The sequence below is a fragment of the Psittacula echo genome, assembly GCF_963264785.1.
Source record: "Psittacula echo genome assembly, chromosome: 25".
NCBI lineage: Eukaryota > Metazoa > Chordata > Aves > Psittaciformes > Psittacidae > Psittacula > Psittacula echo.
The window spans coordinates 5,317,623-5,389,213 of NC_137760.1; the positions used below are offsets into that span (position 1 = coordinate 5,317,623).

Here is a 71,591-nt window from a genome sequence, read left to right on the forward strand (position 1 = left end):
GCAGGTTTGCAGGGATGAAGGGAAATTGCTCAGGTAGCAAATGTTCCTCTGGGCTTCTCTTCCCTTTAGGCAGCAAATCTGTGTGTGGATGGGCAGCAGGGACACTTGAGAAGCCCCTGCATTCGGTGCCTGCTCAGCGCTGGGATGTATTATTGATGTATTGTGAGCAGATGTGAAGGTCTGCGGGTGTTGTGGATCTTAATGCTGTTCGTCTCTGTGCATTTATGAACCCACATAGCTCTGCGGGTCCTGGGGGTGTGTGTACGCTAGGAATGAATTGTAAATGTTCACTGGGTTTAAGATCCCTTTGTCACATCTGAGAGCTCATTAAACAAAGCAAACGCAATCAATCAAATTCACTGGTAAAATGGGACAGGCAGTTACATTAGGGGATTAGAATCGTGGATTCCTGGAGGTACTGTGGAACAGAGCAAGCAAAGGGCTCCGTTCAGATGGGCTGCTGGAAGGATTCTTGCTGGACTATGAATCATTAGTATAGAGTTTTCCAAAGTATCCTAAAGGAAATTCAATGAGCTTTCAGTATTTACATCCTTTCTTTTTGTCTCATGTGTTCCATTTCCCCCTCTGTATCCCCAGCATAACGATACCTTCTCCTTCCTCTGGTTGTTTTTGGCTGTAAGCGTATACTGCAAAATAGGATTTTACTCTATGGTTGATGGTTTGGGGCTTCAAAGTCTAATGGCAACCCAAACCAATGTCCCTGCAGGAGGTGTTGGTATGATATTTACTTAGGGATACTGCAAACCTGCTTTAATGATGCACTAGATTTGTTGCTCTGTAAGCCCCGATGTAATTGTTATAATAAATAGATATTGCAGATAAGGATATACTGTAAATAAAGGTGACTTTTAAGTTTAATTTCCTTTGGCTGGGGAAAAGAAATGTACCAAAGTGCCATGGATACCCATATCCCTTGATTTACTTTAGTCCCAAATATGAATATGGCTGGCTTTGACTCTAAATTGGAGATGCAAATCTTGCCTTTTAATGACTTCCGTGTCACTTTGTCCCCTGAGCCTCCATTTTCGATGTCTAAAGTCTTAATCCAAACGGTGTATTTTCAAGCGCAGATCAAACAGCCCTCATTCTTATTTCTTTCATCTGCTTGGATCTCAGCATGCGGATGCCAAAACATCAGGCTAGAATTAATAGGCACTGAGCAATTAAAGTCAGTGTGGATGCGCTAACATTGTATTTGGATAGAATAATGCAGGCATGGTCCTAAGCTCCTCACACCACCCCTTAACTTCTGGCTAGTGCTTAGTTTGTATGCGAACACAACAGCAGCAGTAGGGAGTTACCTGTTTATTACCCATCAACCTTTCATAAAGCTATTCTTAGTGCAGAGTGCCTTCAAATGCCCTTTAAATCAATGGGATTTGAAAGGTATCCCTAGATCTCAAGGTCTGGCCCCATGATTCCTTTGGGTTAAGGGACCTTTTCGCAGCCCAGTGGATCCGCTTCACTGCAGCAGGTTAGTGCATCGGTAGATCTCTGCCTCCCGTGCACACAAAGATTAATGGTGCCGTCAGAGGTTTGAGGCTTGCATAAGCTCCAGTGACATATTTTGCAGTCAGTGGGCTAACTCCTGCTATTCATCAGGGCTGGGAGGAAGAGCAAGATTCCAGGAAGCTAATTGAAGGTTCGCGATGGGAATTGGAAGTCGAGACTCCAGGCTGCTGCTCCCTTGAGTCTGGGGCCACGCTTCACTTCCTCATCAGTTAGGAAGTGTTAATCCGTGTGCTACAACTTTCATGGAAAGCCTTTGTGCTCTTGTAGTGTACAAAGTAAAAGCACTGGAAAGCCCGAATGAGTTCGGTGAGCTTAGGGGAAGGGAATGAAAGGGGACCCGGAGCCTTGGATCGATGCTATTAAAGTTGTATGATGCTTTGCAGATGGCTGGGTATAAATCTCTGAGCTGCCCACCTATTGCTTTTGCATCGTGTAGTGGCTAAATATAGACAAGTGTTTCTTTGACTGGCGTCGATAGTACAGCTCTGCTGAACACAAGGGACCTTCATCAGTTTGTACCGGCACAGGGTTATTTTGTGATGGAAAGCAATAAACTAGAAATGACCGAGGTATATTTGTGTTGTTTCACTGAAAACACACAGTCTGGGTCTCCAAGCACCTGCATCCCCTACTCCCCCTCTCCATCTCTGCTGGTATCCATTCCCGTGCCTCTGGGTACCAAATTCTTGGTGCTATCTGGGCTCGGCGGATGTGGTAGTGATGGGGAAACTGCCAGAGGCAGCAGCTTGAATGGGCAGAGAACGTTGTAGCTGGATTCTGAAAGGTGGCGAATCTGAGACACACGCACATCCAACAGTCCCCTGAACAAAACGCTTCCTTGCATCATGATGAGTTTGGACTTTTTAATCCATACATTAACAAGCAAAGGTACCTGAGGGATGTAGGGGAAAGGCAGGCACTTAGCCTCCACAGTTGTGATGCGTGTGTAGATATTGAATGATTCTATGTATCAAACTAATTACAGTAATGAAAGTATAATAATAATCCTCTAGCAGCCCCTGAGATTGCTTGATGACATATTGAGCATCGTTTAGTTTGCCACTACTTTAATCCGTATTTAGTTGATGACTAATGAAATACAACCCAGAGCTCTTTGTTATGAGCCCTTTTATTGAGCTATTTATTATCCAGTTCCTATTTTAGTTCCCAATTGCTTTCTGGGGTATGGCTGCAGCGAGTGTTTAGAGTGAAAGCGAGGGCTCTGAATTGTGGTGTGGCTCCACATATAGCCAGAAATCATCATCCTGGCCCCAGAGCAATGATGGAGCCGGGGTCAAACTCCGCTTGTGCACTGGCTTTGCTGCTTCTGGTTTGGAGACAAACGAACCTTCAGGCATTGAAGGTAATTTTTGTATGTTATTCTATTAAGGTGGGCATTTCCTTCCTGACAGCTCTGCCTTGAAGCAAGAGAACTGATTGATGGCTCGTGTAGCTGATACATGGCTTAAATTTGCACTTGAGTGCTATGGGCAATAAATGGAGCAAAAAGTGCTTGGTGCTGAGTCAGTACAAGCTGGAATGGTGTGAAGTTGTCTCGTTCCCTGTGAGTTGCTGCATGCAGGCTTCCAGCCCCATCTGTCCCATAAATAGGACGCGCATCTTCTGAGGGACCATGGGGAGTCAAAAGGTGGTTGAAAATCATCAACTGCTCAGGTGAAGCTGAGGCTGGAGGCATCACTGCTGCTGTGCTTCCACTCCGCAGGGCTGCTCAGCCCATGTAGGGAGGGAGTAAAGTGGAACTGAGCTGGTTGCTTTGGTGTAAATGCCAAGCAGGGAAGAATCAGTTCCACAAAGCGCCGGGGTTTGTCGTGAACCTTATAAACCGCTTCTTTCCTGGAGACACTTTGGATTTATCTGTGGAGTCAGTGTGGAAGTTAAGGCAAGCAGCCTCTCGGTACGGTTTTCCCTTGGGGAGCTGAATGAGGTTTCTTCTGGGATATGAAATGTCAGTCAGCCGGGGCAGCGTGTAAGAGGCAATGTTATTTGCGAGGCTGCAGAGTTCCGCTTTGTACTTATTGTTCTGTGCCTGGTGATCACGTTTGCATTTCAGCCTGCCTGACCTTGACTGGCAGCACTAAGTCAGTGTGTGTTTCAGTCAGTACTGATCCAGGACGATGGGTATCTGTTATACTAGACAGGGAGCGGATCCTGCAGCATTCACACAGCTCCAGAAAATCACAGTACCCTTCATTAGCCCAGGAGCTTGCAGTGTGGTTCCTTCCCATAATTAGCTGAGTTGTTAAGTGCCTGAAATAGCTTTTATGGAGGGAAGAAAGCAGCAGAAAGTAAGAGCTAATGGGGGAAAAAGGCTATGAGAGAAACAAATCCTGAGCTCCAAGGCAAAAGAGGTGGGAACATGCCTGTTCATCCCTGTGGGATGCAGCCCTGCAGAGCTTTAGCAAGGCTTTGGTGCTGTAGGAGTGTTTGGAACAGGCAGCTCTGGGGCTCTGAGCCCATCGCTGACTTCCGTACAGCTCTGTGGCCCAGAAAGCACGTGAAGGGTTAAAATTACTGCTGGACCTTGCCTTGCTTCTGAGAAGTCTGTGGATGGGAGCTCATGCGCCCTTGGCCCAGGACTGGTGGAAGCTGCAGCAGGTTCTCACTGAGGATGCTCCTGCCGGGTCCGCCTTTGCCCTGCCCGGGGCAGGCAGCTTGGTCCTGCTCTTGCTGCCTTTGGTGTTCCCAACAGGGCTGCAAAGGTGAGAAAGGGATTTTCCCCAAAGCACAAAGCAAATCAGTGGCTGCTGCAGCAGCAGCTCTGGTTTCCCAGCATCGGAGCTGTCTCAGAGGGAGGGAGTGACGCTTTACAAGGACAAACCCCTTGTAGTACTGCAGAAATTACAACCCAGGAGTGTCTCTTTTTAGGAGACACCTTGAAGTTTTCTTGTTGATGCTGCAATTGTTGCATAAAGGGCTTGGTCTGGTGCTGCCGGGCACAAGCAGCTTTGTCTAATAGGATGCTGAGGAGTGGTACCCTGGAATAATAGCAGTGATGCTCCAGACCAGCTCCACTTGCAGGGCTGGGCTCTAACCAGGCTCTGTGCTCCAGCTGACTTGCAGGCAAGGAGCAGCACAAAGTGCTCTATGTATATTAAGGTGAAACTTTAACTGCCCAGGGCAATTTTCTTGCTGAACCTTTTGTCTGCCCTACTGCTGTTTCTTGTGTTATTCTTCAGTCTTGCCAGCGTTGTGGTAGTGAGGGAGAAGCTGCCTTAATTACTGCAGATAAAATAAATCAGGGAAATCTCATTGCAAATGCAGGGAGACGAGACAAGCCTACAGCTCCCTGAGTCATCCTGCCAATAAGGCTATTAATTTCAGTCTGAGGGAGCAGACTGCATATTCAGAGGCACTCTGAAGAGGTATTGCAGGCTTTCGGGTCTGTGGGGTGCTTGCTCCCATACTGATGGCTAAAGGATCCGGCCAGATCATAGGTGATGTAATGCTGTCTGAGTTGCCAAAGTGAAGAGCAATGCATGGGAAGACTCCTGGGTAGAAGATCTTAAACCTTATTTTCTTTATTGGTGAGATTGATGGAGAAAGCCTGTCATGTCCCTATCTCTATAATACCTACAGTAAGATGTGTTTATTGTATTGTATTGGATCCAGTGGTCATACACCCACACTTGCTAATTTGGGTGTACGAGTAAATGAATCAAAGGCAGGTTAGAGCAGTGACTTCAGACAGGAGGGAATCTTGTGTCCATTCCCAACTCTAGCACTTGGGTAAGTCACCCTCTTCCTCACTGCATCCGTCTTCGCTTTACCTCTCACTGAGATCATTGTAGCAGTGGGTCCCAAACTGTGTCCTTGAGATCTGGTGCTTGCCCAGGGTGTGGAGGGCCATGTACAATGTAGTTTGGTCTGTGACCAGTGTTGGACTAATGGATCAGCTCTGTAGGTTTTACAGTATTAGCCAATGGAAAGGGTGATGCTTCTGCCTTAAATCTTTCATGCAACTGAAGTTTAGGACCAGAAAAAGCAAACTAAGGTGGAAAATACAAAGGTGGGAGGCAGCTGGCGATGTCAGTGCCAGAAGTGTGTCAGGTGCTTTAGCAGGGGTTAATGCTGCAGGTCTGAGAGCTCTCTGCCTATAGTGAGGATGGGGAAACCAGAAGTGTCCTGCACTGCGCAGGCAGACTCCAGGCTGCCTGTGACTGGGTTTCGCTGCCCTGTTCACTGGGTATGGCCCCCCCTCTCCTGCTATGCACAGCTGTAATTTCTCCTTGCACATCCCTATGCGGATGTCTCCTCACCCCCTTCCTGTTATTCACCTTCTTCTGGAGCTGGTTCACAGGTGTAAATTGTCAATAAGTGTTTAGTTTTTTATCTTCAGGTTCTTTCCCCTCTTCCTTCTCTCCTGTGCCTTATGGGAAGTTCCCTCCCATCTGTTCCTGCCGTATGTTTCTGGTGGCAGTTTGCCCCTGGATTAGAACATGGGGACGACTGGGACATTGCGTTGCAAAGTGGGATTCAGCTGCACCTAAGAAAGAGAGCCCAAACCCCAAACGTGCTGGTTTTCCTCTGCCTGTGTGTTCATACACACAAAATCAGTGATCAGCTACGTTAAAATCAACAGGAGGCAGGTTTTAATTACCACTCCTTAGCTATGAAGAAGTAAAACAACACTCCATAAGGCTCTGGATATGCAGGCATCACACGCAACCCACTTCAGCCCCGGAGGTAGGGAGCAATCAGTGCAGCTGCATTAATTGCAGTAGTCACTAGGCTCTGCTTCTTTAAATGCCTTCTCTGAGAAGCAGCTTGGTTTGTTCTGGCCGTGTTCTGTACCTGCTGCATCACTCCAGGAAGATCTCTTTTCCTGCAGTGGAACAAGGGAAAGCTTCTATCACAATAAATGACAACAAACAGCAGTGCTTTTACATTGCTTGTAAGGTTATTCTGTCACTTTAACGTTTTCATTTGGTGGTACCAGCAATTTACTAGTGGTATTTCCTCTAGTTTTTCCTTCTCATATCTTAGTGTGGACCTGTTTCTCTGCTTGCATTTCCTTCTCAAAGCCCAAAAATACAGTGTGCATTCCTAGGTGCTAAAACCCAAAGTGGTGGTGGAATTTAACTGGAACACAAAGGCAGTGTGGGGTCAGCCCATTAGTTATTATAATTAGCCCTGCACAGTTCTTAATGTTGCACAGTCCTGCCAAGAGGTTTTCTTGGGCTCGGCTCAGTCCCGAGGGTCAGCGAGTGGTTTTCTCTTTGTCTGCTAAAAGGAAAGCCAAGCTCATTGCTGGATGCTGCTATTCCAAAGGCAGCGTTGTATTCCTGCTCTGCGTCGGTGCAAATCAGTGCCATCTGCCAACAGGCCCATAGATGTAATGGCCTCAAGTAGGTTTGATGTGGGCAGTCTGGGTTTGAAGTGTGGCGACTGAGAACCCAGCTGAGATGGCCAAAGAGCGATGCTCATGTAAGCTGGAAGAAGCAGGGATGCTTTGCACCCAAGATGTGGAGTGTTCCAGGCGTTTCCATACCCCAGGGCACAGATTTTAAGCCAATAACAAGGCAAAATAAGCAAATTTATCATTCTCTGAGGTTGCCAGCGCTGAGTGAGGCTATTTTAGAGCCTGTACTCCAGTGTGTGGCAGGCAGAGCTTGCTGCTGTAGGGTTATGCTCACACACAGCATGGCTGCATAAGCCTCATTTGTTTTCAAACAAACCTACTAAAAATGCATTAAAACTGAAAGGTTTGGGTTCTGCTCCTTCTGCTTGTAGCAGGAGGTGAATGTGTGGGGTGCTTATCCCATGTTTGCATGCTCCGTTGTAGCTCTTGTTCGCTGGATGCTCCCGATTTAGTTTGAACCCTACAAAACAGAAGTAAAAAAGTCTCTAGAATGAGTTTCAAACCGAATCTGCATCATACAAGCAGGATTTCAGCAGGTTTCTTCAAAGGCACAGCAGACCCATGGGCACTGCGTGGTTACATCTTTAAGCCTCCTTCTTCTACAGTGGAAGGGTGTTTTATCCCCACGTAGGAAACCCCACCCATATCTCTGCAGTATCTGCAGCAGGAATTAGAAAGTCCACTGGGACATCTAGGTCAGCATGAGCAGATCTGACATCAGCCTGCAGATTATGCCCACGATCAACAGAGCTGCAGTTGTTTTTCTTCCCTCTCCCTTCTTTGTACTAGGGAAAAATGAGTCTCCAATGGCAAGGCTGAGAAATGCTAAAATGCCTTCACAGGCAGCCCTGTCGAAATGCCACCCTCTCATCAGGAAAACCTCCCATTGCCTCCTGTGTGGAGAATGGATATAACCCTAATAATGTATATAATCCTAATAATGTATATAACCCTAATAATGTATATAATCCTAATAATGTATATAACCCTAATAATGTATATAGCCTTAATAATGCATATAGCCCAATAAAGCATATAACACAACAATGGATATAACCCTAATAATGTATATAGCCCAACAGTGCATATACCCCTAATAATGCATATACCCCTAATAACGTATATAGCCCAATAATATGTATAACCCAATAATGTGTATATAACCCATTAAAGTATATAATCCAATAATGTATATAACCCAATAATGTATATAGCCCAATAATACATATAACCCAATCACGTATACCTGCTAATGCAGCACTGACTGGAATTCAGAACCCTGGCAGATGTAAGAGGAGCAAAGCTGAAAGCTGCTGCTGATGCAGGGAGGAGAAGTGAACCTGTGTTATCTGCTAAGCAGAACTTTCAGCAGCAGGACCAGTGGCCAGGTTCCGAGCTCAGCTGCATTGTGTCTAACCAGAGCTGCTCTACCAGCTCCACAGAATTGCTCTGGCTGCTCCGTAAGTGGATTTGCCCTGAATTGGCAAATCTACACCAAAACATAGGCCCTGCCTATGTTCTAATTCCCCCCTCAGATCCATACATTAAGATACAGTTCTGAACTCTCCAATTTCCTGTGCTTTTCCCAGCCTCAGGGGCTGTCTCTTGCATCCTATTTTTACACTATTCTAATTATGCTGGCCTCGGTGGAATTAAGCCTGGTGTGTCCTAGGGTAAAACTAACCTCAAGCTCCCCGATTCTAAGCCCAATTATACGTTGGTGTAATTCACTGGAATTAACCTTAATTTTACCACGTTGTACCTTGGGACCAAATTTATCCCTCCAGATATTGTTAAAGCTGCTGGGAATCGTCATGTTCTCTCACAACTTGGCTTTGAAGTGAGGTGGAAACCTTAGAGATTTCCTTATTTCCTATAGAATGTGAACGTGTGTTGTATCTTCGCTATGGGCCATCTGAAAATGGAACAGGGTCTGGAAATACAGTTCACATCGAGTCACACTCCCTATTAGAATAAACCCCATTTATCCACAGGGAGATTTTGCACAGTGTAGGCAGCACTTCCCTTCTAATCACAACCCATTCTTTTCCAGTACACAAGGTCTGGATTGCATCTGACCACCCCTCTCACCTGGTGAATATCCATGTCTGGGTCCTTTCAGCAAGCTGCAAGAGATGTCAGCGCTTCCAGCGCCCTTAAATCTGGTGATGGGCCAATAAATCTGCACAATGAACTCCAACATGCCCATGCAGAGACAGCCCAGGAAAACCTGGGTGACTTCATGTCAGTCTGAAACAAGCCTGGCTTCGTTTGGTTTATTGCTGCAGTGCTGATGATCTAGTGAGCAATCCTGGTGTCTTTTCCTGCTATTCTAGATGCAGAAGAGCAGTGCCAGATTTAAGCTGCAGAGATTGATGCCGCTATGCTGATAGTGGGAGAAATAATAAATCCCAAGCCAGGTGGGATGGCCGTTTCCTAAGCAAATGGCATGGATGGTGCCTTTCTGTCACTGGAGTGGTGACATGCTTGGATTACTGTCCTGAGGAACCTTTGTTCCCCTGCAGAGTCCCATTAACTTCCCGTAGGCAAACGGGTCTGTCTTTGAGGACTCGGTTGCAGACTCTATCTTCTGCTAGACATGGCTATAAGTACTTTGTCTTATTATTTTCCTGACTTGAACACCTTCCAGCGCTGGAATGCAGTAAAAATGACATTTAGAGAGCAAATTGTGACATAATTCTAAGTTCTAAAGTATATTGGAATAGAAAGCTCCATGGAAGGACAGAGTAAGAAATTATTCTCCCTCTAAATGCAATAACCTTTCTGTCCTGTGAGAAGACAAATATTTTTAAATTCCTTTGCTTTTATAAATGCAATACATCAACTTTATTCTTGCTTTTTTCCTCTTCTGGAAAGTAGGACATCAAAAAGATGGCAGCTAAAGACCAGCCAGCAAATTACGGTGGTACTGCTACCCTTTTTGTTCTGCTTATGGTTTGGGGAGGGGAAGTAAAAGCTTTGAATGTGATTGTAAAAGGCTTTCCCTAGCATATTTTTCTTGCAATGCTTTAGATATTACATACCAGTAATGGAAATGCAGGAGGGCAAAGGTTGGTCCCTTGATGTCGCTTCTGTACGCCTACATCAAACAGGACTTTAATGACTGTGAGTCCTTCAGCGAAACTCTTGGGTTCCTACACTTAAGGGTTAGCTCCATGATTTTATAGCAATAATTGGTCCAAAAAGCTGTCACAAGAGCAAGGGCTTCAACATAAAGATTCCTTCCGAATGGAAGTGTTGCTGGTTTGGATCTGGGTGATGGAAGTGTGAAAGAGTTTTGGGATCGAGATGAGAAGAGGAATATGAGTGAGCAGCTGGACAAGGCTGCGTCAGTCACAGGACAACTGTAGAACACCAACCACGTTGTGGTTCTGTGCCCCCTGACTAATCCTGTGTGTGAGAAGCACAAAGAGCTGTGTAGGGCCACTAAATCTGTGCACAGGGGAGCGAGTCTTTCTGCTGGGAAAAGGAGGTAAAACTGGCCGCAATCTGTACCTTCCATTTTCTCCTTCAAGGCTTCACACTGAGACTTAAATAGGAGTCCTGGGGCTCCCAGGCTTTGGGTGAATTTGACCTACAATGAATATAGATTATCTAATTTTGCAGCATCTGTTTAATAGATGCAATTAGATTGAAGTGCTGGGACTCACCTGGAGCTTTGGGCCATGCTGCGAAGTGTTTGGGTTGGCATTTATTGCTGCGTGACTATTAATTCCTTTTTCATTTCATAATCTGAAGCGTCATTAATTAAAGCACCTTTCTCTTATGGATGCAACGCTGTATTAAAGGCCATTGGGTTCAATAAGCCTGAAGAGCATACCATACGGATAGATACAGCAGTAAGGACCTGATTAGATTATTAACAAGTAATGAGTAATTTTCTCCCAATTACTGTGCTGCAGCTGCAGTTGTATCCTTTAGCAAGGGGCTCCGGTGTTCCAAGGCATAGGACTGTTCCTGTCAGCCCTTTCCAAGCGTTGGTAGATCAGTCGATGCTTCCCTGACAATAAAGACACATCAATTTAGTCCCTTTGGCCCCTGTGAGTTGCATTGGACAAAGCCAAGGTACAGCAGGAACTGAAGGCTGACATTTGCACATCGTTTGAAAGCAGTGCCCTTGGTTTGCAGGTGTGTTCTGAGCATTCGTGGTACACAGAGGGGAGTTAAATCCTGTCTCACCCCAGGATCTTGAGGGGTTTTGTGTGCTCAGCCTCCCTCTTAAGTTTGTATCAGGAGCTGTAACTACACCTAGAGCGGAGTGAGCTGGCAGAGAGAAGAACACAGGTTGGACCCAGAGCTGCAATGGGGCTGACCCCCGGTCCTGTTCATGTAGGAAGGGAGCCACAGAGCACAGAACTGGAGATGATGCCACCAGATTCCCAGCTTCTGTACTGCTGTGCTCTGGGGTTTAACCATTTGGTTTCAAGAGCTGTTTAATAGCAACAGGAACAGTTTCATGTCAGCAAGTGAGCCGGGAATCCATGAGACTGTTCTTTGTTTGGCTCAGAGGTCACCGCTGCTGATAGAATGCAATTAACCCTCCCATCCTCCCCCCAGACCCTCACAACAGCACAGGAGGCAGCTGGGATGTGCCCAGATACAATCTGAAGGACAAGGAGTGCTGAGGATGTGAACCTGGAAGGTGGTGCAGAGCAGCAGCCCAGGAGGTGATGTGGCCATCCCTGCCCGTATCCCTCACAGGCTGCGCTGATGATGCTCTGCAGTGGGAAGTGGGGAATGATGCTAAATGATAGCATCCAGCTGGGGCTGCTCTTGCTTCAGTCACTCACTAGAAGAGCTTGGGGTTTTTTAGGTATCTTATTGCAAGCAAGAAAACTTCAAGCATGTGCTTTATTTGTGTTTTTAGAGCTGAGAATAACTCAATTTGGAAGGAAGCTTTTTCCCTCTGGACTCTGTTAACTCTAGCAGAGCTGGTGCTTGTACAATGAGGCCACGGTAAATACCCAGCTACTGTGCAAACACGGTGCCTGCTCCAGACAGCTCCTGGGCTAAGCAGAGGGTTGAAAGGGAAAGGTTCAAGCCCTGAGCATCCAGTTCCTTCAGTTCTGAAGTCCTGGAATCACAGAATCCCAGCCTGGTTTGGGTTGGAAAGGACCTTAAAGCTCATCCAGTTCCAACCCCAGGATCACCGTCCACTGGACCAGTCTTGGCCACACAACCGCCGTGTCTCAGGGTGGCAGCCTGTAACCATAAATTAATGTCACTTCCAGACCATTGCACTGATTTCATCGCTCCAGTGTCTGCAAGCAGCACGTTCCACTGAAACGGCTGATGTAGAGCTTGGCCTCTACATTGTAGGTTCAAGGGCAGTATCAAATCATCTTAAAACAGCACTGCCATTTCGATGGCTTTGGTTGTCATGTTGAAGGCAAACTGATGTGAGCCTTATTCAGCAGTAAACTTAATATATTTTCTGTTTAAAAGCCTGAGCTGAAGTCTGAGACATGACTGGGGATGGATCGGGGGTTGTCTGCTCTAGTCCTTTCAGTTTAATGCTTATCAGCCCTTAATATTGTAAAGTTGGTGAAACAAGATTACATGGTTCCCTATCCTTGAACTCAACCTCTGCACACAAATATCTTTGTCTTAATGCTGTCTTTGAGATTGCAGCCTGAGGGATTAAATTGAATCCAGTCAAAATCAGACATGGAAAGGAAACCTGGTGTGTCAAAACCGAGTAATTCAGACAAAGGTGATGTAAAGGGGTTTGGGTAGTTCAGGGTTATGATTCCCCCCTCCCCTCCCTGCTTTTTTCCCCTCCAGACTTTTATTAGTCAAGATGGGTTTAGCTGCTCTCACATCAGTTGGCCTTAGCGGGCAGGACGCGGATGTGCTGGCGAGCCAAGCCCATGGAACCAGTATTCCAGGGGTATAAATCAGCACATTGGAGATCTGGCCCACCATGGCCAAGCAGGGTCTGCCTGGGTTCACTCAGTGCTGACATTCAGCCTCTTGTTACCGGGCCTGATTTAAAAGCCACTTGCAGAGCAATTCAGCCTGGAACTTTGTGTTCTTTCCAGGCAAATATTGTCTCATTAAGGAAGTAAATGACGATAGCATCTTAAAGCTTCAGCTGAGTTTTGTCTTTGAAGGAGGTTTTCAGTCCTGGCTCTTTTTTAGCCTGATAAGCTTGGAAAACCTCCAGCAATCCTTAATTAATTGGCTTCCTCTGAATCTGGCCAATTCCTTTGTGTCCTGAGCAAGTTTATCTTTGGAGTGCTGTGTTAATGCACTGAATGAGCATTGCCTTGGTCCAGTGACTGCATGAGCGTGGGTGACCTGCTGCTCTGTCCGGTTAACTTTGTGTTTCCAAATAGGATCTGCCAGCAGAAGCTGTTCAGGACACAAAGGCAGTATAGGCAACTCATGGTGCAAGCCAGTGATGGGTGTTTTGTAAACCCATGGAGCTGTTCTGGTTGACAGCATCAGTTTAGTTTCTAACCCTGGGGAGGAGGTGGTGCTGCACATCTGCATGGGCTTTTCATGCAGAGGAGGCTTAAGAGAATGGCACTTCCACTCAGACATCATCTTGTATCCTTACCTCCTGTTGGATTACCTGGCTTACTTCAGGATAAGCTGGGTGGAAGGCCATGAGATGGCACTTGGTGACTGCAGCTGGCTCAGGTGGATGCACTAAGGTGCTCTGCTGCACGCTCCTTCAACACCCAGCCCCTTGGTCTGTCTGGCAACGCTTTGACTTCCACAGGGTTGGGAAGGGGAGGAACTGGTGCTAAAACCAGCTCTTAAAATGAGGACCCCAGTGAATGCAGATGAAAAAGGGAGGATAAGGGGCCCGTAGGCATTGCGTGAACCCTCTGAGCATGGAAGGATTTCCCCCCAAAGCTTTGGAAGATAAAAGGGGTGAGCACAGGGGAGATCTGCATTTAGTTCAAGGAGATACTATAAATGCTGTGCTAGCTTGGTATAATTATTAGTCGCATGATTAAGTGTTTGATGTTCTTCAGAGCCAAGTTATCAACATGTTCAACATTAATTTTGCTTGTAGTGCTTTATGCAACTTTCATGCCCCATAAAATGCATGTTAAGTACTGAGGATATTTAATAATGATGCTTTCACTAGGGTGTGATTGTGAAACTCCCTGGGGTTAAAACAGATGAAACTCAGCAGTGAGCAAACTTTCCTTGACAGGATAGGTGAGGAAGCAGAGCTTAAGACGGATCTTGGTGCAATAAAGGTAGATGGTATTGAACTTCTGTTTAGTTTCAGTGGCACTGATTTGAACCGGTATCGGAGTCCGCGTAGTGATTGGGTTTCCTTGGGTTAACATTAAATTAAAAAGTGAAGAGCAATTTAGTTGTGAGCAATGGAAAACCTAATTCAATAGGAGTAAGTGGTCCTGGTTATCTCTTCAGTTGTGCCAGGAATGATTACTCTGGTCATTTTAGGATATATATATTCATATATATGCTTACTTACCATTGGCAGCTGCTAAGTGGGTGACAAATAGAGACAGCATCTTTTAAACTGCTCATTGACAAAATGAGATGGGGAAGATTCCGTGCTTGAGAATAGCTGAGGAATGTGTAAAAGCTTCAAGCCATGTTGGGTTAGATTATTACAGCAATTTTATGGGCCACTGCAAAGCAAAAAGTCTATTTCTCATACCCTGCTACTCTGTATAGTAAATCAATAACTAACTAATGGCAATCGTTTTAACTCCATCCCTAATGGATTGTTATCCTGTTATTAAATGTGTGCAAATTGAAAAGAGGAGAGGAAAAATGATCCTGTGTGAGTTCGTTATCCCAGAACTGCTGGGAAACAGGAAATACAGTTTAGGGTTAGCGTTTGATGTGTTTGCAATGAAATCCAAGCTTGAGGAACAAGCATCAGGGAGAAGAGTTTGGACTCAAGATAGCACTTTCTAATAACACAAGTATCCAAACCTGTGGGCTGGTCTGTCTTGAAGTCATGAGAAGAGCAACTCCTGGCATGGGTGAGAGTGGGAGATGGCTTTTGGGGTGGCCAAGGGGATAGTTGAATAAAAAGTAAAGGAAATGGGTTTCAGATCTAAATAGGGAAGCACATGGATGCTGCCGTTTCAGCTGGGAGGGTGATTTGCTTCCATTTCTGGCTATAATTTGATTTTCAGCATTGCTGTTGGGCGACTTCTTTGTTCTTACCTGCCTCTCTCTGGCTTCCCCATACCACGTACTGTTTACTCTGTACATACACAGAGCCTTTGCTTGTAATGGGCTGTTTTATTCATATCCCTGATGTATTTACCACCATTTACCAGGTGCTAAAATTAGCTGCAGAAGCGGAGCATTCATCAGTTGATGTCTGTACCTGGTGTTTTGCTGCACCGTTTCCACGAAGTAGAGCTCCCTGTAGAAACTGCAAGCCATAGCCCTGAATTCAACTGATGTTTTAGCTGAGGAACCTTCATTTGGGTGACTCAGTTGCAGCAGTGGGTATCTCATCACCCACTGGGTTTCAACATCCTCCACTGCAGAGAGTTTGTTGCCGCTTTCAAACTCTTCTGTAATGAAAAATGCTCAGGGAACTTGTTGACTCCATCCACGTCTTCAAGACACGCTCTTAGTTGCTGCAGAGAGAGCCTGTTTCTGATGTGCTTTTGCCCTTAGCAGGGAAGCTGCTCAATCTCTTCAAACTACAAAAGAAAGGCAGAAAAAAGCCAACAGAGCCAAAATCCGCCATTAATATTTGTGGGCTCGCTGCCATTGTCTTCAGCAGAGTTGCATCTCTATCCCAGTGGCTCAGTTCATCTCTGACGCTCAGTCTCTGTTTCCCTTCGTAGCAGGGGTGATTGTTCTTCCTGCTGCTCTGCAGACGAGGGGCTATTGTCTATGCAGCACAATGGAATGCCAAGGAAGGACAGGGGAGCTAGCACTGAAAATCTAACTTGTCAGGTGCATGTAGCTTCTCCGGAGGACAATGCAACCCAGAACCCCCCCTTCCCCGTGTGCTGGGCTGCAGCTCCAGAGCATGAGCAGCAGGTTGAGGGAGGGGATTCTCCCCCTTTGCTGTGCTCTAGGGACAGAAGGCTTGGAGCAGCCTGCTCTAGTGGAAGGTGTCCATGCCCATGGCAAGGGGTTGGAACTGGGTGAGCTTTGAGGTCTTTTCTGAATCCAAACCATTGAGGATTCCATGATAATGCTTTGTGATATCCACTGTAACTTTGTTAGATATTGGTTATTTCTACTTAGTACTGTAATAAAGATATTCTCAGGACTATTATCACCTGAACATCTTGCCTAGTGAAATACTCCTGTGTTTGTGCCATGGGGACTTGCAGGTTGATGCATACTCAATAGGTTTAAATGACTGTATAGAGAAATCGGTTTATAAGAATTTAATTCAGAGGGGGAGTATATGTGATTTCACACTCTGAACACGGGTTGGGTCAACTTTGTGTGGGAACTGTAACCAATCTCCAGATTGCTTGCGAGTGAGAGAACTTCTGCAGAATAACTGAAATGTATTTGACAACATTGAGATACGCAACTGTTTCCTCCCTGCAACTGAGATCTTCTCTTGCCACGGTGCCAATACTCATTATTCAGCTCTTCATGTGCATAAGGCTGGACCTTCTGTCTAACACAGATCTCTTCAACCTTCAAGAGCTCGTCAAGAGTACGCCAAAGTAGGACAAAGCTGTGTGCTGTCCTACTAATGCGCGGCACCATTTGGTTTCAGTTGCCTGCCAGTTGAAATCGTAGTTCCGTGCATAAACATCTCTGCAGTCATAGTAGCAAAGTGTCATCCTTTAACTTCCTGCACGTAGAGTAGGTAGCGACAAGCAACTTTGGCGTACAAGTCATTGTTGGGTCGTGTCTCGCTTTATTTTGGCTTAAAGACTTGAAGTTCTGTGTCTGAGGGAGAAGATAGCTGTCACTTGGGTTGTGTGTGGCTTCGACCTTGCTGCCTTGTCATTTATAGACTGAGATGTCTTCCTCAGTTCAGATGGTTCTAGCTCAGTAAGGGAAGTTTATTACTTGTGACTCCTGCTGGTTTGGAGACCTTTGTTTGGGAACTGGCAAATTGGAAGTTGCTTGATGTGGCCCATAGAGCAGATTTACTGCAGTTGCCCTGTGGGTGATACTCCCCTGCTTCGCAGATGTGTCCAATGTAATAGAGTTTGACAGCATTAATACATCTAGAGCCATTTAACCCTATAGGAAAAACCAATCATCTTTTCTTGCCCATAGAACACAATCTGGAATCGGTTAAACCAAATCGTCAGGAAAATCAGAACCTGGTATTTCAGTTATTTCAGTCCATTGACCCGAAAGGAAACCGGAGGCCCAGGTAGGATTTCCGAAGCTGGATCGCAGTTCAGACAGAGCCTAATGAATTGGTGGAAGTGGTTCTAGCTCTTCAGAACAGGGTTTTTAAGTCTCCCGATACCATCAATTGCAGTAAATTGCAGTCTCAGTCCCAGACACAACATTAGAAGGATAATTTGTGATTATGGTTTGTGAAGGAGACTAATACATCTCATCCTTCCCCACCTATATCTCCCTTAGCAGAAAATCAGTAAGGCAAAATGAGGCTTACTGGCTTCCAGTCTGCTTTGCCTTGTAAAGCTCTGCTCCTGAGAGCTGCTTGCCAAAATCCGCTTTGAAAGGGGGATAAGTTCCCCCCTAAGTCTGTGCTGGTTAAACCACGACACTGGACTCTTGTCATTAACCTTAATGGGAGTCTGTCTCTTATCTGTATTAGTGTGAGTCAAAGCTGCCTGGTAATGCAAATGTACGGATTGAAACCCCAGGGCTCAATCTGGTAACCCAAGCCCTGGTCCTTTACTGCAGGTGTTCATGCTGAAGATACCAGCATCTGTGGCAGCCCATTTTGTCCGGTATCAATAGGAAAACAAGGAAAGGCACCCAGAGGATCAATGGCTGTTGATGTAACACTGACCACGCCGCTGCTCCCATGTATCTGCCCGAGCTGATGGTGACATGGCTCATAACCAGCTTGACGGGCGGACAGCAGTGTGTGACCCCAGCATTAACCATCAGCTTGCCTGATAGCAATCATCCTTTTAAAGCAGAGGAAGTCAAAGGGCAGCTGCAAGTGACCGCAGGAGACAGACAGTTGGCATCTTGATATCTGCATGTCTCAGTCTTGAATGTGTGTCCTGGCTGCCAGAGCAGATCTATGACCGGGGAAGAACGGGACCTGTGTGTTCTTGCTCTTGCTATGCTCCGTGCCTGTACAGCTGCATTGCTCTTGTCAGCAGCACAGGTATTGCTCTGCGCTAATTGAACTTCATCTCAGCTTTTTGCCCCTTGAACGGGGAGCAGAAAGGTCAGTTCCCAGCTCTCTCATCAGCTTGTGGCTTGCGTGTGGCAGCAACCGTCCATAGAACCGCTTTGTGCAGCAGTCCCTTGCCAGGTTGCCTCTAGGCACGAAGCCAGTGTAAATGGTGAAGGAGACACAAGTCAGAGGCTTTTCTGTTTACTTCACCCTGCTCAGAAAGACAGAAACTTGGCACCTGAGGGCTCCTTGGCTCTGCATCCCGTGTGCAGGCAGGCAAGATGGAACAGGGTCCGGTATCAGCGCTTCACCCTGCTTTGTATTTCTGGTCTGGAAATGACTGAGAGAGGGAGATGAAACTGTCCATAGCATTTCTCATCCAGCGTGTCGCAGAGAAGGTGAAGGTGGCCATCCTCTTTAGGGTGCAAAGGGAAGCCAGGGGTCGTGAGAGCTGGTCCACATGGAGCTGGTAAAAGGCAGAGTCAAATGTGTAATAGAGGGTCACTGATTTCTCACTTTACTGGGAAAATAGGTGATAGCGATACTAGTATATAGTATCTTTATATATAACTGAGAGGATTGTGTGTGTATGTGTATGAAAGAATACTTTCATACTATATACAGATCCACAGTGAAAATGAAAAGTGAAATTGTCTTAAAAATGAATTTCAAACTATATATTTTAATATTTTAAATCAATACCACTTCATATACAATCTCAGCTATTGTCGGAACAAGCATCCCATGTTCAGGTCTTCTCCCCCATGTATTTCCATGCCTTTCAGCGTCTTCACTCTTGTAGCTTTTAATACAATCCTCACAGTGTTTACTTTCAGGATAGTAACTATTGATATATATATGATGGGCACATGACAGAGGAGACAGGAAATAAGTTAATCTAGGAGGAAATATTTAGGTAGAATCAGTGTGCAGAGGTTTAATGAACACACAGGGGCTCATTTTGGGATTGTGCCTTTCACAGTGGGTGAGATCAGACTCTGTGGGTGATGCAGAGCACTTTGGTAGGAGCCCAGGCCCTGCACATAGGGGTAACAATGTTCAATCCCTGCCCAGGGGGAAGTGTTTAGAAGGTAAATGTTGATTTCTGTATTGTAGACATCACTGTCTGCTCTTAAGCTTTCTGGAGTGTATCTAGTACATGGACATCAGGATTTTTGGGTGTTTGCAGAACTAATGGTTGCTCATAATTAAGCTCTAATTCAAATACGGTTTGTAAATCCCATTAAGAATATCATTAATTAAATGAGCAGCCGGAGTGGGCTGCCTGGGGTTGCAGAAGCAATGCAACGAGTTACAGCGGAGATTGAACTGCAATGCAGAAGGAAGAACCTTCAGTGTGTGTGTGTGTGAAATCCAGGATTTAGGAGGTATTATTCAGAGTTAATTTACATCTGTATCTGCCTTTGTCTATCGAGCAGAGTATTTGACATCGATTGATGGTTTAACACTGGTGGGTTTCTTATTCCCCCCTCTTCTGGGAGAAGGAGATGCTGTTCTAGGTGTTTGAGAATAGCAAGTGGTTTAGGAAGGTCAGACTGTGACAACATGACGTCATTTGTCCTCTCGGTGTGAGGGACAAATGCTGATGCCATCATTTAGCTGGTGCATTGCTATCTCTGCATTGCTGAGATGGGGTGGGAGAAGTGCACTAAGATGAGGAGTGTCTGAGGAAGAGTGAGATAAGATATGGGTTAATTAAAAGCTGAACCCATGCGAAGATATTACAGTGACTTGAGGAGATTCAATTTAGAATTGAAGTGACCTCAATCTGTTTTCAAGGTTAGGATGTGATGGGAAAGAGAGGACCAGTGAGCCCAAGGAAAAGGGTCCATAGGAAAGGATGAAAACCAAATTGTACTGTCCAGCGGTTCGGAGGACTGGGACAACATCTGCAATGTGCTTTGGTCTGCAACTCAACCTAAGGAATGCCCTTACCACCTCTGTCAGAGGGTGAGGATAGGTGGGTATTTCTCAACTCATAGGCAAGGAAAAGCATATATAATTCAGCAAGTGGCTTGTTTCCAGTCACATACACTGTTTGTGGTAGAGTAACTGAAGTTCCTGCATCCAGGCTGTGCCATTTCAGGACCCGTGCTGAATGATGAGTCTGTGTGTTCTCTGCTTGGATGCACTGCTCATGGCACACAGGTACCCGTTTAGTGGGGAAATAAGATCCTGCTGTCTAACAAGAGGCCAGGAGGCTGTTAGAGGGTGGAGGGAGCAGTTCCTGACTGGTCGTATACTGCAGGTTGTCTTTATGTAGTAATTGGCTTTTTAATTGTGGCTCGGTTGAAAGAGCTTGGCAGCAAAATTGCTGCCAGTTTTAACTGGGAATGCTGGGTCACACTTCCCTTTGTCAGCTGAGTGTCCACATGCTTTTGATTAGCACAGAGAACACAACAAATCCTATGGGGAAATCAGCCTCATGTTTTCGTCTGTGTTTAATTCTTCCTCCATCGCTGTGAAATCAAGCACCACGAGTGCTCCAGATGAAGCCACGGGAGTGGGGTTCCCTTGAAGCCGTCCATCATCTTTACCCTTGACACGAAGTTTCTTGCTGCTGCTTTCCCCCCTTTCTCTGTTAGTTTTTCTTAATTGCTTGCCTTGGCAGCAGCACATTTCAGCTGTCCCAGTGTCATCCACAATCCCGCTGGGAACGGTTCAACAACGGTTTCTGCCGAGTCAGCCTTTCTGCTAACAAAGCAGATCCTGAGGCTCGCAGCAGAGGAGCAATGCCTCCGGGTCACCTCGTCGCTTTGTGTTGGGTTTTGCTGCCTATAGGAAGGACGAGATCGCCTTGAAACCTTCTCTCTCCCGGGGTGCCTTGAGAAGAAAATGGTCTTGGAAGGTGTTAAAGGGCGGCTTGGGTATTTGGAACCTTCTTTGTTTCTTGAGTTATAACTCTCAAGTGAAATAATCACAGATTTCACCCTAACTCCTCAGTTATATGACAAAAAGAAACACTTTCGTTGTATTTGTTGCCTGTCACTCTTTAATCCTGTCCAAAAGGTGAAACCGTGTTTAAGAGGGAGTTGGAGGGTGAATCACGTAACCCTTGAGCAGCACAAACATCTTCAGCTCCGACACGTTATGTGATAAATGGCAGGAAGATTAATTCTGTGGAATGAGGCAGCTGCTGTTGTCAATGGTTTCCAGCCCCTCCTGTGGAAGGGATCTCATCCGTCACGGTAGTTTGAGACATTAATAAAGAGGGTTAAGGTATTGGATTGAAGCAGGGGACTTTGCATCTGAGCCTGGAGCAGTCTGAGGGGTGCGCTTGCCCCTGCTGCAGCAGGGATCTCATTAAAGGCAAACCTCATTGAGATTTATAGAACACACTCAGCCCATTTGTGACTTGTAAGATAATAGCAATTATTCCTTCTCCTCTTTTCACCGAAGAACTGAGGATTAGCTCTGCGCTCTCTCCCCTTCCACATCTCCTGCTTTGCCTAAGCTAAACTTGATGTGTAGGATTCATGTAGACATCAGTTTTCCTTCCACTGAGATTTGCAGCAAGGTGTAGCAGAGCGCAAGTGCTGCTTGGAGAATGGCCATTTAGTTTAAATAGTGAACGTGCCTGGAATTAAAGTGATAGGAAGATCTGGAATGCTGCTTGGAATTCCAACCCATGTGTGTCGGCTGGGAATTGGTTTTTTCCTTGTCAGTGCCTTGGATTCCTTGCTGCTCCAGGAGACGCAGGACTTGGCCACTGGCACATGGCAAATCCAGGCTGGATGATGTGATGGAGATAGCGGCTCCCACCGTGTTGACACGCTGACAGTGACACTGAATGTGTCACCGAGCTGGGCGGGTGGAACACAGTGTCAGACTGAGACATGGGGAGGGAAGCTGTGGGATTCAGTGCCTTATGCAATGGAATGTGTTTTCCTAGTGTGACCAATCATGCTGTGTGATAACTGAGTGCTTCAGGAAGTTAAGGCATTCTCTGCACTGAAATGGTCCCTCGCTATCCCCATGCACAGCTCTGCACAGGTTTCTGACTTACTGGATTGAGTCTTTCTGAATGACCTGATCTTTAGAGTATTTTTGGCTACGGCCTCCTTCGAGGATCGAGACTCGATCTACGCTGACCTTGTATTTCTACAGCATCTGTTTGGAGCCTTTTCCTTCCTGCTGTGACTGATGTGTTATTTCTGTCCAAGTGGAAACATCTGCCAAGAGAGAGGTGTAAGGCTGCCTGTGAAACCTCTGTCTTCAGGTGTCCCTGATAATAAGTGTCTAAGTGCTTTTTGCTGGAGCAACCCACTTATCCCAGGCTTGTTCAGCTACTCAAACCCTTTCTGACAATATAATCAGTGAAAAGGTGGAAGGAAGTTAGAGCAAATTATGCGGTAAGGTTATGCCAGCTGGGAAATAGATTCCGTAGTCAAGTGAATCCTGTTATGCTAAATAAAGTTGGCGTGTGCAGCCCTGGATTTGAATAACACCAGGAATTGCATTTGGTCGGCAGCATTCAGGAGCGATGCCGGCTGCATCCGTGTGACCTGCTGCTGATCTTTGGGAGGATCTTCCAGTAAAGGGGGCCTCAAGAAACCTGGAGAGGGGCTCTGGACAAGGGCCTGTAGGGACAGGCCAAGGGGAATGGCTTTAACCTGCCCGAGGGGAGACTGAGATGAGCTCTTAGACAGAAGCTCTTCCCTGTGAGGGTGCTGAGGCGCTGGCCCAGGGTGCCCAGAGAAGCTGTGGCTGCCCCATCCCTGGCAGTGCTCAAGGCCAGGTTGGACACAGGGGCTTGGAGCACCCTGCTCCAGTGGAAGGCTGTTTGGAATGGTGGCTTGCTTAATGTTCAGCCTTACTTAGGCAACATCCACATGCAGAGTGCTTCCTGCGTGCTGATGCCTTAAGGGCTCTCTGCAGCACAGCCTCATTTCCCTGGCTGTGGGAATGATGCTCTCCACTGATTCACAGCACCAGCATGATGGACTGAGCTCTCCCAAGGCTTCCATGTGAGGCAGTGCTGCCTCTTGGCGAATGGTCCCATCAGCGTGACAAGCTGGCTTGTGCAGAGGAAGAAGCTGTCCTGGGGATCTTGCAGCTTGTGTTTTCTTGCAGGCTGGGGTTAGATCAGGTGCTTTTAAAGAGCTGTTACCTTGTCTGTACCCATGGCCTCAACACTGAGCAGAAGGCGCAGGATTTAAAGCTGCACAGGAAAAACTGAGCATCTAAACTGAACGTAACATCTTACAGCTTAGAGTCTGCCTGTGCCTGGGGGAGTTAGAAGGTGGTCAGATTTCTCCTGAGCTCTCTCCTGTCTTCCCCCTGTGCACACATTAACAGTTATGCAGACCCAGGCCATTTGAAGCTGCAAGAAGTCAGCTTTTAGTCATCAAGAGGTGTAGAAAATGAGCTCCATGCTGTGGGGAGGAGTTTCTATTGCCTGAATGGCCTCAGCCCCAGCCAGAGGGTTTCACATCAGTAGCATCTCTGCAGCCTTTACAGTTGTCCCCCTGTATGGCCTGAAATTAGATGCTCCGCACATGAATACAGCCTAAATCAGTTTCTCTTTGTTTTGAATGTCCTTTTGAGACCCCTTCTGAAGAGGGTTTTGGAATGTATTCCTTGTTTTCAGGAGTCTCTGCCCCCACCTTCTAACGTGTTTAATACAAATTCCCTGTGTCTGCCCTTGCAGATTACATTATGCAGTCTGGGGCTGATGGACTTCTTAATAAAGCGAGTATGGGAGACAGATTTGATAAAAGACCTGCCACATCCAATGATGGTTAATGAAAATAAAAGCTTTTGGGGGTTGGTGCCCTGCCCATTAACGTAAGTGTGATTCTATTTATTGTCCGTCAGGCAGCTCCAACACGAGCCCAGTCACAAATGAAACAAATGGAAACGGGATCAATGCTCCGGCTGGGGGTTGTGAAAGTCACATTAGATCCATAGGGATGTCGCCACTGATTTCAGCAGAGATCGCACTGGGTTGTAAGCGTTACCAGGGAAGAAACAAGGATAACCCTGCAGGATATTGCTGGTTCTGGTTGAAGTCGTGTGTTTGTTGTGTAACCAGGGCCTTATGCTTTCCCTTGTGGTCTCTACCTGTTTCTGGTGGCTCGTTTGGGATATACTGGAGTATAGCCACTGGATGGGCCTTGTTCCACTTCTCGTGTTGCTTTCCTGGTTGCAATGGGCTTGGCAGGATGCAGTCACAGCTGAAGGTGCTCAATAAAGGCAGAGAAGTGCAAGCAATGGTGCTACAGAGAATGAGAAGGATTTCTTGTAGGTTCTAAGCATGTGCTTAAACCAAGGCCAGGTTGGACACAGGGGCTTGGAGCAACTTGGTCTAGTGGAAGGGTCCCTGCTCATGGCAGGGGATTGGAGCTGGATCATTCTGGGGAGGAGGGAAGAGGTCTGATGTGCTCTTTGTCTTTCCTCCTCCTTTTTTCCTTTGTGTAAAAGAAGTAATAAAAGAGCACTATGGACACTATAGACACTATATGGACACTATAGACACTATAGACACCAAGGAAAGGGAAATGGAGGAGCTTGGGAAATGGGGAATTGAACTGCTCTGATTTTTCCCTTTGAACGATGGAAAGTCTGCAGCAGTTTGAAAACGCCTCAACAATCATGTTATTAAAAGGGACCATTTTTTTCCACTGGATAAAAAGGAGTATTTCAAAACTACCGCAAGATGAAGTAAGTTTTGTCCAGCTGAGCATAGGGAGCCAAAGCATCTGCATGGGGAAAATGAGACAAGGAAATGGTCAGGAGGTTCTCTTTGAAGTGTAGCAATTATTCAGCTCCTCGGGTTCAGAAGTGATGAGAGCTTCTGGTTTTCAGAGAAATCAAATACAGAGTCATTTAAAATAAACCCTATTGAAGGCTTTCTGCAAATGTCATTTACAAACCCAGGTCCCACTGGTCAGATTTCAAAGGGCTGGCTGGAAGGAATAGGAGCTGGCCATAAAGGAGGAATTAACAACTTGAATAATACATGGGATAGAACGAAATGAGGTTGAGCCAAAACTAGCACTATAAAAACATCCTGAAACAAAGATTTCCATAAATTAAGTGTTTGCTAAATTATCATCTTCTATATGTAGAGATGGCATTAAATACCCGGTGGGCTGTACCTTCCACATGTTTTATATTGAATACAGCAGCTATAGATGAGCAGGTCACAGTTATCACATGCAGCAGCCTTTACCTTCATATACCAAAATGTTTTAGGAGTGAGCACAGCATGGGTCTACACATATTCATACATAAATCTGAATACATATTTGACATCAATATGTGAATAAAACACCTTTGAATCTTTCACACAGCACTTTTCCAGAACAGAATAATGCTTATAAATAATAAGAGCAGTGCTTCTTGCTTTATTCCATGAGCAGAGACAGCAGCGAGCATCTCTCCATGTGTTCTTGCCCTTGGGTGAGCTGAGCTGGTGTCTGGCTGGTGGGTACCACTGGCTGCGGGAGGGATGAGAGTCCCTGGTGGTACCCAGGAAGGAGAGGAGATGCTTTTGTGGCTTCCTGGTAGGAAGATGAGTCAAACCAACGTCTTAGATTAGACCTGCTCCAAACCTGGGTGGATTTGCAAGGCAAACCCTGGCTGCAGGGGGCGGGATGTGTCCTTTGTGACAGGAAAATGAGCAACAGCAGCGCTGCCGACTGGGTTGGTTTGTGCTGAGACTCGCAGTGACAGGACGGCACCACCCACACCGCACAGCAGGGTCAGGCACCAGCAGCTCTCACTTTATGGAGTAAGGGTGGTCCAAATCCCCAGCTTTTGCAAAGCCTCCCACTCTCTGCCTTCTCCGGCAGCTCCTGGGATGCGCTTTGCATAAAGACAGTTTGCTGAGCCCATCAAAATCACTCCGAACGAGCAATGCTGTGCCGCTTGGAGACAGTTCCCTCTACCCAGGGTGATGTGCCTTGCCTAACAAGGCATGATCCATGAACTCAGCAGGCCAAATATTAGCACCTTTTTGCGTTCTGAGTAACACTTACTAACAGGTTTATTTCTGGTGTAGAGAAGCAACTGCTGGCCCATGAATTATTTAAGCTAATATTGAAGCTTCCTACGTGCCGTGGGGTGCTCTGCAGATGCTCAGTAGATGCGTATGGGTTTTTTTCTCCCCTTTCCATTAGGCATGCTGTATATATTTCACAAACATATATATCTATATATATTTCACATACATATATTTCGCAAACATCTGTGCTGCTTGGCACGTTTTAAATAAGTAATGAGATGCCACCATTCTTCTGATTGCAGCGCTCCTAATGATGGCAGTGATGAAGTAAATGGCTCTAACCCCATGTCAGGATGGCTTTTAAGGCAAGGAAATGGTGCCATGAATAAGGAATAGGTGTGAAATTAGTAACGTGATCCTTCCAGGGAAACAAAACCTGTGCGGTTGCCATGAATTGGAGCTCTCCTTTCTGACAGAGGTTTTGTGTTTCCACTTGGGGTAAATGTATGGAGTTTTGGGTCGGGTTTTATCAGTGAGAGAGGGAAGTCTGTCTGCTGGCTTAGAATGTCTATAGACAGCCGCTGAGTTATCTCCATCAGCACACAATGAGAGCTCCTTCCCCTTCCCCTACTCTATGGGCATTGTGGCTTTCACTGCTCAGCCCTATAGTTAGGATGGAGACTACTTGGGGTGCTAATCCAGGCCAGTGGCTCCAGTGACAAGCAGGAAGGCTCCTCCTGGTAACTTGCCTGTGCGCTGGCCAAAGAGGGAGCAGCTCCATGGGGCTGAGCTTCCCTGCCCTCATTTGCAGACCTTTCCCTGCAGTGGCTCATGAATATTTGAGGCTGATTTTCCCATCCGGCTCCGTGCCTGCAGCCGATGCCAGCATGAAAAATTCACAGCAAGTTACAGGGCCAGGCTCCCACTGCTGCTTCCGCCTCTTCTTCTCCCCTTGTTTGGGTGCGGGGTACTCGGACCTGTGCAGGGTCTGCTTTCAGCATGGGGATTGTCAAGTAGAGATCGATCCCAGCAGAGCAGTGTGGCTCTAACAGTGTGCTGTGAGGTGGTGGCATCAAAGGTTTTTAGTACTTTAGTGTTGTTACTGCAAGTCATTCTTGCTGTTATAGCCTAAAAAAGACCAACACAGGCCCCTTTGAGTGGGCTACTATCAATGCACGGAACAGTGGGGATCCAGAAAGGTACATACAGCCTGGAGGCTGGGTAACTGGTCCCAATGGGCTCAGCCCCAAACTGCGGTTGAGCATCCCCTCTGCAGTGGAGATGAGTGAGAGCCTATGGGTTTTGGGAGATGGGGCAGATGGGGAGAGGAAAAAGGAGCTGGTGTCCTTATTTTGAGCATGCAAAGCTGAAGCACAAGGAGCTTAAGGCTGGAATTGAGTTTCCAGATGAGTGAGCTCAATGTGCTGGGTGTGTGGAAGATGCTAAACTCTCCTGAAAAGCCAGCCCTTGGTTGCTATGTGCTATGAGAACTGACCACTGTTGTGAGAGTCCTGTACCTTGACTAGGAGACTAGGCTGTGTTTTCTTTGTTTCCTTCTCTGTTCATCTCATGGGTTTTCTCCTGTTACGAAGCCTCCTCACAGATTGGGGCTGGGGAGCAGGGATTTTTGGATGAGCTTATTTATAAAACATGCCTAGAAATTCACTGCAGCACTTTGATGGGATGCAGCCACCGGTGGGATTCAGGGCCACGTCCCTCAGTGATAGCTGCAGTAAGTAACATGGAAAATACATTACTCCAGTGCACTTCAGGACATGGAGAAATAGGTTTAGTGTATGGCAGAGAGCTGCGCATCTCCCTGTCCATGCGTGAGCAGATGTAAGAGAGAGCTCTGTATCTGCAGCACAGAGTGCGCTTGAGGTCTGTCCTTACCTGTACTGGGGCTCGCTAGGGAAGTCTTCCAGCCTTCCACAATGGATTTTGACTTCGGAAGGGGGATGCCTCCACTTCCAAAGTCCTGCTGCAGTCATGTTATTCTTTGCATTCATCCTGTTGCCTGGTGCTGTGCGCTCACATCTGTTTTGTCAGGCTTGTGATGCTCTGCTCCTGGGTGCAGTGGCTTAGACCAATCCCATGGGAATTGCCTTCTCTTTTCTAACAGCTCTTGCAGACACATCTATCAATATTTCAGCCTCTTTTCTTCCCCTAGACCTTCTGAAGGCCGGAGCCACGCATTAGGTGGGATTATTTACGGCTCGAGTGTCACTAACAGCCTCTTAATATCTGTGCCACCTCTCTGAAGATTGCTTTCAAGTGATGCAGGAGCCAGCGTAGTTGCTGGCAGCCTGCGCATCACCCCTGCCCCTTTCCCAGGGCCTCCCATTTCCCTGGCACTGGAGGAAGATGGGAATGATCCAGCAATGCTGGACTCCATCAGGTTATAAATAAACTGGGGGTTGAAGACTGGCACTTCTCAGTGAAAAACAGGGAGTAGCTGATGGCTGAGCATTTTCCTGATGCTCTCAGATGGTGGCGAGGGAAGAGCCATTTGTTTCCTGACACTGGAGAGCCATTAGGCCCAGTCGGGTGATAGACAGAGGTGTCTAAATCCTTAGTGCCTGTCAGCTAGGAAATCCTCAGTATTTCCATGAGATTTCACTGTTTTGCATAGAAGTGGATTCAGCCTGAAGCCTTTTATTCACTTATTTGAGACAGTAGGGATTTATGTAGTACTCGGAGGCTGTGAGAGATCCCACAATCATAGAATAGTTAGGGTTGGAATTTAGGATCATCTAGGGCCAGGCATAAGGAATCAAAGGGGGAAGAAAACTCTTAATTCCAAGTTCCAAGTGATAAATACTCCTTTTGCTAAGGGCTGGTAGGACAAGAGTTTGATTCCTGGTCATTAAAACCTGGATCAATGAGGGCAGCTTCTTGCTGCAGAGCTTCAAGCATGCCCTGTCTGTGGTGTCACGTTTGAAGGGTTGGGTTTAGCCTCTTGATTAGTTGTCTGGTGCCTTTGTGTCTGAGAAGCTGAATGTGCTCTCATCTCCCCGCTCTTCCTGGCGGATGGCATCCTTGTTAATGTCTCCTGAATCTATAGCCCAAGGTCAGAGGATGCAGTAAATGCAGAATTGATTCGTTCGAGGTGATAGCAGGCAGCCCATAGCAAGCCAGAGGAATTTCTTCCCTGTGCCCCATTGCCCTCTAATGGCCAGTGTTGAATTTGCACAGCGAAGTGAACGATTCAGAGCGCCTGATGGGGACCGACTGGGGAAACTGGTGTGTACTGGTGGTACCTTATTTCCAAGAACCTCCCCAAAACTGTTAACAGCGAAGACTGGTTTGGGATGCAAAGGGCAAAAGGTTTGGTCCTTCTTGGTAGCACCAACCCTTGGAGATGGAGGGAGGGAAAAGAGGGATGAGAGAGGGTGGTAAATTCAGAGATTGGAAAGAATCAGGAAGAAAAGGCATTTTTGTGTTCCCATGAGTAAGGGGAGATGGGGCAGTGCTCACTCGTACTAAAACAAGCGCCCTACAAGCAGTGGCAAACTGTTTTGCTTTTGGGTTGAGAGCTAGAGAAGGGCCCAGCACATAGCTCCTGTGTAGTAGATCTGAATGTGGTCCCTTCTGATTCTTACTATGTGATGCTGAGAGGTGGGTTCGCTGCTCGGCTGTACCATGTGTCTGGCAAATCCTGCTGAGCAAGGAAACCTGAACCAGGAATAAGGGAAGAGCTGGACCCAGATCAAACGATTGCCATTGTGTGAGACCACAGAGGGAGATGCATCTGGTGATGTACTCACCCTCCTGGGCTGTGTACTGCAGGCTCCTGGCAATTGGAGCGCTCAGCATGTTTTGAGTGTTCCTGGGTTCACTTTTCCCTTGCAGTAGAGGAGTTTTAACAGTAGATGTCACGTTTGCATAAGGGAACAATAGAATGTAATCCCTTCTGTGGCCTGGCTGCCACAGAACCTGCTCCACAACATGCTGTCGCCTGCCCTAGGGATGCTGGAGCCAAGAGAAGCTGTAAATCATAAACTGTAGGTGCATGTTCCAATGTATTTCTCCTAGGTTGGTACCGCAGGTCACTGCTCACATTGGATGGGTGGTTCTTTCCAGCCCAAACCATTCTATGGTTCTATAACCCTTATAAATGTAATTCAGTTTCCTGGCTAACGTGGCAGGGGTTGTCAATACCTGTGAATAAACCTTTTGGCCCGAATTTGGAGTCATAGGGATTTGGCAATGTTCTAAATGATCTCACTTTGCACTGTTCTCATGTGCTTCTTCGTGTGCAAAAGGATGATCTTTGAAAAACGAAGCCACTTACCTCCAGTGGGGGTACAACACTTTTAATACAGAAATCTTTGTAAATGCATTAATTACAGTCCATAAAAACCAGGTTCTGAATCTTTACACCATACAGATAGCGAAAATCCATTTCTGACTCAAATAAAGAAGCATTTCTCTAATAGGGAAGAAAGCTCTACTCTTCCAATACAATCTATCCTAAACCACAAAGACCCACCTCGCTCCTCAAGCTGTAATTTCGTCACATCAGTGTTCTGCAGCACATAAAGTGCTTGATTGACAAGCCCAGAAGAAGAAATGGGGGGGTTTAATATGCATTTTGGTATCGGAGATGATGGATCTGCAGCGGGGTCACTGTACAGAGCAAGGCTCTGCATTGGAAGCGTGACTGTACAGTTGTGTGTTCAGCATCCGAACAGGATGATGTGGATCAGGGTTTGAGCAGGTGAGAGCTGGGTTGTGAACCTGTAGAAGGTGTCAGGTCCTCCATGGGCTGGGCTCTTTTAGGTCCTGGTAGACCCTGGTTGAGGACCAGGCACAGGCTGGGGTTGGTGTGTGCAGTGCTGGCCCAGGGCCCCAGCTCTGCTTTGGAAGTCAAAGTGATCTTCTCCAGCAAAGCCCCTGTGCCCAAGGGCTGGAAACTGCCTTCCTGAGCCACCCTGTAATTGATTTGGATCCGTGTTCAGAGTTTGATCCTGATCCAAACCCAAATCTGGTTCAAACTGGACTGTCTATAAAATCTGGAGTGCTTTTGGTCCAGGGCAGTTTGGTTTCTCTCTTTTATTTCTTTTTCTTTTCTTTTTCTGGTAAAACTTTTATTCCTTGAAAAACACTTTTGTGTGCTTAAACTCGAAACTCTTGATGCCAGCCACTGATGAATATCATCAGTGCCAAGGGTAACAATAGCATCAGTGCCAGCACCCTCACAGTATCATTAGCATCGATGCCAACAGCATCATGCACATCTATGCCAGCAGACCAATAGTGTCAACAGTGCTGATGCCAACAGGCGTGAACGAATGCAGAACCCCTCAGTCATAAACCATCACGCAAAGCCTCGTGCTGTGATGCTGTCCCATAATAACAACCCCCCGTGCCCAGCCTGCTTCTCATTAGCAACTGTACAATAACACAAGCTGGAGCAAGAGCAGTTAGATGAGAACACCAAGGGGTGTGTATCCTGGAAGGGAGAAATACTCGGATATTTCTGGAGCCGTGGGGCAAATGAACTCAATGATGGAGTTGGTTGGCTCTGCCTTTCTAAACCCTCCTGTCCAAGTGCCGTGGTGGCAGCTGGAGCTCTCCTTCAACTGGCACAGCCAGAACGCTGGGAGCACTTGCAAGCAGCAAGTGGTTTGCTTTGGAGCGTGTCTCCGGCTCTACCTGCTCAACAGAGGAATCTGGTGTCGCAGGTAACCGAAGGGATTAATAAGAGAATTCGGTCCCAAAGGATCTTTCCAGAATCAGTGCGTTTCCAGTGCGTAATCTCATTATTCCAAGGCAGGTTCAGGTTTGAGGGCACAAACTGTTCTCTGATGAGAGCAAGAAGGATTTTCCTTTTCCCAGAACTTGCACTTGAAGGACAAGGCCTGGTCTGACATTGGAGAGGGGAACAATGAGTTTACATGCCTGGATCTAAACTTCCCTGATCTTCTCAGGTCTGTCCCCAGGAAAGCTGTGTAGGGGCAGAGCATCCCAGTGCAGCCACCTCTCGCAGCGGTGGCTGAGGAGTTAGGATGTGCTAAGCAGCTTTCGCAGCTTACTCCCAGTCTGCACCTCAGTGCAAGCAGTGATTCTGCTTCTGTTTGCTTTTGGACAGTAGCTTGGTGTCATCACCAAAGAGTTCCTTGCTCTTTGCTGCCCAAGCCTGTTCTTTCCAAGCTGTCAGTCGGTTGTTCGTGTGTTAAAGGGCACAGGAAGGCATTCTTGGTTGTCTTTGCCAGAAGTGGGGGAATCAAGGGGCAAACAACTTGTCCCTGAGACTTTCAGGTATCGCGATCAGCCCAGCTTCAGAAGCTTCATACTCTGGGGTTCATTGGAGGTTTTAAAGCCTACATGAACAAGGGAAGAGTGAAATGACAGCGTGCTTGGTGCTCTTTCAGTGAATCACATCTCGGAAGAGCTGCTGCTCACATTTAAGCTCAGGTTACCTTTGGTGGAGGTGGAGGTTTGCCTTTGGGGACTGGAGGATGAGCTGGCTTTCTCTCTGGTGCCTGAACAGAAATGAAGGTTGAAGGGCATTAGGCTTCCCTGCCTGAGCAGCTGCAGAACCTCCCCAGACTTCAGCCACTCCTACTGTTCTCAGGTACTTCCTACAGCATTTTCCTAGTGGAAAAGCTATGGGTGGATTAGATTAATCTGTCCACAGGCAACATGGCACCCGTAATGCACAATGGGCATAGAGCTCCTGTTTCAGAAGACCACGGAGCTACTCTCAGTGTTTAGATTCATCTACATCAAGTATCCATGCTCTGCTGGGGAAGTCAAAGCTGGTTTTGTGGTCAAGGTGTGTGTTGGGGAAAGCATCTCCAAAGTCAGGGGGATTTAAATGTCTTTTCATAATGCAGCTGATAGGTGGTGTTTAGTCCTGGTCCATCATTCTTTAGGCAGGCAGTAGCATGCAGTTACGTTTCTGGTATGAAGATGGTTTCTGTACCCTTGTGCCAGACGGGCAAGGGCTCAGATGACGAGATGGTAGATATTTAGGATAGATCCATAGAACAGTTAGGGTTGGAAAGGACCTTAATATCATCTGGTTCCAACCCCCTGCCATGGGCAGGGATACCCCACACTAAACCATGGCACCCAAGGCCTCATCCAACCTGGCCTTGAACACCGCCAAGGATGAAGCATTCACAACCTCCCTGGGCAACCCATTCCAGTGCCTCAGCACCCTCTCAGTAAAGAATTTCTTCCTTAGATCCAATCTAAACTTCCTCTGTTTAAGTTTTAAATGTATTTGAGGGAGGCATTTTCATTTAAATAGGATGCTTTGGGTTTATTAATGGCAAATATTTGTAAGAATTCAATATATATATATGTACTTTGATGGAAATCCCCTCACAGGTGGCATCTTTAGAGAACTACCCCAACACAGGGGCCATTGCAGACATCTGCAGTAGCAAAGATGCTCCTCATTTGCATTGTGTTTCCACCTGAAACCCCTGTTGGTTTGGACTGCGTGCATTGTTGCCTGTGGGATGTTCTTGTGCTGGGTTACAGCACCCCTTGGCACAGATTAAGGGTCTCTTGTGCAGTTTAGGATTACGAGGCACAAAAGGTGACTCCTACCCTAAAGGAGGTGCGGTTTGAATGTCTGTGAGCTATGGGGGGTTTAATCTGAGTCGGAAACTGGAAATCCTAATTGACACCTGATAGTCCTTTGCAGCTCAGATGGAAGGTGTCAAAAGTTATGGGGTTATACTTACAAACATCTCTGCTGTGTGAGCAGGGGCTGGTTTGGTAGAAGGAACAGGAGGTGGGGGACCTCTTGGCCTTATGGCAGGCTGTGAGGGCAGAGAACACAGGATATATTGACCCTATATACATACTGTGAATGTATGCATCTGCATGTTCCCGTGGCAACACGCAGGCTTGCGTTCTGTATAAAAAGAGCACTAATAGGGATAAAAGGATGCATTCTTTTCGGAAGCAGGGATACTTTTTGCTCTCTGGCCCTGGGAAAGCACGCAGGGCCTTATTGGGAGTGCAGGGATTTCTTTAGCCCTTGGGGTTGGGGTTCTCCACCATGGCATGAACTGGTGGGTGCTGCCTTCCCCAAGCACAGTGTGGAAGCAAAGGCGTTGTTGGGAAGTACTTACACTGTGGAGCTGTGGTTTGTTCTCCTGCAGCGGAGGTACAGGAAGGAGAAGTTTCTTGTCGTTCATCTGAAAAGAGGGAGCAGTTACATCTGATGGAGCCTTTATCTGGTTCGTCATCTTCGCGTGCTGCTTTACTGCACACAGATTACTCTGGGACTTAGGGCCGTGTGCTTTCCCCATGCTGGGATTCACAGCACTGTCCTCTCAGCCCCAGGCAAGCGGTTTGAAACCCTGCTTGAAGTGTAGCACACTTTGATTGATGACTTCTGATGTTCCAACCCCTCCATTGTGCCCCATGGGAGACCAGAGCTGACCCAGCTCTTACCTTCTGGGCAGGTACTGCCAGGACAGGGTGTTCTCTGTGTCTTTGTTCTTGATCCACAAAGACTTGGTTTGTGGCTCCAGGTCCTCTTCTGGTCTGGCAGCTGCACAAAGATTCCATACAACTGTGAGTCTTAACCTGATCGAAGCGAAAAGAGCTTCCTGAAGTTGAATGCCTGCCTTATTCCCAATGGTGTGTTATGGAGCCACATCCTTTTTTTCCCTTGATTATTTAGGGTTAATCTTGAGAGCTACAGTCTCAAGGCTTCCATCCTCTCCCAACTGTGGGATTTCTGTCATGGACCAACTTCCTTGGCTTTCCAGCGCCCAATTCCCTCTACCCCTTTTGAAAACCTTTGCTTAAAACCTGTCCTGGAGTTGCTTGGCTTTAGGTTTTGGTTGATTGGGGGTATTTTTGACTCAATGGGGGTAAGCATTTTACCTCTTCTTGAACACTCGGAAGCGGATAAGGACCACGGCTGCTGTTGCCGTGGCAGCGAGGACAACCAGCACACCAGCGACTATAGCAAAGCCTGCCAGGGAGAGAAAACACAAGTTGCTGCACAAGATCTCCTATTGCTAAGGGTTTCCCTATCACATTGGTTGGCAAAGTAACGTTTGTCGCCAGGTCTGGGTCCTACTTACTGGTAACTGCTGAGGAGCTGTCGCAGGTTGGTGGTGCCCATCCTTCCTCGCACTGGCATTGCAGCTCATGGTCACACACCTGGGGAGGCACAAATCAGGATGGGAATATGAGTGAAGCTGTCAGTGGCTCCTGATAGGGTTATTGAAGCTAGGTCTAGAAACTCATTTTACTTGCACTAAGATTTAGCATAGAGAATAGCGGGTTTGTGCAGTAAAGGGCAGGCCTGGTTGTCTGCTGCCATGTGCCTTTTGCAGGTGTTTCTGCAGTAAAAGCTGCAGTACAAGGCACAAAGCAGCAGTTACACCTGTAGGTCTCTATGTGTTCAAATGGGATGAGCGCAGTTTTCTTCCTAAACCAGAAGATGACCTGAAAGAGAATAGCTGTGATTCTGTGGCTCAGAGGCAGGGCCAGGCACAGAATCTGTGTCCATCTCTTGTTATCTCCTTAGCAAAAGCATTGATGATCTATCAGGTTAGATTTGCTTTCATAAAGATACAGAAAGCTTCTGACTCCGCAACTTTTGCAAATCCCGATCCCAGTGATCTAAATACTGTCATCAGTAAGTTCTGTAGCTGATATGCGTGATTTTCCTGGGTATTCTAAGTCAATAGCAACAAACACTGGTATCTTACAGCGTGTCCAGTACACTTGGCAGAGCAGTTGGTTGATCTGAAGACATCTTCAATGTAGACACATTCTCCATTGCTGCACACCTGAAATGCACAGAGCACATGGTAACGAAGTGATTTACAGCTTTCAGAACAGGCAGAGCTTGCACTTCATTGCGTAGAGTGATGGAGAGTAAAAGGAGGCATAGAAGCAGGTCTGCAGATCACTTCAACCTGCATTAGAAGTTTGAGATGTGGATGTGATTTTTCACTTGACCTTTGGGTATTTTATAGCAAAGGGGGGTGACAAAGATGTCCAGATATCGCTGCTTTCCACTCCTCTTCAGCCCTTCACCCTGCCCTCCCCTCCCAGTAGAAATACATAGCAAAGGAATTGGGAATAGCACCTGGTGATGCCTAGCACATCCATTATGGAAAGAGTGAAAAATACAATACAAGTAGGATCTTTTAACCTTCATAAAAAGGTTTGTTCCTATTGCCATGTGTATTTTTGTCAGTAAGAAAACAAGACAGCAGCCAAGCGTAAGGAAATGGGGAAGAGTCTGTTTGCTCTGCTGCCCGTTTGTGACAGATGGAAGGCAGAAGATCTGGCAAATCGGATCAGCAGAAGTTTAGTGTCCGCTTCAGTCTTCCCAGGTTAGGATGTCTCTTGTGTGGTGAGAGGGCTGAGGATGTGAGCAGGATTGAAAGAGAAAAGCTGTTTTCTACTGACCATCCCGTTCCCACACTTCGTTCCATTGAGAATCATCCCTGGGTCCGCTTCTCCATTTCGAGGGAAACTTGCTTTGCAGGACTCAAAAGTCACCAGGCTCCCATCCCGGGGCATCTCGTTCCCCCCAGCACAGAACAGCTTCCCACACATTATATCTCTGGAAGGAGAACAAGAGCTGCTATGGAACAAGGGCACGGCACAGCGGAACTGTTGGAGCTGCTCTCTCCCCCAGCCTGAATTTGCTGTGGGCAGGAACTCCTAAGAAAGGGGTTTTGGTTCCTGGTGTTCCCGGGTTGGTTTGTGAGCAGAAGGTGGCAGCTTCCTAATTCCTCTGGAGCTTATGAGGGAGCCCAAAATGGGTTGCAGAGGTGAGTATTTAACTGTCCTCAGCTTCGGAGGTTCACCTGAGGTCCAGAAATCCCTTCCCTGGACTGAACTGCACATGCATGCACACGCACGCAGGCTCGCACATCTCTATCTATATGTACACATGATACATCCATATAGGATACACATACATAAGAGCTCTAGGTCTTTCTCAGACTGATCTCATGGTTTGGAAACCAGTTTTCATAGAAGTGGCTTTACCACATCATTCAAACTGACCCAGAAGGGACACATGGACATTGGTGCTGTCTAGAACAGCGCATTCTTTGCTTCCATCTCTTAACCGGAATAGGAGCGGTCTCTTCCCGGATCCCAGCAGATTCCGTAACACAGTGCTTACTTTTTTTCACACGGGACGTGACTACCTTTTTCTTTCCTGCAGTATCCATAGTATACCCCTTTCTCGTTCATCCGGTAACAGGAGGCTGCGCCTTCGGTGGCCTCTGTGATAGAGGAAAGTTCAGTGGGGTTAGTTTAGGTTCTCTGCCTGTGAGACCTCGCAACAGTCAGTGTCCTTTACCTGGGTAGGAAATAGCCTTTCCCAGTGAAGTTACCCATGGGCCTAATGACCCTCTGGCCCTTCATGCATTAATTCTGCAGTGTTGCTGTGTGCACCAAGCAGAACCTGTCCCATGTGTTCTCCCTATGGACCAACAGACCTCTCCTAAGAGAAGGGACGTAGCCAGGACTGGAGATGGTTTAGGACTGGGAAGGGGGTAAGCCACCACACACCTTCAGAAACATCAAGGCATGCCAAATTCAGACTTTAATTTAAAATACAGACATTTCCTCTTCCTAACAAGCAAAGGGCCAGCTCCATTCCAAAGTTCCCTTAAAAGCAGTGTGTGAAAGAGGAATACGCTTCCCACTTCCCATTTCTCTAGAAATGGTTGGCATTGCATGCTCTGCACTTCTGCTCAGTGATTATAACCACTTAGGATTACGTTTAAATTAACAACTGAGTAGATGCTACAAACTGGAAATCATATACACTACGTAAAGCATAAGTAGCATATATGCTCTATATAAAGCATAAAGATGCGCTGTTCCTGCTTTGCAAAACGCCTTTGATTTGCCTGCAGACAAAGCCTTTCCCTTTATCTCTCCGTTTTAACTGATTTTAACCGTTAAAACTGATTTTCCCAGTCCCAGGCTGTACTCACGTGCTCCAAAAGCAGCTTTGCACTGGTTTTCCCTGGTGGGACAGTGTCCCATGTAGCAGTAGCCCTCGCCGTAGTTGCAGGGATGTCCGTTCACACGGAATCGATCCGCCGGGCAGTGTTCAGAGAAGCCAGTGCACATCTCAGCCAGGTCACAGTCATGCTTAACTGCTCTGCAGATAGCTCCTGATTGCTTGTACTGCAGTGAGGGGGAGGCAATGCCACACATGGACACATGCTCCTCCATGCTGTTTACAGCGCACACTGAACCAGAGGTTAAAGTAGGGGAGATAAATCTCAGCCTCGCTGTGCAAGATGCACGAGGAGCCAGATCTGTGTCTAATTTAAGGGCAAGGTTTTTGCCTGGTTGTGCCCCAGCTTTTCTTTCCAGGAGAAAATGGGTAACCCAACCGCTCACTTCTCCAGGATGTTGGAAGATGGAGTGAATTGGTGGCTGTGGTGTGCTTTGGGATGGACAAAGTGCTCTTTGATTACAGGGCTGGGTCAGTAATCACAATTAAAGGGGATTGGCTCTTTTGAGAGGTGCATTGCTGCTTTCTCATGGGGGAAAACCACTGTACCCTTGAAAACGTGGGAAGCTGGAGGTGGGAAGGAGCCTTACCTGGCAGTTTTCACAGCACTCTCCATGTGCACACGTGGAACCTGCGGTCAGTTTGCATGACTCGGGGTCGCAGCACTCGTTTGTGCACTCCTGTGACAGAATCAGCAGTCAGAGCTCTGCGCTTCAGGGTTGGGTCCTCTCTGCCCTGCATTCCCAACGGCCCACCCTGTACTTGGTTACTGAGGGAGGGAGGGATCCATTGGACTTGCACTTGGCTTTCCTGGGAACCATGTTCACTGGAAGCCAGGCCAGTCGCTGTGGGCGAGCACATAAAGGATACCAAGTGTGCTGGGTTGTGCAAGTGCGGATGGAAGTTGTGCAGGGAACTTGCTTATTTCTGCCCAGACAGTTTCGTATGTGTGGCTTTTCCTCACTCTCAGTTCCTCTGTTATAGAATTGTGTAGGTTGGAAAAGACCTTTAAGATCCTTGCGTCCAACCGTTCACCAGCACTGCCAAGCAGGTCTTAGGGATGGTGACTCCATCACTGCCCTGGGCAGCCTGTTCCGGTGCCTGACAACCCTTTTGGTGAAGAAGCTTTCCTTAATATCCAGGCTAAACCTCCCATGGTGGAACTTGAGGCCATTTACACAACGCAGCACAGCAAACCATGCTGTCATCTTTCCCACTGCTCGGCACGCACTGTATGGGGGCGACTGCACTTCAATTTGATGCTCACAGTCCCTACCACAACATTGCAGCTAGCTTTGAGCTGGCTGCTTGAGAAACTACCAGAAACCAGCTCCCAAACAGCCTGAATAAAGCTCTTTGCCCCTTCCAAGCATTGTTTTGTTCCCGTTTGTGCAGATACCTCAGGAGTGCCACAGTCGCATTCCTCTCCTTTCTCCACAAAGCCATTCCCACAGGATGGAGGTGCTATGATGCTGGTTTTATCCGGGATGTCAGTTAAGCATTTGGGCATGTCACTCAGCATGTATTTCTCAAAACTCTGGAGGCTGCAAGAGCTGAATTTCTGGGGGATGATGGAACTGCATGGAGAAGGCAGAAGGGTTTATGTTAGGGTGGGGGCAGGCAAGGAGAAGCAATACTCTTTGCAAGAGAAATTCAACATTGAGTGCCACCATTTATATATATATATATTGATAAGTACAGTGGCTACCTCCTATGGGGAGAGAAAAGTGGAAACAAGCAGATGAGAAATACTTCATGTACTACATGTAAAGACTGCATGTTATAAATGTAAAGATTTAAGGCTGGTCTATACAGACTGTGCGTGGATGCTTCAGGCATTAGGAGTTTTCCACTAGGACATCCAGCAGCAGCTCAGGATGTTCAACCAGAGGTGAAAATTGAGCTGAATTCCTCCCTAATGAGTGTTTATTGCAGGTACAAACACCTGATGTGGTTTTCATAGGAGTCATCAGTGTAGAGAATGAAAACATGCTGTAGGTTAATCCTGGGGAAGCTCTGTCCTGAGATCCCGCAGCCGGTATGTGCCGTCCTCATTGTAAGGGAGGAAGGGTGTACGGTTTGATGTGAAGGCCTCCACCTCCTGTGCAAAGCTAATGTTACCCAGAAGGGACTAAAGTTGGGTTTGGGTTGGGTTGGGGTTTGTTTGGAGGGGCTGTATCTGCATGGGAATATCTTACAAGGGCCTGGAATGTCTTCATTTTTCTCTCTGTATAATTTGAATGGAAGAATCCATTAATAATCGATAATTACCAGTCCATTTGGAAACTGGCAGCTTGTCCAAAGCCCACCATGAACCGCCCCGTGTGTTAGCATCCTCACCTGCCCATCCTACCTCCTACCTGACAGTGTCTGTCATGATGCAAACTTCCGCGCTGCACGTGCAGGCTTTGGTGTCGTGGCTCATGCCAAGGTTGTGTCCCATCTCGTGTGCCATGGTAGCTGCAACTGCGATTTCATTTCTATTGTGGTCCTGGAGAGATAAGAGCAAAGCATTATTGTGGGCATTGTAGAACAAGTAGGAGCATCTGAGCAACCATCTGGCTAAGAAAGAGGGCAATTCAAGTGCAGCTCTACTCACTGCTACGTAAGTATTGATGTGGTGTTGGTGAGGATTGATGAGTGTCTCTACTCCACGCTTTATGCTCTACTATGTTGTAATAACAAGGAGATGATACCACTAATGAACATGAGTAAATTGGTATAATTAGTGTTTAAATTAACAGGAGGAAGTTAAGCTGCCAAGTGACAGTGTTAAGGGGAAGTGGACATCTGAAACCCTTCATCTTTCTGGATGGATGCCTCTGTGCTCTGGGTAATTCCGTGGGTGCGATATAATTATTACTCATTACACCAAGGTAACTATTGTGTACAGTGCTGTGCATGCAAGGTAAGGAAAGGCAGATGCTGTGCTCCATCTTTGCTCTTAGCTTGGTGTTTTGTGTCACTTGGAGGGAGGAAAGGAAAAGTCCTCCTCTTCTGAGTGAAGCCCAGATGTATAAACCCAGGTGATAAAGCATAAATGCATAAAGCACACAACATTATCCTGGCCGTACTTTTCCAGAGTAGCACTGCAAATCATGCTGCTCTCAAACGCATCCCTGCACCCTGAGAAGTGTTCTGGTTGTATGTTCATCCTAGGATTTCCTAATGGTGAGCGAAAGCTGGAATTTCTTGTGGGTAATTCCTCTTAGCGACAGGCCCAGCCTCTGAAGCTGGGTGCAGTTGAGTTCCCGGTGCTGTTGGTAAAGTTTGGGATCTGTGTTCCTGTTTAGGCTGAAGTTCACACACAGCAGTTCAGTCAGCTGAAATTAAGGGGCTAAACTGATGGTATTAAGTATGACAGAACTGGTTTCCCATTTGAAACAGGGAACCTTAAGGTAGAGGCATAAACCCGCTTATTTCTCCCTTCTAACTCTAATGGAGCCTCGTACTCCAAGTGTCTGAGATTGATGTTGGCTTTTAGGTGACACACACACTGTGCTTTGTGTGTGCTTCCTTTATCCTCCTTTGGATAACCAATTTTATCCAAAATCCACCTAATTTCAACTCAAATCTGACTGCGAATTTCTACAGTCTACTCAAACAATGGCGCAGACTGGAAGTGTTGCACCCCCCACTGTTCATGAGCATTCTTTGCTGCGTGAGCAGGAAAACCTGTAGGAATAATATAAACAAAAAGAAATCAGACCTGAATAATACCTGCAGAATATATATCACTGCAGATGGATTTTAGAAAGGCCAATCCAATCGTCGTCCCCTCAAAGTCATAGCCCCTGTAAGGAAGAAGAAAGTGAAATGCAACGCTGTGACCAGGGAGCACATCTGAAGTCAAGTTGGCTTTATTAAAACCAGGCTGAAGGCTTTAAGCGTATTCTCATTTCCAGCTCTGGTTTGCATCCTGATTTAACACAACAGTTGAGGATGTGTTTAAAATCACTGCAAATCGAACAGGATCGAATACTCTTCGTTTTAATTCTTAACTTAAAGTAGGTTGCAGTTACCGGACTTAAAGCATCTGAGTGTAAAGAGCTTGATGAAGTGCTCTAAATGCAGCAAAGTGCTCGGATGAATCAGGGCCACTGAACGTGAGCCAGGAGAGCCAAGTGAGTGCTGGTTTAGTTTGGCCATGTGCATTTCCCAGCTGCTAAACTCCATGTCATAGCTGTGGAGGTGTTAGACCACGCTGCAGTCTTCAGGGCACTCGGCTGTGCCGGAGCAGGGAAAAGAAGAGACTGAGATGGAGCACAAGGGATTCACATAGAAAGGGGAGATTCTGTGTCCTAGCTGGTGATTGTGCTCCAGGAGGTAAATCAAGGTAAGAAAAGAGAGCTTGCATTTCTTTCTTTTGCCTTAGAATTAGCACAACCTGGTTTGGGAATGCGGATGGGAAGCGGAATGAAACGCACGTGATCAGCTGAGCGTTGTCGTTCCTTTTCCTCTTCAACAAATCTGAGAGCCTCCACTTGGAGAAACTGTCCAGGGTGAAGCCTGCAGCATGGCTCAGGAGGCATTTGTCAGCGTCTGTCCAGATTTCCAGGCCAATTAAAGCCACGTAGATGTTAATGGCCTTATAAACCTGCAGCAGAGGAACAGCGAAGGATGAAGGATGTTACAAAGACTTCTGAAACCAACACTGACCCTGGTAGTTGGTTCCATTTGTCAGTAGAAATAGAGTCCACTCCAGGCCTGACTTCAGCTTTTCCATGCTTTAAAGTTGCAAAAAACCTCAACAAACAGAAAACATGAAAATTTTCCCTCCGCATTTACTCCAGCTCCCAAAATGGCTTTAAAATACTTGGGAATTCCAGCAATATTTTGGAAGAAATCGAGAATCACTTAATTCTTGACGGATTCCAATCATTTTACACAAGGGTAAAGAAAATACGGTATAAATCTTTATCGCAATCTCACATGGGAAGGCAAAGGGCAGGATAATGTGAATGTGTGTTAAATTTGTTTCCGAAACAGTAGTTTTCAGTTCCGTTTCCTTTCTTGCCCGTAATAATGGCAAGTCGTGAGGCGAAAGCAAAGGGACTCTTGAATCACTTGGAGCTGAGTCGCGTTTTGCTCTTACCGTGTTGATGTAATTGACCATCGCAAAGATCCTTTGCCTTACAGTTTTCACGTTTTTCTCATACTTCTCATACTGGAAAAGTGAACAGAGTGTGTTAGGGAAAGGAGAGGTAAACCATGATGAATCAGAACAGCCCACTGAAGGCTGCCTTGCAGACCCCCCCATGCCTGCTCTACTTGCTGTTATCTTTCCAATGCAGTGTTCTATCAGACAACGTGTTTTAAGGTCAGGCCCTTTTCAAATGTGTGTCTATGAGGAGGATGCAGAAGAGGACAACTTGTTTCAGTACTCACCAAACTGTTGTCTGCGACTATGTAGACTTCCAGGTACTTTTTTGCTTTCAGGTATGCTTTCATCTAAGGGAAAAAGACATTTCAATGGCTTCTGAGACCTGCTGCAGTCTCAACCTTTGCCATTTCAAACCTTGACTCATAGAATGGTCTGGATTGGAAGAGACCTTACAGATCGTCTCGTTATGAGGGTATTTCTTTAGCCGAGCTATTTAGAATGGGACTGCCTTGTTTGGCAATGATGAAAGGTAGGCTGGGTATCAAAATGATTGAGATTATGACAGATAGGCTGAAAAGATAGGCCTGTACTTACAGGACTGTTGCTTGACTAAGGACTTACTTCTGGGCTGTTGCTGGATTTGAAGATGTCATCAGTGGGGTCGTTTGAATCTTCTTCCCAGGTATTATTGACTAGACCACAGGTTTTGATGGACTTCTGTTTGAGTTTCTCATACTTGTAGACTGCGTGTTCATCGCTGTCTGAGGCTCCCAAGGGTTCAATGAGGTACTTCTGACCACGGGTCTCAAAATAGCCACTAAGAAAAGGAGTTAAAGTGTCACCTTTTGAATCCACAGGGCTGAATCAAGACAGCAGCGTTTCCTCTAGCAGCATTATCCCAGGCACAGGCACCCCTGCCCACACTGACACACTGGAATGGTTTGGCAGTGTGCAGGCAGAGTATACAGCAGTTTAAAAGCAGAAATCAAAGCTGCTGAGTCAATTGGGAAGATTTGGGTGGTCAGTGAATGTCCGAGTAGGAGACTATCAGCCAAAAATAAACTGCTTTGGCAATTCCATTATATTTGGGGCTTTTGTGCCTAACAGATGTGACCGAAAAGTGGATTTCACTTCACTGGGGAATTCAACTGTGTATTTCAGTCTTTAACCAAGATGAAAAGCTGAAATGTTGAAGGGAATTAAGAGTTCTGAATCATTTTGAGCAGCAGATGTCAAAATAAGTGCTCTGTGTTCACACGTAAGAGCCACAAGATACGCAAGAATTGGTCAGGGGCAGTCTGGGGTTTGGCCACGTGCCACTAACCATGGGGGAAACGCTCTGCTGCAGCCTCTCAGGCTCGAGAGCCTTCCTCTTCCCGTTTTGTCTTGCGCTGCTGTGTCTTCAGGGATTAGAAAGGAGCAGATTCTTCTGACTGAGCTTTTCATGCTAAAGCCTGAGCTTCCTGACCCTGTAACTGCTGTGGCACTGAAAATGGTGTAGCCTTCTCTTGAGGTGTCAGTGGAGCTTCTACAGCTCACAAGCATCAACCCCAAGTGTTAATTGTGAGCATCGAGTGCTGTGCGTCCTGATCTAATGTGGAATTTGTTCTCTAAATGTATTGTTATAGATGTTTCTTCAGCTTCGAATATAGAAACTCTGAAAGTTGAGAGAGGCAAATTTTTCTCCCTGTTTTCCTTATAGGCACCCCTTTTTTCCATACATCCTGATCCTTTTTATATTGGGAAATTTATCTTCCTAGAGAATGCACATTCTGCCACTGGGAATTAAACCTCCATCTTACCTTAGGCCGTTGCAAGCACTGATGCTCGCTATGGAATCAGCATCATTCTGAATGTAACCTTCATAATAACAGTGATCCTGTTTAGAAAGAAAAGATATATTGAAATCATTGGATTTAGGCCAGTCAATGAGACAGAGCCCAGTTTAACAGATGACAAACCACACTAGGTACAAGCTACAACAGAGTATGAATGTTGTATGTATGGTCCATGCAGAATAGGTGCTCTTTGCTTTTCACAGGATCCATTCTGGGGGTGGAAGTAATTGGAGCAATCGGAAATGGCATCTTTTCCCATCAAAAACCACCCAACCACCATTCTTTATGCACATTTATTTCACTCAGGATCCTCTTGTTCTGCTCTGATCACTCCGTGACAAAGAACATTAGGCTTTGTATTCCAAATCATGTGTTAAAACACGTTGGACATCATTGGACAAAGCTCTTCAGGTGACAGCTTTGTTGAAGATCAGACCAGTGAGCGCACAGTAAATAAAGACGGAGCGAGTACAGTGGCTTCCTTTGTGTCTGCATCTGAATGCCTCGTTTGTCATGGCTCAGAGAAGCCACCTGGGGTGACCTGCAGCACGTCTGTGGGGAGCGTGGGTGCCAACAGGAACCAGTGAGGAGATGTCTTAATCAGGATCTATGATCTCACCGAGATTAAGGGGGAAAAGCAAGTCACGGAGTTGTGCCGAATAAGCAAAGTCAGGAGGTAGAAAGCAGTGGAATGGCCCTGGCTCCACTCCCTTTTCTGACAAAAGAGAGAGATTTGGCTCAGCAAATGTGTTCATCAGCCATTCAGTCAATGGTGGTTGACTTTTGAAAGGCAAACTGCATGTCTGGTTGGCAACAGGTATAAATCAGTGTAGCTCTGCCAGTCACGCGCTGCATCTTCCCTGTCCCTTGAGAGGCAGCCTGAATTACAGTGCTTAAACCTTGCTTTAAAATCTTTTCTCTCTGTCTCATATCTGCTGTTATTTTATGGACCCATGAATCTCACCTGGACCTCCTCAAGGCTGCAAGTATGAGGGAAGGAAACCTTTATTACCTTGGTCTGAGGACTTGTGGTTATTTGTCGACCGTCATCAGAATAAACTGTTTCAGTGTAGTCTCTAGCCAATAGGTGCCTGCAAAGAGCCGAGTGCCATTGTTATTCAAAATGAATTGTAGTCATCTAGAAATGAGGCAATTACATAGCACACAAAGTATGGAGGGAATGCAAATGATTACTCAGGGTATTATTAGTAGTATTAGATGGAAAACTAGGGAAGCAAAGCTGCTGGGTGGGGAGTTCTGCCTGTTCGTAATCCTTACTCAAACAAAGGGACTGTTCTAAAATAAGAAGGCAATTAAAGCCTCCTGATTTCATTGCTATGAACTAATCTCCTTGTAGATCTGAAAGTAAATGTATAAGTACATAGGCGGTATTGATCCTTTTTTGGCCTCTGATTTGTGTGGGCTTTTCCAGCACTCCACGTGTGAAGTGATGCTGCTCTGGTGTCTGCCCTGTTCACCCCTACTGATTTCAAACAGCGAGGATCCAAGTGAAGGATTTTCTGTCTAAAGAAAGCTCTCTTTGTACCCCCACGTGTTGCTGAACCATCAAATTGAACCGTGACTACAGAATAAATGACTCTATTCCTGCTGGGAAAGGGGCTTTGGGTTTCTTGTTATCTTTGTGATTTGCCGTGGAAGGCCAGATCCTGCAAGGCTCTGTGCTTTCAGGCTCCTGTGCAGGACAGCACTAAGCAGGTGCTTAACTTTAAGCCAAGTCTGTAGTCCTACTAAACCTAGCAGCTAAGCAAGTCTCCATTCACTTCTGTTTGGGCAACTACTGCAAATTGCCCAGTCCTGTTGCTTTTTACAGTGGGATTTAGTACAATATAATTCACCTTCCTCCCCCCCAAATATTTAGATTAGATTAAACCAGGGCTAAACAGTTAATGATAGTCTCTATTTAACATGAACTGATTATAGTACTGTTGTATTTACACAGCCATTTGAAAAGTACTTATTAGAGCAGATATGTTTGACCCTGTGTTAAGTATTATGGTGGAGCCAGCAAGCAGAAAACATGGGCGTGCATTCTGTCAATGCCAGTGTACATCTGGCTACTCAAAGTCCAGCAGCAGCAGCATTAGTGTTAATGCAGGCAGTGCTGGAAGCTGAACTATTAAGGGTTTTACATTTATTATTACTATTTCCCATTTTTGCTGAGCGTTCAGAGCCAGCAGAGCCCCATCGCATGGATATCTTGTGCTCCTCTGTAGCTTCTCCCAGCACAGAACAAATAACTATAACCCATAGACAAGGAAAACGTGAAATAGTATTAAAGCATTAAACCTTCCGTGGGTTTAGCCACTTAGGAGATAAACGAGAGAGCAGAGTTAGCAGTACGGACAGGTCATTCCATCATGTGCATGCGTAGTTATTCATGTTATCAAAGCAGTGACGTGATGCTTTCTCCCCCTGCTTCTTACTTTGGGGTTGAAAAGTTGCCTTTACTAAAATACCTCTGTCTTACAGGAGCCAAAGTGCTGTTTCTTTATGTCCCCAGTGCCCTACAGAGCCATTGACAGTGAGGACTAATGCTCAAGGGAAATATTGAACTGAACCTACTTATTCTTTTGTAGATGCAGTATGACTTCCTCTCCGCTGGCTTTGATTCCATACTCCATTGTGTCATCGTATTTGGTCTGTAAACAGATTGAAGTGTTAGAATATGGGCTGCTGCGAGTTCTGGCTGTTACCAAGTTGACAACTGCCTCCTTTCCCTCCTCTTCCCACCAAAAATAAGTATTCTGGCAGTCCTAGAACAAGCAGGAGGTCCCTGGGCTTCGTTTTCTTTAATTAGAGGAACAAACTCAGCTTTGCAAATGCATTTCTACAATCATGAGCACAAACCCAGCTTTACCCAACATGAGATCACTCTTCCAGCTCTTCTCTTTCATTTCCTTTTGCAAGATCAAGTGTCAGGCCCCAAATTCTCTTACCCTTGAAAACCAAGGGCACTGTGACTCCAGAAAACCTTCCCCATCTCCCAGCAAGAAAAATGATGTCTCTTCTAATACCTCTTTGTTTCTCTCTACGTCTCTTCTATGCACTGCGTGCAGTTTCCGTGGGTAAACTATTTCATATTGCTCAACTTCAGGTAGCTTCTTGCTCGTGCTCCCTAAGGAGAAAGGAATGTATATTTAGGCAAGCACAGGATTAACTTCTTAAACACTGTGTCCCATGATCAGCTCTGATCCTTTTGGCCTCTATGGTCATTCATCTGTTGCACCACTTGTTTCTCATGTGTTCTCTGCACGTGCTCATCTGCTCTGCTGAGCAGTCACCCCCATTACATGGCCTTATGAGGTTTGTTGCAGTGTGGGTTTCAGATGTTGACATACCCGGCTGTTTCTGTGCGTGAAAATACTTGATGCAATGCACTTGGGTTTCTTTCCCCAGCATCAGTAATAGCTGGTGTACAGCATTCGGGAAAACAGGGATGCGTGAGTCTCTGACAAGGCAGCAGCAGGTTTTATCTGCCTCCTAAGCTCTTTAATGCCCTACAAAAGGTCATTTCATCTGAGCTAGCATATTCTTGAGCGCTCAACACTAAGCACATGACCCTGTAGTTATAAAACCCCCAAAGAAAGCACTAAGGACAAAGGGAGAGTGCAACTCCCATTTTAATTGTCTGCCTCAAGGTCAGGTTTTTACAGGGCTGAGGCATCCAATTGCTGTGATTTTCTGTATCTGGAACAACAGAGCACATCCTCGTGCCAATTGTTCCACTGAAATGAACAGATCAAGTCTTCAAACTGGTTTATTTGCTAAGCCCTTTCCAAAAGTAATTGCAGAATTAAGTTGGTTGCGTTCTGACAGAGCTGAGTGCTGGAGTATGATAGTAGACATGATAGTATAATGGGAGTTAAGTCCCAAGAAGTTGTCTGGCATCAGCTGAGCACAGTGCACAGTGGCTATATATGTACAGTACTCAGTGTACAGTGACTATACATGTACAGTACTCAGTGTACAGTGACTATACATGTACAGCACTCAGTGCACAGTGACTATACATGTACAGCACTCAGTGCACAGTGACTATACATGTACAGCACTCAGTGTACAGTGACTATACATGTACAGCACTCAGTGCACAGTGACTATACACGTACAGCACTCAGTGCACAGTGGCTATACATGTACAGCACTCAGTGCACAGTGACTATGCATGTACAGCACTCAGTGCACAGTGGCTATGCATGTACAGTACTCAGTGCACAGTGGCTATGCATGTACAGCACTCAGTGCACAGTGACTATACATGTACAGCACTCTGCACAGTGGCTATACATGTACAGCACTCAGTGCACAGTGACTATGCATGTACAGCACTCAGTGCACAGTGGCTATACATGTACAGCACTCAGTGCACAGTGACTATACATGTACAGCACTCAGTGCACAGTGACTATACATGTGCAGCACTCAGTGCACAGTGACTATACATGTGCAGCACTCAGTGTACAGTGACTATACATGTACAGCACTCAGTGCACAGTGACTATACATGTGCAGCACTCAGTGTACAGTGACTATACATGTACAGCACTCAGTGTACAGTGGCTATGCATGTACAGCACTCAGTGCACAGTGGCTATACATGTACAGCACTCAGTGCACAGTGACTATACATGTGCAGCACTCAGTGTACAGTGGCTATACATGTGCAGCACTCAGTGCACAGTGACTATGCATGTACAGTACTCAGTGTACAGTGACTATGCATGTACAGCACTCAGTACACAGTGGCTATACATGTGCAGCACTCAGTGCACAGTGACTATACATGTGCAGCACTCAGTGTACAGTGGCTATACATGTGCAGCACTCAGTGCACAGTGACTATGCATGTACAGTACTCAGTGTACAGTGACTATGCATGTACAGCACTCAGTACACAGTGGCTATACATGTACAGCACTCAGTGTACAGTGACTATACACATACAGTACTCAGTGTACAGTGGCTATACATGTACAGCACTCAGTGCACAGTGACTATACATGTACAGTACTCAGTGTACAGTGACTATGCATGTACAGCACTCAGTGCACAGTGGCTATACATGTACAGCACTCAGTGCACAGTGACTATACATGTGCAGCACTCAGTGCACAGTGACTATACACATACAGTACTCAGTGTACAGTGGCTATACATGTACAGCACTCAGTGCACAGTGACTATACATGTACAGTACTCAGTGTACAGTGGCTATGCATGTACAGCACTCAGTGCACAGTGGCTATACATGTGCAGCACTCAGTGTACAGTGACTATACATGTACAGTACTCAGTGTACAGTGGCTATGCATGTACAGCACTCAGTACACAGTGGCTATACATGTGCAGCACTCAGTGTACAGTGACTATACATGTACAGTACTCAGAGCACAGTGACTATGCACGCACATGCTGTTAGCAAGCCCCAAGTGCAAGTTTGTTACTGTGATTTACAATGGTGTATTTTATATTTTAAGCAATTATTTTTACATATAAAAACCTCTTTTGCTTTGCAGACTCAGTCTTCCCATGAGCTTAAAGCACATCCTTATGTAGTGATCCCAGTAATATTTTAGGCCCCTCAGAAGAGTTCTGTGCTCTGATTTTATCTATGTACTCCCTTTGCCAACTATCTATATACTCCTTTTGCCAACTGTAGCCTAAGTGGTTTAAGTTCAGGCTGGATTTGAATGGAGACTCAGAACTAAACTTGGCCTTTTCCTGCAGTGTGGCACAAACAGCATTTCGAGGAAAATGGGTGGGTTTTGTTCTAGGACAAAGTGTTTCTTAGGAGTAGTTTTGGAATCAGCTCTTTATTGTCTTTGTCCGGCTTCAGGCATTGTCTTGAGTCAGTAGCTTTAAGGAGGAGAGAAATTCCTTGGGCTTTGTACTGCGGGTGGGAAAAGTGCTCACAAGGAACAAATCAGTTTGGCCTTTTCCAAGAGCCTCAACCAGGAAGAAAAATCACGAGTGAGGATTTCAGAGCTCATGAAGGTTTGGGTTTGTCAAGGAACCAACTCTAACACAGGAGCATCCCTCCTGTGCCCATCTTCAGGTGTTCTGTGCCACTAATGAGATCCTAAAGATACAGGAATGCCAGGGCTCCCTTTAGCTATGGAACCCGTGCGTGCTTGTGCGTGCCAAGCTCTGCAAAACTCCGCTCGCTGTTGACATGAGCGGAAAGAAACAATGCACGTGGAAACAACAGCGCGGGCTGGTAAGGGTAAGGCAAGTGCATGCACACAACCTGAAGTACCACAGAGCCGATAAGGGTGCTAACTGTTTGAATTCAGGGAATGTCACTAACCGAATTCAGATAGAAGTCTTTTGCTTCTGGAATGCATATACAATACAAATGTATAGACAAATACTAAGTGCTGTCAGTGTAATAAGTTGTCCCAATTGGGCCAGTTGTCCACTCACTCGCAGAGGAGGTTATTTCCTAACTGACACACAAAACTAACCGGTTGTGGGTCTTTAGGCAATCCATGGCCAGTTTTTCCCCTGGTAAATACTTCTCTAACTAAAGAATTTCATGTAATGGCTTTGAACAGAAAGAAAAAGGCAAACATCCCAACCTGCAGCAGGACCACTCTTTCCATGGCTTTAATTCACTGTTCTTCCATAGTATCTACATGTTAATCATTAAAAATTCATAAAAGCTGTGCAAAGATCCATAGCAACCACTGGTAAAGGGTTTAAAGCCATCGAATCCATACCTTGTTGGAGCAAATGTAGCAAAACAACAGCAAGAAGCAGTGTGAGAGTCATCGCAGTTGTGCTTGGCCAGCGATGGTCGCAGTGGAGGGGAACGCCGGGTTCCCAGGCTGTGAGCAGTCCTCTCTCATGCACTGAATGAGAGGAGAGGGAGCAAGTTGTTCAGCTTGATTCTTGTTCCTATATGAGGAAGTGTTTACTGAAGGTGTTGCACAATTTTCAAGTCACAGACTGTTACAGCAAGCGGAAGTTCCTGCTGGTTAGTTCATGTCACACCAATTGTGATGTATTGATTGCTCCTTTCAAATAGGTTTCCCTACAAGTCTTCAGCGTAATAAATAAAGAGGGAGATTGGAGGGGTCCTAAAGTTCTCTTTTTATAGCCTGACTGGTCAAAAGCTACAATGGAAACAGTGGGTGCCAAGCGAGGAATGGGAAGGTTTTCAAGAGGTTCAGGGTAAAACAGGTCCGTGGGGCTGGCATTCAAGATGTGTTTCAGTTCTTGCTGTTGACCCTTTAATCTGTGTCTGTGAATCATACTTGCAGTGTAAACACTGAGTAGGTGCTTCTCTGCCTGTTCTCTATTAGTAATGTTTGCTTGAGTTCATGGGATAACATCTCACTAAAAGGGGCTGCAGACAAGTGAGCAATCAAGGTGGTATCTGTCAAATAATGCTCTAAAAATCTGTGCTGGAAACTTACCACATGGACATAGCCAGCTGCAATAAGATAGTGCTGTGTGCTTCTTAGGGCACAGCTTTCAATGCAGAGCCATTTTACAGTTTAACTTCTTATATGTTAGAGCAGGTCTTACAGAGTGCAAGGCACTAGAATGGATCATGCTGTCTACTTCAGTATATGAATATAAATCTGTATTAGCAACACACATATTATATATAATATATAATAATATATAATATATAATATTATAATAGATATAATTATATCATATATTAATTATATATTATATTATAATTAATTATATATTATAAACATAATTAATATAATATATAATATATAATAATATATAAAGCAACATAGCTTTATATATTCATTTATTATAGTCATGTATAAGTAAGTAAGTATTGAAGCGGGCCTTCCCAGGACAGAGCTGCAACCTAACCCTCCTGGGACAGGAATGTGGCTTTGGTAGCAGCTCCTTTGGGACACTTTAGCTTGGAGACAGAGCGAGCTTGCATTCTGTAAGAAAAGTCACATACCATAGGAACCTGTGATGCGTCCCGGTTAGGAAAGAGCTCTTCAGGCAAAGAACTCATGAAGCATCCTTGTGAAGAGGTTGGACATCGCCCTGCCAAGGTGTTCGTTTCATCAGAGAGGAGCTGGGTCATCTATGTCGGCGTCTTTGTAGTTCTGATGTGATAAAGCTGAGCCTAAAGGTAGACAGTTTGGCATTAGAAACATTCTATGGATGGAAATAAGCAGGGCAGCCTTGGAGTAAATCTTACAGAGATAATTAAGATAACCGAACTTTGAAAATGAGTGGCTGCTATCCAGGCATTCATCTCAGCTCATTCTCTGCATGATGCACTTGAAAACCATGTGCTGACCCTACCAATCTCCGAAACTAATGTTCTTATTAACTTATTAACTATTTACTTATTAACTGTGCTTTCATACAGTGTAGAAAGGAGAGTTACTTTATGAATAGACACCGCATACCAACAGAGAGCTGGCATTAAGAAGAGGATGTGATGTGGTGAAGGTCTCGGGTAGACCTGAAAGGGAATCGGGTGTAATTTCCTTCTGCGAGTTGAGCAGTGTTTGGTGTTTCTGCCCTTGCTTCTGCCCTTGATTCCGTAACAATCTGATGGTGGCTTCTTCCTGCAGAGGTGGAGAGGGTGGTCCCTGACAGGAAAACTGCTTCTGGCTCTTTGAAACCCCTTTACAATTGTGCAATGTCTCGGCTGAGCCGTTTGAGTGCTCGTGCCTGGGTACAACTGGATGACAAGATTGCCTCAGCATTCAGTAACTGGGATATCAGTGGGTTTGACTCAAGTGTGGTGTGCTCAGTGAGAAGAAGGAAGCAGTGAAGGGTGGAATTCACCCCTGCACTGAGGTTCTGCACAAATGCTGAGATTAAACTGAGCCTTAGAAGTAAAAGGGTAGTTGTGTGCTGGGCACTAGGCTGAGCTCAGGAAAAAACAGGGTTTGAAGCCCTTCTCTGCTTCTGCCTTGTCCTGAAGTCCACTTTGAACCAGGTTTACAAAGGTATTAATGCACCCAAGAGGGATTTTCAGGAGTGGTAAACAACACGTGCGTTTCCCCTGCGCTTCATTAGGTACATGCAAGGACCTCCATAGAAGCACTACAGACAGAGATAAGCAGTTGAGAGAGATCATTCAGTTCTTCCATCTATCTCCGCTTGTTCCCTTCTGCGTTCCCCCCATCTGACCCTGGGACAAACAGCTCAGCAGCTCTGCCTCTCAGCTCAGCATCCACATCCTCTTCCTCCTGGGAGCAGGTTCAGGGAATGAACGTGGTGTTTCTCACACCACAGCCGCCACCAGGCCAAGCGTGGGTCTCTTGGTTCAGCTCTCACAGTAACCTGCCCTCTGCCCTCCTTCCTTTTCTTCTCCCAGGCTTCCACCCAAGGAAGGTGTGGAACCCAATCATTTTCCCTGATGCACAAACAGAACCATGGGGCTTTTGCATCCGAGCTCCCCCCCTGCCCTCCTCATTGCTTCCTCCATCTGTTCGCGGCTGCATTCCGGTCTCCCCACAGCCTGCCTCTCCGTGCCAGCCCCAGCCTTTCCTCTCCATCTCCAGGCCTGATCCAAACCCCATTGAAGTCAACAGAAGACCTTCTATTGCCTTCCAGGGCTCTTGGATCAGCTCTGCAATTCCTCTTTAAAACCTACTCATTGCATAAAGCTTTTTCTTGTGCTTGCCTCTGTTGTCTCACCCATTCCCAAAGTTAATCCTGCTTTTCCTCAGCTACCAATCTTCAGTGTTTTGTCCTTATTTTCTGAGTTCCTGTTGAAGGCTATCATCAGATCACTGCTTTAGACCTATTTGGAGTGTTTGGAAAAGTTATTTCCCTTCTACCTATTACCTGCTCCTCAGCTTATGTGCACCACTTGGCTATGCTTAATACAGGGTTTAATGTAAAGTGAAAGGCTTTCTCCTCGACTGTGCTTGAAACTCACTCAGCAAGCGCCAGCCAAGTTATTTTTGGTGTGGCTCTAGGCAGCTCACCGACAGTCATCTGAGTTTGACTAATGGAACCTCATCACAAACTTCTTACGTCTGTCACCCTTTCTTGCCTTGGAGAGCATTGTAGACATATATGGTACGTTACAAGCATGTTCTTCCTTCCCTTTTCTTCCAAATGTAACACAAGAAATGGTTGCTTCATCTTCTTTCTGTATCAGTCTTTGTTAGCTGCGTTTTGCTTCGTTCTCCTGCACCAATGTCCTGTAGTACATAGAGGAGCGATGCCATGCAGGCTATAGGTGCTTGAAGGTCTCGTCAGTGCCTGGAGGTACTGAAGGTAGAGACCTTTGATGTATTTCTTCAGAACTGCTCCTAATTTCTCAACGTGATTAAGGTGAATTTGTGAAGGTTCACGCTTCTCAGAAAGCACGTTTCTGGCTGTGCCATGTGTTGTGCAATTGTGTGCACACGTACGAGCTGTTTGATGTTCTCCATCTGCACAGCGGGGGTGACAATGCAGATCATTGTGAATTGAGGAGCGTGGGCTTAGTTCCCCTGTAGAGTGTTGCTTATTGTATTGTTTGCACCTGTAGTACGTGAGGTCTGGCTTGCTTCTCCCAAGGGACCAGGGCATCCTGAGCGCTGTGACGTGGTGTCTAGCACGATTCTGTGCTGGCTGGCATCCATCCGGGGCTCTGCTTGCTGTGCATGAGGGCAAAGAGTGGCTCAATTCTTAGAGCAGGGATCTAAGAGGGAGAAGGCTGTGGGGCACCTACTTAGAGCCGTGCAACGCCATGTGTGTGCAATGGATCCACACCTTAGACCTCCATGAACTGAACCTTGTCTCTGCCCATCCTCTCCCTCCTTCACCCCTGCATTGCCCATGGAAAGCCCTGCACCTGCCAGCTCTGCCACAATCTGCCCTTTCAGCTCAAATCCTTTCCCTTCAGAGAGAGCTGGCGAGACATCCAGCTCCTTTCTGGCCAGCAAGAAAGGGGAAGCAGGACTATTTTACCTGGATGACCTGTCCTAGTGTCTCCAGTCTGATGGACTCCAATTGCTTCCCACACACATAGAGAACACTTTATTGAGTCATCTTACTCTGTGCTTGAGGCAAGAACATGAACAAAGAAGCAAGTGTCCAACCCGAGCTCCCTCTGCAGCAGGAGGTTTTTCCTGGCATAGGGAATTTGATGTAGTTACTGACAAAGAGCTCCCAGTGTGGACAGGGCTGTGCTTAGGACCAGCAGGGTAAAGGTGCCTTCCACTCCTAAGCAAGCCCTCTGGGTACAGGTGCGATGGTGTCTATGTCAGGATGCCATGTCGAGCACATCCTTATGTGGTACCAAGTACACGCTGTAAATATGCTGGGCTTTTACACCAAATGCAGCTTCTCTGTCTCTTGCCCAAGAGCTCACCTTGGCCCAGCCTGCCAAGGGTGGTTTTTCACGCTGTTGTGATGTGAGCTGCTGTAATGAAAGTGGAAAAGGGAAAAAACCCAACAACCACTGATGAGCTGGAGCATTTGTGGATCCTTTGGCTATAGGGGATTGCAGTACTCAAATGTGTTTCATTGCCTCTCATGTTATCTTCTTTAAATAGGCCTTGAAAGTGCTTATTTGACAACAGGCAACCCCTGGTCAGTGTAATAGGATAGATCAAGGGGTTGAACTGCACTGTTTCCTGAAAGATGGACATTTCTTATTCAAATCATCTCATTTTACTTGTCCAAACTGCTGTGTAGGCTTCAACTGCTCTCAGGCAGTACCTGAGCCTTTTCTTATGTGTCAACATGCACATGATGTATTCGAAATGCTGGACTAAGGTGGGGATTTTGGGTTCTTTTGCTTTTCTGGTGGGCTGCACGAAGGGTGTTGCTTCCAGTGCTGGTACTGAGGGGTCAGATGTGTCCTTCAATGCCATTCCTGCTGGGATGACTCCAAGGTAGAACTTCTAAACAGCTCTGTTTACTGGGACCTCATCCTGGCAGACCGGAGGCACAGAGGGCTTGCCAGCTCACATGGTTTTATGATGAGTCTCAGTCCATTTATTGCTTTCCCTGCAGCCTTGACCCCTGGAGTCATGCGAACAGTTTGCACTCTCAGCTTTCAGTTGTTATTCTTGTTATTGTCATGAAAAAGAAAGCAGTTTTCTAGGTCTTGGGGATCTTGAAAATCCAAACCTGAGCAACACAAACTGAGAAGGCAAATAAAAAGAACTCAAATGCATCATTTATTGCTGTTAATCTCCTGCGCTCTTTGTTATTTGTTTAGGCCTGGCTGATGGCTTTGAATGCTTGGAGTTGGCAGTCGTGAGTCCTCATCTGAGCCTTTCCCTTTCACCAAGAAGCTGCAAGCTGCCACAAGACAAAAGGTGAATTAAAGCATCAATTTAATCCTGCTTTGTCGATGTAGGAGAGTTTGGGATTAAGGATTCAAGGTCCCATAGGTCGTCTCTGGCAACATAAAGAAACAATTTCAGATCCTCTAAGCCTCAGTGTTCTCTGCAGCAAAGTAACCTAGAGCCCCCACTAATGATGCTGTGTTGCTTCTGAGCAGCTCAGAGAAAGCTATTTCTAATGTTTGTATATATATAAAACATAGAAATATATATATTAGGGTTAGGGTTATATGTATATTATATATATTATATATATTTGAAGGACTATTTGAATGATATATATATATATATATATAATGGATATATATAACAGGTGTATGGGTATAAATGAGGAGAGCTGCAGTGATTTGTTCACAGAGGGGTCAGTTCTAAGAGGATCATTCCTGGACCCAAAACACCTTTCTTTGAGAAGGGATCCCTGCCTACCAGCTCCTCCTGGGGTCAGGACCTCATGTGGTGTGGATCGTGTTCCTCCTGCCCCCCTGCACATGCCCTGGGAGAAGGACAGGCACTGAGCATAGGAGAGAGGGAACAAAGGCAAGGCCCGGCGTGGCTGTTTGCTCACGCCATGTGCTGTTGTCTTTCATCAGATAAGGCTGTGGCCGCACGGTGGAATATTCCCAGGTCCAAATCAGGCAGAAGCCAAGCAAGACTGCGAGACAAACAGCAGACTGCTTGAGTTTCATCTGCCCCAGGTACGTACCTGCCGCGTCCAGTCATATGATGGGGAGCTGGCTGTGATTCCCATGCAGAGAGGGCTTTCTAGTTTCATCCTGCTCTAAGGTGTGCCTCGTGCTGCAGCTGCGTTTTACCCACTAAGTGCGGACAACTGGTGAGGAGGGATGAAGGAATCTGGTATCAGGATTAAGTGGGATACAGTAGGTAGGTTGTTGCTTAAGACAATGAGACACGGGAGGGCTGCAAGAGACAGGAGCCGGCCATGTGAATGACACCGTTGGTGTCTGGGGACGGGCAGGTTGGCAAACTCTTGTGTTCACTCCCCATAACTGCATCTTCTAACCGGAGCACCAGGTTAGTCCATTGGCCTGCCCTATCCACACTCAGTGTGTAAACCTCGGCTGATTCAGAATGTACCGACTTGCATTTATTTGCCTTTCTAAGCTGGAACACAGCCAGGCTTTAATTGATATCATCCAGCCAAAACTTATTTACCACCTTTTCCTGCTTTCCGTGTGACTTTTGGCCTGTTGGAGTATTTTAATTGGAGGCAAAGTAAAGACTTGCTTCGAAATTACCTTTGTATGCGGGATGTTTTGAACCGTCCTGTTTGAAGAGCACATCTGCTGAGTGCCAAGCCAAACGCCCACAGCTCCAACCCATAGAAAAGGTCCTTTCAAATATTACCTGCAGAAGGTAAAAGGAAATCACGTAAAACAAACTTCCAAAGGTGTTTAATTGAAAATCAGCTTCACAGAATACTGTGCATTTATTACCGGAGTGGTTTTGGCCTGCTAATCCACACTTTCCTCTATTATTGCTGGTTTAATCCTGAGAAAACAATGAAAACCTGTTTTAAAGAATAGAATTAGTAACATATGTCATAGAGAGGATAGCAAAGAGCGGCACTTAGATAATTCTAAGATATATATCTTAATATATATATTCTATATAAAATATATATGGATATATTCTAAGATATATACCTTCGATAGCAAAGAAGGTAGCACTCCAGCTTAGGTCTGCACAATGGCAGGAGTCCCAAGGCTAATGCTGACAGGCAGCTCCTCATGGAGTGACTCTTGTTGTTGCAATCTTCCCTTGTATTATTACAGCTCTTGGCTTCGGGTGACTTTTCCAAGCTACCACTCTTCGTCACCTCATTGAGTTGAGGTCCTGACAGCACTGATAGTATCAGTAAAGATGCCCTGAATCCCTGTGCTATGTTAATGTGCTGTGAGCAATTACTTAGGTTAGTAAATAGTGGTGGAGATACTCAAGTGTTTGCTAATACCACTCAAACACAGGCAGGAAAGCATTAATACAAATGAGAGGTAAGACCTCAGTGACTCCATTGCGACTGCCTCAACTCCATTCCAACGGGGTGATGGCTTCAAATCTGTGCCACTTTAAACAAGTGATGGGAGAATGACTCGTTCAGTACTCAATCTGTACAGGAGATTTACCTGTTCCCTCTGTCCCTAAACTGGGCGATGTCATGGAATCACAGAGTGGTTTGAGCTGAAGGGACCTTAAAGTTACCCAGTTCCAAAGCCCCTCTCCAGGTTTCTTGTAGTGTAGAAATATAGAACTGTAGAGCTCATGTACAACATTAAAACAACCCCAAATTCTGCTGTGGGTTCGAACGTGTGGCCCCTCACCTGGGTCTTCATTTATTCAGCATTTAGAGGCTTGGTTTGTGGTCTGCCTGTAGATAAGGGAGGAGGAGAACACGCATGGGCACCGAGGAGATTACAAAGCCTTTAGGTAAATACCCCATGAAATCAGTGCTTTTGGGTGGGGGGCAATGTCTCCAGTGGGTTTAGTTAAACCTTGCCAAGCTCCTCTCTTCTGATGAGTCTGGTGGGTAGTTCTGAGCCCTGGTCTGATGCTTGGGAAAACGAAGGTGACTTTTTTCCCCCTCTCGTTTTGTTTTCAATCATGAACGTTTTTGAAGGGCCAGAATAACCTTGGAATCTGGCTAAAATAATAATCGGGAGCCAGAGTTTTGGGGTCTGTTTTTGAAGTTTCATAAAACTGTGGGGAAATATTGACCGAAAATCAAGTGGTTTCTTCTGAGCATCCTGGCCTGGGTCAGCTCAGTGCAAAAGGTGCCAGAATGCCTCAAGAAAGGCGGATTTTGCAGCATTTCCAAGCTCACCGGTGCCATGAGTGGTAAACCAAAGTGCATGAGAGAGAAACATTGCAAGATTGGAGGAATAAGATGTTTGGGATACAATTGCTCAGTATTCTGCTAAATGAACTCTGTCACATTTAAGGGCTTTTGTGAGCTATAGAACAGAGCAAAAAACTGAATAAAAACCTTTTATAATTCATGCTAAAGTCACAAAATCTATGAAGGATTTTAGCATGGGTCCTATAGGGAGAGGAGTAAAAGTGGAAAGATATAAAACTGCTCTAAGGTCTTCCTGGAGCTGTCTCTGCTCCAGGCTGAACAAGCCCAGCTCTCAGCCTGGCTCCATAGGAAAGCTGCTCCATCCCTGTGATCATCCTCATGGCCTCCTCTGGACTTGCTCTAACAGCATCCCTCTTGTGTCGGGGCTGTTTCAAGAGCTCTTAGCCCCATTGCAGAACTGGATCCAGAAGAGCTGAATCCACTGGATCCAGAGGAGCTGGAGGGGCTTGTGGCAAGGACAGGATCTTCCCCAGGCAGTTTATATCCACGCTTTTTAAAGATCCTAGGATTTCTATGTACCAAACCTCCCACTTCTTTATGTGAAAGCCAGATTCGCAGTTCACATGCGGCTCTCTATAGCTCTCTGGTCTCTCCCTTATGGAGGTTTTCTGCTTAGTGCTAAGAGGAGTGTGGTGTGGTTGACAGCTCCTGCAGCACCCAGCGTCTGTCTGGTTCAGACCAGAGCTCACAGGTCATTGCTGCTCCATGGCAGTGTTTCCAGGTTGAATTAAGAGTTGTTCTAGGCCATTATTCTTTGACCATGCAAGACCATACAGGGCAGGGGGAAGAGCCGAAGGCTAGGCACCTACTTCTAAGCTCCCATAATATGCTTTTTGTTGGTGCCACTGTCTAATTCTATATAATCTTGTACTCTGGCAGCCCTCCTTTATCCTGAGGAAAGGATAGTGCTCTTCTGAGAAGAATGGGTATGTAAAATGCTGTCTGTGTTAAATGCGCCCATTGATAGCTGCAAAATGTGAAACAAAAGCTTTTCTGTGATGTGCGTGAGAAAACCTGGTGCTTGTGGTGACTTTTGGATAGGAAACATGGCAGTTTACCCCATAAATGAAGCAGGAACGTCCCTGGAGTGAAGTTCTCTGCTCCTTGTCCTTTTTACGTTGGTTAGGGCAGAAATACCTGCAGATCATGGCTTGGTTTGTGCTATGGATCACCCATTTTCCATCTGTGGAGCTGGGACTAGCATCCCAGGGGATGCTGCAGCACAACCTCTCTGACCTGCAAGGCCCATGGGCATGCCATGTATTGGCAGGCACAGTTACACATCCCTCAGAAGCTGTCTGAAGGTGGCATTGGGCAGTGGACAGGCAGGACATGGAGCTCCCCAGGCCTGAAGCTGTTCTAGGGACCTCTCTTTCCATGCGGGGTAGGTTTTACTGTCAATTCTCATCGACACAAACCCCTTGGAGTGGCAGCCAGCTTCTGATGGGAGGAAGAAGGCGAGAGCCAGGTCCCGAAGACATCTGCCAAGGTAACAGCTTATCCAAACAGGTCTGTTTATCTTGCAATTTGTTCAGTAAATGGCCCTGTCTAAATGGAATTTGATGGGAAGCTATTCCGGGCACAGAAAGTAGTTTACAATATGTGCACAGCTTCCATGCATCTCCCTATTTGAATTAGAGCAAACCTCATCCTTAGAAGGTATTATTGTTGAAATCTGCCCTATTGATCAATGCCATGAAAGCAGATTTCTACAATGTCACCATTTGCCAAAGATTTAGGCCAGGAAATCTCTGCTACATCATCACTATTGGCATTCATTAGAGTCTCATTAGATTCATATAGTCTTCAGATGGTTCTGGCGTAAACTGAAGTCTTGCCATAGAGGTCAATGCAACGAATCTGTCATTCCTTCTATTAAACTCTTAAACTTGAATCCCCAGTGCTGGGCCCTGTTTAAAATGAACCTGGTCACTTTATACTTCCAAAGCTTTGGATAGTCACAAAGTTGGATAACAGGTGGAATAAGGGTAGAGGCTGAAGCCATAAAAGAGCTTTTTGTTAGAGCTTGGTAGCCTGACCATGCTGACTTGTCCTCCTAAATACTGCCCAGAGACCCACCTGCCTGTATGGCAGCAGCAGTTCCTCTGCAAATAAGGCACCTTTGCCCTTTGAAATCCATTTTTTGGCTGGGATGCATTTCCTGAGCGTTTCCTGCCAGCTTCTTGCTCCGACACAATGCAGGCATACATGAGCACATGGTCCCTCACCCATCCCTGGAGTGCTCCACTTCTTGGACAGGCTCAGCCTTTCTGCACCACTCTGCAAGGGGAAATGAAGTGGCCATGGATTAGAGTCACCTCTTCCTTCACTCTGCATTGCAAACAGCCGCTGCTGGCCTGGGTTGTAGGAGGTGCAGTGTAAGTGAGCTGAGGGGACATTGGAGAAAGCCACGTGTAGGTACACAAAGACAAGGAGGGTTCTGTGCATGGAATCGTGGAATGGTTTGGGTTGGAAGGGACCTTCAAGCTCATCTAGTTCCAACCTCCTGCTCACGCTGCTGGTGATGCAGCCCAAGGACATGGGTGGCTTCTGGGCTGCATGTGTATGCAGAGAAGGTATCCAGTATCTTGATAGAGAAAGTTCTGATTTCTGGGACAAAAAAGACTAAATTGGGCTTTTCTTACCTTTCGGAATGTATGTTTTATCCCTTGTCCTATGATAATTTTCTGAACTTCTCACCCATGGGACCAGGTAGCATTGAGGTCTCTTAACTCTTCAACCACCTCAGTAAAGCTTTTAGGCTCAGGCTCTTCAAAGAGTCCATGGGAATACAATGCCTGAATGCCAAGGAAATGCAAACTAAGCTGTAATGACTGGGGAGAAGAGAGGACGGACAATTAGGAGTGATTTAGAGGCCACCTCATCCTTCTCTTTCCCCATAGTGAAAGTAGGATTTTAGGCTTCTCATCATAGCACACTGTTAGAAACGTTACCCTTAGAAACTGGTGTTATTTGGGAATGTCAGTGCTGGTTGTGCAGGTTAGAGAAGAAGAGCTCTGCAAAACTGAAGCTTACCCTCTAAAACATTGGGAGCCTTTCCAAAGGTGCTCCAGGCTGCGACTTCCCTTTATAGATAGGATTTTGTTCACTGTATCCCATGACAAACTAAAGCCGGGAAAGCAGAGGGTGAGATGCAGAAGAGATTAAAGAGTGTGAACAAAGGCAGTCCCTGCTCTCTAAAGCATTAAACATTGTAAAGAAGTACTTAAGATAAGGATTTATTGCTAAACAGCCTCTCGGGCTGTGCCTTGCCAGGTTTCACATCGCTGACTAAACAAGCCAGTGACTGCAGATTTGCGTCATCAAAGCCCAAAGCAGTGTGCAGGAATTCAGGCCTGAAGGATTCAGCAGGAAACCTTATGGAAGGGAAAGACTTTTCCTTAACTTTTCTAAGTGGAATGTGGCTGTTCCCATCCTCCTACCTGCAGAGGCAAACCCACCAATATCCAAGTAGTCTGGGCAGGATTACTTGCACTGACATGGAGAAAAAGAGATGCCATCTACTGCATCCCCATTGCATCTGCTACGTTCCTCTTGAAGGGTGACAGTGAACTGGGGTTTTACTAGGTCTTTTAATACCCTTTTGAAGTCAGCAGTTATTATGGCAAGGAGAAGCTTGTTCACTTCACCTTCCCTCCATCACAGGCATTAGTTGGCTCATTTTGGGTATCTTACAGAAACCGCCTGTTTTCCTGCTAGAAAAGAGGTGTGATTTATACAGTTCTCTTTGCCCATCCTCCTGAAGCACAGGTCTTCATCTGTGCTGTGTCCTTGATGCAGCAAATACCGTCCTTGATGTTTGCCAGCATAACTGCACTCAGCTGTAGCCTTGGATGCCAGTTGTTAAACTGTTGCTTATTGCTTCTTCTGGTGCTTTCACAGAACCGCATCTACATTCCCATCTCACTGTTACCTGTGGCAAAGCTTCTGACGCTAAACCCTACGTGTGGTACCTATTGCAAGGCTGCAAGGGTAAAAAAGGGAGCACCAGGAAATGCTCTGGAACTCCTAAAAATAGAATAGTCGGAAGAGAGGAAGGATGTGGGAGGAGAAGGAAGATGCAAGAGAGCCTCTCGGAGCTTTTTGTCAGACTTAGGAGCATTAAAAGCAAGAGATGAGAGCACCTACTCAGGTCTGCAGCATCATTTCCGTTTATTCCAGCGTGAGTCACTCTGTGCCCTCAGGTTTAGAGAGAAGTGAATCAGTGCTGTTAAAGAACCCCACAACACAAATATCCCGGGCCCTTCCAGTCCTACTCAGTGTGACAGCTTGGAACCAGCTGCCTTTGGAAACCTAGCGAGTACAACTGATGTTAGATAAGTTTCTTCTCTACTTTCTGGGTTTCACGTTACTGAGGAAGATTTAAAGCACTCGTAAAAGGTCATTTCTCATTAAGATATTTCAAGCAAGGAGAGCTGGATTCATTTGCTAAGGGCAAACCTTTGACCACTGCATAAAAGCAGAACTGAAATAGCTTTGTGGAGGGTGAGTTTTGCCTTCAAGCAACCTGGGCATATCAGAGAGATTTGATACAAACGTTATCCCAGTGTAACAGGAGTTTATCCTTATTGGAGCCATTGCTGTTGTTCCATTCCTTACTCAGGTTTTATTAGCTGGCGTTGGTGACCAGAGCTAGATGGAAATCTGCTGATGGCTCACAGGAGCCTTCCCAGGAACAGTTGTTGAGCTGTGCTTGAAAACCATGTGTGGAAAGCACATTTAAAAGTCAAATTATAGATTAGTCATAGTTGGTTCAACTGCCTTGAGGAATAGAGGGCAGTAAAGCAGAGAGTATTCCCTTGGAGCGAGTAGCTGTGTGATTGTAGTACATGACCCTCGCACGTTAGTTCTGTTTGGTAGGTTAGGGACAGGGGATGTGGTTGGAAGATGGAATTTGTCCTACCCCTCCATCCCTTGTCCAAAGCCCCTCTCCAGGTTTCCTGTGGCCCCTTAAGGCACTGGAGCTGCTCTAAGGTCTCCCCCTAAGGAGCTTTCTCTTCTCCAGGCTGGACAAGCCCAATGCTAGCAGGGTTGCTCAGGAAGTTTCAAGCCCATCAGGGGTTGCAGAGGCAAGGTGAAGCTGTTGCTTTCAGTTGGGCTCATGCTGGGGTCCTGTCTTGGTCCTTCCTTGGTACTCCTTCAGCACTGGCTCCAATGCTTCTGTGTTGTGTGTTGCTGCCATCCAGAGCCCACTGGGGTGAGGTGCAGTTGAAGAAGATGGTTCTACACACGGAAGGTAAAGGCAAGAAATAATAAATGCCATGAATTAAGAATGATGTTCCAGAATAGCTTCGGTTTCCAGCGAGAACTGGAAGCTGCGTCTGGCACATCTGGAACAAATCTGTTTTCATTTCATATTCGCTCTTCCCCAAGACATGGGCTTCAATGAGAACATGGTCTCTTCAAAAGAACCTGCAGGACACCAGTGTTCCTAGATCAGCACTTCTATAAGCTTATTCAGTTACTCTTAAATGACTCTTGATCTGTATAAGAAAGGAGGTGTCATTTTGGCTGCTGGCTATTGCAGTGATCTATTGAGAAACACAGATCTACCATTTGCATTATTACATGAAGCCTTCTTGTTTCGAGGAGGACAGAGATGATGAGAGCTTTATCTCTGGGGATTGCTCTGGCGTTAGCCATGGGTACTTGGAACTGAGGTGTAGCACTGTGGTCCCCATTTCAGACATCAGCAGTTATCTGAGACATGGTTGTGTTGTCAAGATACAGCAAGGAAAGAGGCCAAGGAAAAGCATCCCAGGAAGGTTTGTGGCAGGTGAGCTGCTTGTGCCATGGGGCATCTTTGTGAGCTGCAGCCTCAGAATGAACCAGCTTCTTGTCAGCTCTGGGTGCTCAGGAGGTGTTTTCTTTCCTGCTTGTTTTCCAAGTGCTGTTTCTAAGTCAAGCGAGGGGAGGTCGTGCCCCGACTCCCGTACACCCAGCACACAGAAAGTCATGTTCTGCTCTGCTGCTCCTCCCCACCCCATCCACACGAAAGAAGGGGCAGATCCGTGGCTGGCATCAGGCAGCACAAGTCTGTTGAAATCAGTGCAAATGACCCAAGGCTATTGCCTGCAGTGTTTACTGTGGCGTTACCAGGACATACCCGCACAAAGAGGCACTTGTGGCCCACTTGCTGGTTAATCTTAAAGCTCCTGCTTTGGAGTAAGAGAAAGTTCAGCTGCTTTAGTGGAGAGCAGGGCCGGGTGGTGAGAGCGTGCATGGGGAACGGGGAGCAGAGGCAAACAAATACCGAGCAAGTGAGTCATGGCTCTTCACTTGAAAGCTCCACACTGCCCCTGGAGCGATATTCCAGCTCTAATCCAGCTGTAAATCACTACCTGTGTGAACTCGTGCATTACTCATCCATCGTGTGTCCGGCCAAGTCGTGCCAGGCTCCATTGTTAGAAGTGTTAACCCCCTCGGCCGGGCTGGACCCGGACCCATAGGGCTCTGCTTGGACACAAGGGAACTGCATGGAAAGCCTTGGCCTTCAGATAGCCTGGGAAGGCAGAGCCCTACCAGGGGCTGAAGGTCGCTGGCTGTGTTGTAGCTGTGCAGGAGGTGCCTTTGGGTTGACAGGTCCATCACTCACAGCTCAAGGGGCTGATGAATTGGCAGAGCTTTGCCAATTGAGGTGATGTAACTGGGAGATGATCTGGTTTTCTGCTTCACTTGCGCTTTTGTGCTGATCAGGATTGTCTCATCTCATTTCCATTTCAGTTCGAGGGGATGCAATAGGAGGAAGTGACCGAGTGTCATAAGGAGCAGGCAGATCCCACCTTGTCTGGGAGATTCGGGTTCACTCCGCATCTTATTCCCTGAACTGGCCATGAGTTCAAAGAGGGATGTAGAGCTGTGCAGAGCAGCACACAGGCACTTCAGCGTGGTAGGTCAGCCATGGAGACACAAAGCTTTACTGTTAGACAAGATCAGAGGTCCAAAGGACCTGCTTCCTTCCCCTCTATGAAGGCGTGAGGCAGAAGCAGTCACCCTTCCACCCCCATAAAGCGACAGGGATCAGGCAAGGCTGTTGTGTTAGAACTGGGGTGATGCAGGTGTGGGTGGTGGCGTCGATAACCTGAGAGGCTGAACCAGATGAACTCAGGCTTGTGAAGGAATGGGAGAGGGCAGCAGCAACCACAGTCCCCATGCCCAGCCTGCCCAGCCTGTGGGGTACCAGGACCCGTCAGCCGTGCTGTTCACCTGCGGTTGGTCCTTCCCCACATCTCGGAGATGCATCCATGAATCCGGAGCTGGGCACACTTTATTTTCCTATGAAAACTTACTGCCATAGAAGAAAAGGGATGAGGGTTGGAGGAAACTCTAAAGAGAAGCCTGCGGGAGAGCTATGGAGAGTGCTGTTCACCTGCACACTCATCAGTTCTGTGCCGGCTGGCAACTGAAACAGCTCAAGCAGCTAATCCTGGGGATATTTAACGGTTTTAAGGATTAAGCAGCACAGAGACAATATTAAGGGGCTGTTTTAAACAGTTTGCATTAAGTTTTAGCCTTGCAGTGGCCTAGAGTTTCTGCTTTGTGGGATGTTGTTGGAGGAAGAACAGGGAACAGCAGTTTCTAGGTATGGGGAGAGGAGCTGGTGCTGGTTTGGACCCACATGGGGAATATCCAGGCTGAGAGCTGAAGAACTTGCAGATATTCCTGGGTTTTTGAGTATTTAGTAAGGAGAGCAGCCAAGGAGAGGTAAAACTTCCCGAGCTGATTCCGTTTGGTGGTTGGATCCTGAATAGGAAATAATCCTGGGAGGTACCAAGTTGAACTCCCATGGAGAGGTGATGGAAAACTACATGGTAACATTGGAAACCAGTGAACTGCTTCCACGCAGGCAATATAGCGTATACTCATATGAAACCAGAAGGATTTACATGCTTTGGTTCATTCCGGCACAGTTCTCTTGGTTTGGAAGTGCCCTGGTCCATTTGCACATCTCTGTGGCATTGCTGGGAATGCTTAAGCTTAGGAAAATCGCTGTTGGCCAAGTCAGCACAGGACTGTACCAGGGAAAGGGAGGACTGAGCAGCAGCATGGGCTGGGGAGATCGTCTTGTTGCAATCAGACGTTCTGGGGGATGAGCAACGCTGGTGCCCACAGGAGGGAGCCAAATCCATTGCTCTCAAGAAAGAGACAAAACCCCACCTTTGTCTTTGGTGTGTTCATCAGATGTGAAAAGGCAGGAAGGGCAATGGCCACCCCTAAATGCACCAGTGCAGCTGCATAAACCACCTAAAAGGGAACCCAGCCGTGTCTGGGAGGTTGCTGAAAGTATTCAGGGGTAAAAGCATCGTGCTGAGATACAGCCCAAAGCTGTGGTACCCACTCCTGGTGATGGAGCGCGCTCACGAGAAGCCTTTTCTCTGCCCTAAGCAGCAGAACCAGGATGGAAAGAAATCTCCACTGCACATCTGCTGTGCTCTCCCTGAGGTGGGGAGGGCTGAGCCCCTGGGCCTGTTTGCAGCCCGGGGGGGCCTGTTTCCTGCATCCCTTCTCCCAGAGCCTGGCCACTGGAGAGGCAGCTGGGATGCTGAGGAGCCAAGAAAACCCTCCTTAAGGGTGGCTGTGCTGGAGGCAGTGCCCTTGGCCTGAGATCCATGAACATCCTGTGGCATGGTTTTGGTTTTCCTCTAAACTAAACTTCAGCCTTGGTATGGGGCCCGCTGCTGAATGAGGAAAATAGAGGGAAAAGCTTTGGGTTTCCTAAAAATAAACAGTGTTTTTATGGATCTGCTGGCCAACTTCTCTGAAGGATGGGATTTCTTAATCTTCAAGCTGCATTAGAGACACTGGGGGTAACTTTTCCATATTAAAAGGAACAAATTGCTATTGGGTTTTTTGGGGATTTGCTGGATTCCGGGAGTGTTTGAGCTGCTTGCTGACATCTGACATCGTTTTGTGATTGCTCTTGGAGATGAGGTAGTGCACGCATTTGCTTTTGCTTTGGGATGGAGTGACCTTCTGCAGCTCACTGAGGGCTGCAGCCTGGTTCCTTTCATCTGCATCCCAAAATGGTAACACCAACACTGAAGCCATCCTGCCAAGCCACAACAGGCGTGCAAGCGATGAGCTGTTGCTGTTTGTTGTCACCATAACAGAGGTGGTTGGAGTTGGGCACTGGATGTTGGCAAAGCTGGTTCTTCCCTTCCGAAGTCATCTGAAGGATGATGAGGGTTATAACATCTCTGCTGCCTGTGCCGTGCTGGTAGGAGCTAATGCAACGTGCCGTTTCCCCTGAAGTTGAATGAGAAGTGTGTTTGTGGGTGATGCTGGTTAACAGCAGAACCCTATCGCTGAGCTCTCGCTGATGGGGTATCAGTTAGGACAGGAACACAACGCTACCATGGGATCCTGGAGAGACAAAACAAATGGTGTCTCATACAGTTACATGATCAATGATAAGGGAAGAATTTAGAGCAGCCAAATATACCCCCACACAAAAAGGCACAAGAACAAACAATGGCTAAATCGGCTGTATGTAATTCATAACAGCTCCGGGACTGAAGGGAAAATAGACATGTCATGAGCAATGTTTTTTCATATGTTAAAAGAATACATTCCTTTCCCCTGTGCTGTAGTTATGAATTTGTCAGGGTTCATGTTTTTCCTCTTATTTCTCATTGTTAAAGGTCATTGGACTTTCAAAATATGGATGGCTTGTGTCGTTGCTCTAATCCATCTAATGCACTGTATCCAAAGATCAAATCCCTGACAGAATAGTGCCAGATCGGTCCTGGAGACACTGCACAGGGTGCTCAGGGAAGCTGTGGCTGCCCCATCCCTGGCAGTGTTCAAGGCCAGGTTGGACAGCGCTTGATTCTCCTCTACCCCCAAGTTTTGTGCCAGTGGCAGGATGGATTCTGGTGGCAACAGGGCCAAGACTGGATGGAATCACTTCACTGTTCACAGTCGTTGATTGTGAGACTTGCAAGGAGCAGAGGTGTTTGCTTAGCTCTGTGCTGCTGATGGGCCATCTTTGACAAGGCAGCAGAGACCCAAACAGCAGCCCAAAGCTGGAAGGTGAAGCTTCCAAGCAGGACCCTGTAGCTGCAGTTGCCTAAAACACAGTTCTCTCTGGTGGCAGTAGGTGGCTTCATAGGCAAGGCCATGAGCTACGTGGTACCCCTTCAGTGGTGGCCGATGCTGGCTCTCTTTCCCCCATGCTGACTTGCTGTAGATGATGAACCTTCAGTCTGCAAGGCCCCATCCTGTCCCCAGCCATCGTAACCCTACAGACTGTCATCAACCAGGATCGCTTGTCAAGGTCATGTCAGTGGTGCCTTTGCCTTGGAGCTGATTCTCCAGTGTTCACATGCCAGTCTGACACCAACACACTTCCACTGGTCTTTTTAACAGTCCCACTGGGGTTAAGGCAGTGGGGCTGAGGATATAATGTAGGTCCTTTGGAGCATCTCAATGAGGGACTGACTTTCCAACGTGCTCAGGTCCCACTGGGTACACGTTATACTGACTCTGTTTGCAGCCCGAGCCTGGAGTCACTGTTTAGTAAACCTCTTGTGGCTGACCTGACACCCTCCCGTCTGCCTGTGAGGAAGACTTGTGTGTGGTTTGGTTGGACACTGTTGTTATTCCAAGTCAGTGTGAGCAGTTTATTTTGCTTTCAGGTAGCATCTTCCTGTACAAAGCTCTTCTGTTTGACGCCGCAAAAGGACCAGGTAGGGTTGGTCACCAGGTACTTTCTAGCCTGAATGTAGGGACATCTACACCAGTGTCCGTTCCGGTGCTCACTGCAGGCAAACATTGCTCTGGTTTGAGCTGAGCTTGCCTGTGGTGGTGGAGGGGGATGCTGCATTCTCCAGCATGGTCTGAATAAGCCCTCAGGGACGCTGGCATTTGACTCTGTTTGCTAAGTGGAGTCTGCCTAATGAAATCTGTGCTGTGCTGTCCTTCACTTGTTATTAATAAGCTGTCTGACTCAGAGCTGGTAACTTTGAGTCTTTACTATGACAACAGATAAAGGGACAAGCTTGAAAAGAAAGAGCTTGTGTAAGAGGAGGAGGGATCTGGGAACCTTTTGGCCAGGCTGCTCGTTCATTTGTCCAAGCAACTGCTTTGTACCAGGCGAATGTTGCCTTCTGGCCCATGCCCCTTACCAGGCTGGTGATGTACAGCTCCCTCAGCAAGTGCCAGTGCTGAGCTCTTATCTTCAATGGTGGAGTAGCTGGATGCAGGTTTCCTTGTCCATCTACAGGTCCAGGAGTCTCCATCTTGTTATGATTTACATAGCAGGGAAATACTTACAAACTTGGAGAGGGAA

At 46.5% G+C, this 71,591-nt stretch overlaps 1 protein-coding gene across 1 annotated transcript; it reads right to left on the reverse strand.

The window, feature by feature from the left end:
* Positions 1 to 32,462: 32,462 nt before the first annotated feature.
* Positions 32,463 to 51,949, reverse strand: ADAM28 (ADAM metallopeptidase domain 28; the record flags this gene model as incomplete). Its single annotated transcript, XM_080634724.1, has 24 exons — positions 51,835 to 51,949; positions 48,130 to 48,230; positions 47,678 to 47,754; positions 46,107 to 46,185; positions 45,059 to 45,135; positions 43,878 to 44,073; positions 43,541 to 43,603; positions 43,248 to 43,319; positions 42,580 to 42,749; positions 41,862 to 41,946; positions 40,513 to 40,643; positions 39,552 to 39,729; positions 38,743 to 38,832; positions 38,124 to 38,319; positions 37,301 to 37,403; positions 36,574 to 36,730; positions 35,865 to 35,945; positions 35,232 to 35,310; positions 35,029 to 35,119; positions 34,591 to 34,690; positions 34,266 to 34,331; positions 33,873 to 33,950; positions 32,595 to 32,657; positions 32,463 to 32,495 (listed from the first exon to the last, which is right to left on the reverse strand). Exons 1-24 carry the CDS (start codon positions 51,884 to 51,886, stop codon positions 32,463 to 32,465), a joined length of 2,418 nt encoding a protein of 805 aa, XP_080490850.1. The 5' UTR covers positions 51,887 to 51,949.
* Between the last annotated feature and the right edge of the window lie 19,642 nt (positions 51,950 to 71,591).